We start from the raw sequence: 72,089 nt of genomic DNA, 5'->3' as shown, positions 1-72,089 counted from the left end.
TATCATGGCATGAGATATTGTGATTTAATGATTGATGATAAGAAATAGAGAGTGTGGAATGCAAAGTTGAGTAGAGCAGTGTAAAAGTGAAGGAAACTTCATTATTGAGGTTTTATTGAGTGATTTGAGGTTTGATATTTGGATTTGAGGTTTGTGACCTAGTCTATAAGGCCTAACAGTGATTGGTTTAGTTGATAGGATAGAGGAAAGATGAAGATAATAGTAAATTACTTGTTTGGGTAGTAAGCTCTTCTTGTAGTTGAAATTGCATGTTTGGGTAGTGGGCTCATCTTGCATACATTGTACTACAACTCCTAATAGGGTTAGCACAACTCCTAATAGAGTTGGAATATCCTAACAGGGATTCAAAGTATCCTAATAGGTTCTCTATGCACTAAATTTTGTAATAGACTCCTAACAGGGTCCATCCTCTAACAAGAAATATTTATATTAGTACATCATCTTGTGGGCATCACTCCCACTAGGGTTTTCCCTCTAATCAAGAGTTTCCCTGGTCAACATATCTGGTATAATTGTATATGTGCATTTTATTATGGTTTCTATTTACTTTGGTTGAATGGTTAAGTTTGTTTAAAGAAGATAAATGTTTTAATTGTTGGATAATTGATTCACCTCCCATCTCAGTTATCTTGGTGGACTATTGTTTCTAACAATTGGTATCAGAGCATTAGGTCCTTGAAGATAAATTTTAACAACTTTGAGAGATCCATGGTGAACATGTTTAGGAAAGATAGTCTAAAGTTTGATGGAATATATTATTATAGCTAGAAGGAAAAGATGAAGACACATTTGTTGTGTATGGTTCTGAGATATTGGATCTTGAAAAAAATTAGAGAAGACAATCATTGCTGAAAAGGACTTAGAAATTTGCACCGAGGAAGAAAGAGATCTTTTCATGTGTGTCATGAGAGCTACAAAAACACTATTGACTGCACTTCCCAAAATTGAGTACAATTAGGTAAAATTAGTTGCTATTTCACATTTGATTTGGAAAGCCTTGGAAAATAGTTTTCAAGATAATACACATTCTAAGAAGTTGAGGCTACAAAGTTAGATTTGTGTATTTCAAGATGCTAAAATGATGGAAGATGAATCTGTAAAAACACATATAGGTAGGATATCAGAAATTACTGCAGATATCAAAGCTTAAGAAGGAACCAAAGAAGATGATGAAGTTATATGGAAGATATTGAAGACTCCAACACCACCATTTAAGCCATCAATTTAGATGATACATTTGTTGATATCTTGTACCAAAGATTTCACAAAGGAGACATTTCTTGGAAGACTTGAAGCAATTGAGAGTGAACTTAGATAGTCTAGAGAATTGACCAGAACAGAGACAACTTTTAGTGCCTTTAATATTTGACCTAATTTATCAAGGAGCATAAGTGCTAGAGGAGATTTTTCTAGCAGCAACAGATTTGAGGAGGACAAAAATATTGGAGTAGCTCTTCTAGTAAGAAGAGAAAAATGAGGTAAGATTTTTCTTTAAATGTTGGACTTGTGATGAATATGGTCATTATGCATCTAAGTGTCCTAAAAGAGAGAAAAAGTATAAGGGAAATCATAAGCCTAGAAAAGATAGAGAGTGTTTGTATGCAAATGAAGATAACGACTCTAATGAACAAGCATTAAGTGCTAGTGATGATGAAATTGGATTTATGGAAATTAAAGAAGAAAGTCTAGAAAAGGTAGCTTTATAGGTTGAGAAGAAATCTAATTGGATAATTAATAGTGGTTGTTCACATCATATGACTAGTGACATGAACAAGTTTGTTGACTTCAAAAGTCATGATGGAGGAATTGTAAGAGTTTGAAACAATGCATCATGCCAAGATATAGGTTCTGGATCTGTAACTCTTGATGGTAAAACTAATACTAAGGATGTATACTTTGTTGATGGTTTAAAGAATAATCTTTTGAGTGTTGGACAATTAGTAGACAAAGGTTATTAGTTGCAGTTCATAGAAAAGACATGCATGATCAAAGACAAGGATGGAAAGGTAATTGGAATAGGAACCAGATCTGGAGGTAATGTATTTCAGTTGAATCCTACTAAAATCACATGTTTGGTTGCAAAGGTAGATGACAATTGGTTATGGCATAAGAGATTTTTTCATATAAAATTTGACAGTATTGTGAGGACTAGTAGAATATTTGTAGTTAGTGATTTGACAAAGATTATAAAGCCTACTAACATAATTTGCAAGGAGTGTGTTTTGGAAAAGCATAACAAAACTTCTTTTCCTAGCAAGAATTTTACCACTACAACAAAGTTGGAGATTGTACACATAGATCTCAATGGTCCTACAAATAATAAATGATTGTATGGTGAAAGGTATTTATTGATTCTAGTTGATGATTTTTCTAGAATGATGTGGGTTGTATTTCTTAAAGAGAAATCTAAGGCATTTGATAAGTTCAAGATATTCAAGAATAGAGTTGAAAATGAATTTGGTATGTAGATTAAATGTTTGAGATTAGATAGAGGAGGAGAATTTACTTCAAATGAGTTTAACATGTTTTGTCAAGAAAATGGAATTAAGAGATAGTTATTAGCTCCAAGAACCCCTAAACAAAATGGTGTTGCAGAGAGAAGGAATACGTCAGTTATAGAATCTGCAAGAGCTATGTTAGCAGAGAATGATGTATCCAATACATTTTGGAGAGAAGATATGAATACAATAGTCTACACTATGAACATAGTGCAAGTCAGGAAAGACACAAATAAGACACCTTATGAACTGTGGTTTGGTCACTCACCTACAATTAAGTATTTTAGAATCTTTGGGAGTAAGTGTTATATCAAAAGAGATGATGATATTGGTAAGTTTGATGCTAGAAGTGATGAAGGTATGTTTATTGGTTATTCATTTAAAATCAAGGCTTATAGATGTTATAATGAGATAACTAAGACTATTATGGAAAGTGCAAATGTGAGGATTGATGAGAAATTTAGGATACAAGAGAGAATAGTTGATTACAATTTAGATGATGATGTTATTACTAAGCCAAGGAATGATGAGGTATTTATTGAGACTAATAATGACTTGTAGAATGAAGGAGAGCCAAGGAAGGAACAAAGCTCAGAACCTTTAGTAGAGCCAAGAGTTGAGATAGCAACTTCTACTTCAAGAAAGAATATGATAAAGAATCACCCATCCAAGAAAATCATCAGAAGCAAAGATAAAGGTGTGATGATAAGAAGTCAAGTCAATGAAGAACTATGCTTGATATCTCAAGTTGAGCCTAAGAATGCAAATGAAGCATGTAAAGATGATTATTGAAAACAAGCCATGAAAGAGGAATTGGATTAACTAGTAAAGAATGAGACATGGGAATTGGTTCCTATACTAACAGACAATAATGTGATAGGAACTACATGGGTATTCAAGAAAAAGATGAATGAGAAAGGAGAAGTTGTAAGAAAAAAAGTAAGATTGGTATGTAAAGATTACTCACAAAAAGAAGGGATAGATCATGAGGAGACTTATGCTCCAATGGCTAGAATAGAAGCAATGATATTATTCTCCAGCACAGAACAAATTCAAAGTGTATCAGATGGATGTCAAGTCAACATTTCTAAATGGAGAACTTGAAGAAGAGGTATACATTGAACAACATGAAGGATGTCCTTTTAAAAATGACAAGGAAATAGTACGTAGATGAAGGAAAACATTGTATGGATTGAAGCAAGCACTCAAAACTTGGTATGCAAGGTTGGACAAACATTTGACAAAACTTAGATATAGTAAAGGTATGATAGATAGTAATCTATATTGGAAAGAAATTGATGATGGTTTGATGATTTTGGTAATATTTGTTGATGACATTATATTTGGAGGAAATGATGAAGAAAGTGAGAAGTTTGTAGAAGAGATGAAGAAAGAATTTGAAATGAGTATGATAGGAGAGATGAAATATTTCCTAGGATTGTAGATTGTACAAGATGAAGAAGGAATCTTTATTTCTCAGACTAAGTACTTGAAAGATCTACTAAAAAGGTTTGGTTTGGAAGAATTTAAACCTATTGGAACACCTATGGTAATTGGGCACATGTTACCTACAAAGGATGAGACATCTACTATTGAGAAAGAAAAGTACGGATCTATGATCAGAGGATTGCAATATTTGACTCACACAAGGTTGGATATAGCAAATGCATTTGAAATTTTTGTAAGATTCTAAGCTGATCCCAAAGAAGCAAATTATGTAGCAATCAAAAGGATATTTAGATATTTGAAGGGAACATCTAAGTTTAGATTATCATATGATAGATCTAATGATTTTACTCTAAGTGCTTATATTGATGCAGATTGGGTAGGCAGTATGGATAATAGAAAGATCACCAGCGGAAGAGCTTTCTTTCTTAGAGAAAGATTGGTTTCTTGGCTAAGCAAGAAGTAGGATCGTACATCAAAAAGTACATTAGAAGTAGAGTATATTTCTGTAGCAAATAATTGAAATCAAGTCATTTGGATGAAGTAGATGCTAAAGGATATAAGGATAGAAATCAGTGAACTTGTTGTCATACATTGTGATAGCACAAGAACACTAAATATGTCTAAGAATCTAGTGTTTCATTTGAGGACTAAGCACATTTCTATTAAGTATCACATGTTGAGAATAAAAGTTGGAAATTAGTTTGGAGTATGTGAGCACTAAATAGAAAATTGTAGATATATTCGCTAAGCTTCTTCCCAAAGAGACTTTTGAGTATTTGTGAGGTATGCTTGGGGTTATGCCCCTTCCTACATTAGAATAAAAAATGTAAGAGTGCATTAGTCTAGGGTAACAGAGTACCATTATTTGTTTGGACTGAATGCTGATGATTCACATATGGGGGAGTATCTATGATGGATACAGTCATCTAGGACTGTTGTTGATATTGTTTTTAATAATATATTTTGATACTCGAGCGAAGTAAGTATCAGTTGTTGCAAAGATGTTGGTTGCTAAAATATTTGACATTGATGTCAATGGGGAAGAATATTGCATGAAAGACATTATGCAAAATAAAAATTGGCATAAAGCGCATTGAGGTATATCAATGGGGGAGAATGATTGATAAAGAGGATTTGAAGATGAACAGTCTTTTGTTGGTATTCTTGGAACTAGATGTTTTTCATCTATGTTGCCATCAATGCCAAAGGGGGATATTGTTAGAAGATTGGTTGGAAGCATGAATGTTGATGATATTCCTATGGGGGAGTACTATAGATATGTTACTATGATGATATGTTATATTCATGACTAAGTTTGTCATTGATGTCAACACAATAGTTTTCCGTGGTATTTGATAGAAGAACAATAGAAATATCAAGTTGGTATAGATGACTAGTTGAGTGTTTACACTACCTGAGGTTATGAGAGATAGTTCAGAGTATCTAGTATATGCAATTAACATCAAAATAAGAAAGGATAAGTCTAGAAGAAGTTGTGTAAGTTTTGGTGATGTGTGTTCTAAGATAGAGTTTATAGAGGCATGTTCTAGTAAACTTATTATATCTCTTAGAAAAGTTCATATCTTGAGGATTGAGGTTGAGGACATGAAGAAGACACATTGGCAATGATGTAGCTAAGCTCACTCATCATAATGTTGCATGCATTTAAAGTTATTCAAGTTGTAAGGAAGAAGATCAATGTTATCACTAAGTGTAACATGTTCTTAATGTGGTCCTATACTAGTTAATTGAGAAGGTCTAATAGCTGACTTAAGGAATTGTCTTTAGGACTCAATATAAAGGAAGGATTTTTACCTTTATCATGGAATGATATGTTATGATTTAATGATTGATGATAAGTAGCAAAGAGTTCAGAATGCAAATTAGAGTAGAGTCGTGAGAAAGTAAAGGAAACTTCATTGCCAAGGTTTTATTGAGTTATCCAAGGTTTCATATTTAAATCCTAGGTTCATGACCTAGTCAACAAGGTCTGATAGTGATTGGTTTAGTTGACAGAATAGAGGAAAAGAGAAAGATACTAGTAAATTACTTGTTTGAGCAGTGAGCTCTTCTTGTAGTTAAAATTACATGTTTGGGAAGTGGGCTCATCTTGCATACATTGTATTACAACTCCTAATAGGGTTGACACAACTCCTAACATGGTTGGAATCTTCTAACATAGATTCAAAGTCTCCTAAAAGGGATTCAAAGTCTCCTAACAAGGATTCTATGTACTAAATAGTGTAATAGACTCTGAATAGGGTCCATCCTCTAACAAGGAATATTAATATTAGTACATCATCTTGTGGGCATCACTCCCATTGAGGTTTTCCCTAATCAACATATCTTGTGTAATTGTCTATGTGCTTTTTATTATGGTTGTTTTTTACTTTGATTGAATGGATAAGTTATCTTGGTGGACTATTGCTTCTAACAATTGGTATCAGAGCATAGTACTATGTAAGTTTTTCCACATAGTTGCTTTGTTAAACCATCCAAAAGACTAATAGTCCTTTTTGATGAAAATAAGATTTTAAAGGAAATGTATCCACATAATCTAGGAAAAAAAATTCAGTTTTGGACACCCTTTTGGGACTTACAAAACATACTAAGGCACCACAGTTTGATGACACAAACAAATGGGCTTTTTTTTTTTCACTTTCTCGCTTAGGCAACTAGGGCAATTAGGTCTCCATTTACAATGGAAGTACATGTTATAGGGCTCCATCCTAAAAAAAAATGATGGGAACATGTTGGGAAAACCATAGACAAGTTACAAACTTGATTTCAAGCCTTGATGCCAAGTCTAGTTGGAGTTGTGGGAGATGTTGCATCCTTTTCTTAGCATGCACATGGGAAATGCATGCCTAGGGCATCAAATTTCTCACTGAACCCTAGAAGTAAAAACTTAAATTCACTTGAATCTTGAAATATGTATCTAATACTAGGATTTCACAAGAGGTTATAAAATTCCCATGGTGAAATCCTCCTCTATGCTTGAAAATGCTTCAAAACCCTATGTTAGCAAGAAATCCAGACTTGCTTATACAAAAATGTGAGTATCTTTAGTTAGGAAATAGATGTAGACTTCAAACTAGAAGCATTGAAAATTTACTTCATCCACCTATCTAGAAATTTAGGTTTTAAACTTTGAATTAATTCATACAAATTTGTACGACATAGAACAACAGGTTGTTTGCAATAAAAATATGGTATCTTTATTGATTGAAAATTGAAAGAGCATCACCTCTACCTATCACCCACTTGAAATGAATTATTATAGGCCTTCTAATGGTCATAAAAACATTTCAAACTTGTTAAGTCCATTATGAAAGTTTTTTTGTTTGAATTACAAAAGTTTCTTAAAAGTTGCTTGAAAATTTTCAAGTAATTTTGCATTTTTTGCACTTTTTGCTCTTTATAAGAAAAAGTTATGAAAACATAAATGTAAAGACCCAAATAGGTACTCAAGAAGATAAAACATGAAATCATCCAAAAACCTAAGATTCTAGGCCTTTTGACCATGTTTGACCATAGTTGACCAAGACCTTATAACAATGCCAATCTTGGAACTAGGTCATACAATTTTGGTCTAGATGCCTATTGATTAATCTTTTTGAGGTTTTATATTGAGATGTGAGGTTTTATATTTGGACCCGAGGTTTGATATTGATTTATTATGTGTGTTCTTGCACCTCTTCACCAATTAATTTAGATCAAGAATATGAATATGAATTGATGTAAAAGATGCAACAAAGGGTCTTGAATGGATTGAAGAAAATCTTGAAGATAAACTCTTTTATTTGCTTGAACCCATGATCTTCAATGGAGGAATGCTTGAAAATTTTAAGGTTTGAAAACTTGAATGTAAGTGCTTGAACTTGAGTGCTAGAGTGATTCATTACTTGATGGTAGATTTCTTGTTTATGATATGAGAAATGGAGCAAATGAAAGGGTTTATATAGAGCTTGGAACTAACTAAATCTATGAGATAACCTAATTAAGAATTAGCACCCCAAAGGTATCCATACACCAGACATGAAGAGGAGACCTAAGATAGGTACTAATGAAGGGTGCACTGCACCCTAACAACTAGGCCCTAAGATCTCTAAGATCCTTTTAGGGTCGTAAAATAGGTCCTAGATCTCTAAAATTAGGTACATAATATGAGATATAATCATTACGGTGTGAAGAGAAGATTCTGAGTAGATAGATGGAGGAAAGGGAGGGCCTAGGAGGATAGATCATACCTAGATATTAACACCATGAAAATAAGAGATTTAAAGAGGACCTATAAGGTTGTACCCCAATTCCACCTAGGAGAAAGGAAAGAAAAGGGAAGAAAGAAGGAAAGGTGCAAGGAGATTGATTATCTTAAATTAAATAGGTTCTAAACCTTCATTAAATTAGAGTGCTTCTAATTTAATATTGTAAATTTAGTCCCCACTTTAGTGAGAGTATGGACTCGATCCAAATTATTGGTAAAGTAGAGCCCAAAGCATAAGATACTCTCATTATAATCATGGAGACAAATAATCCATCAATCCCCCAAAGGATTTGACTTTGCTAATTCCTAAATCATAATAAGGGAAAATTACTAACTAAGTAAAAAGAATATAAGAGTTATTATCTCATCCAATAAAGTGCCCACCCTATTGTGAATCACTAAAAGAGCTATTGTAAAAGATGGTATTGAAATAGTCTAATAGGGTGCTAACTCGCTAGTCAATCCTTTAGTTGGCTCACCCATAGATCAACATTTTTTGTATTATCATGGCAAGGTCTAACAAGACTATGTTATCCATGCATAGGACTTAGTAAGTTTTTATGTATTAATTTTTATGTAAGGGTTACAAAGAAGAATCTTTTTGGACCCACTAGTACATTTGAGGTAATTTTTTGACCAATATTGGTCAAAATTTTGACCCAATTTTTGACCAAATTTCAACCAAATTTGACCAAACCATTGGTCAAAATTTTTTTCATCAAAATTTTGACCAACCTGCTAGTTGGTCAAAATTTTGACCAATATGTTGGTCGAAAATTTCATAGTTGATTGTGTAATTTTTGCCAAGAATTGGTCAAAATTTTGACCAATGCTTCCACAAAATTGGTCGACATTTTGACCAATGCTTACAAAAGAACTGATCAAAAATTTGACCAACGCTTCTACCTACATTGCACAAAATTTTGACCAACTCTTGTGGAAGCATTGGTTAAAAACTTTGATAGTTGATTGTGCAATTTTTGCCATAATTGGTCGAACTTTCAACCAATGCTTCTCCAGCTTTGGTCAAAATTTTGACCAATTCTAATGGAAGCATTGGTGGAAAGTTTGACCAATGTTGTAGAAGCATTGGTCAAAAGTTTGACCAATGCTTGGTCATAATTTTTTTGAGGCTCACACTTGTTGAGGTCCACTTTAATAATGGCCCTTCCAGTGAAATTGCTGTCTAAAGCCTTTCTAATGAGATAATGTGTTATGAGCTCTTCACCAGTGGGACAAAACATGAATCTAGGAGGCAATTGTGCATCACCCATATCATGACTGTAACTAAAGTTAAGAGCCTCTATTATTGAATTCTTTTCCCTATCACCCATATAGCAAAGGAAATGAATATGGGTGATAGGGAAGAGAATTCGATAATAGAGGCTCTTAACTTCAGTTATAGTCATGATATGGGTGATGCACAACTACCTCTTGGATTCATGTTCCATCCCACTAATGAAGAGCTCATAAAACATTATCTCATTAGAAAGATTTTAGACAATAATTTCACAAGAAGGGCCCTTGCTGAAGTGGACCTCAACAAGTGTGAGCCTCAGGGAGGATTTAATTCCCTCCTTTATTATTAACTATGTGTATAATCCTACACACCCATTTGATCTCAAATGATGATATGTACTGAATGCTAAGTGTTTGTACTGAGTGCTCCAAAATCATCCATTTCATGTCCTCATTTGTACACAATGTCTTTCTAGTTTCTTTCTACTCGCATGCCCATTTCATTTCACATGATCATTTGAAAATTTTGTCACTCTAAGCTCTCAACTATTTCCTCTTGATTGATTATCTCATAACTGCTGAATGAGAGCTTTGGGATAAGCTATAGGCATCCATCAAAGTATAAAGGATTTTATTAGACAGTGTAGATGAAATAGTAGCATTTTCCTTGGGAGACATGCTTGCAAAATGGAAGCATAGATAAGTCATGTGAACTATTTGACAAGATGCTTGAACATAATGTGGTCATTAAAAGCCATGGTTACTGGATATGCAAAAAATAGATATATTGAGAGAATATATTTTTCTAAGTTGTAGGAAAGGAAATTTTAATCCTACAACATTGAGATGCTAAACCAAACTGTAACAAGAATTGACCCCACAGCTTAACCTGCCGACATACATAAAGGTAAGTTTGTTGAAAAATTAGGCAGTTGAAACATCTCAAGATTTGTTAGTAACATAATCTATAAGATATTATGTATTTGAATTGGTGTTCTCAAATAATGATGCACAATGTACCAATATAGACAATTTAAAATAACAACCCTTGTAATGCAGGAAATTTTGGATGCGGCAAGTGAATTAACAGAAAAGACTACAAAAACCAAGCCACATTGGTTTGAATTAAATAGACCACTCTACATCATTTTAAAAAAAAAATACTAAAAGGAACAAAATCTAGTAAACTCTACAAAGAACCTAGGTAACAAAAAAAGAAATTATACACTATCAATGCAAGATATAAAGGACATCTTTTAGGTTTAGATCATCAAACAGAAAAAAATGATCAATTTGTTATAGTAACATGCCTATTGACACTCTAAACAAGGCATTACAAGTCTAGAGGATGTATGAGGCTCTTCTAATTTTTCCTATTAATGTGTTTAGAAAGAATAACTTACTTCCATTGAAATGATGTACCCCAATCTTTGCAAGCATAACATAGTACTCTATTTCTGCTCTATGAAGAGAAGGGTAGTTGTTTGCAATTATAATAAGCTTTCCTACAAACCAATAAAGCATATAGTGGTCAGTAACCCATCATTTACAAAAGAAATATACTTTGAATCCATACTCATTATATCTGAATATCCCATTCTCTTCAACATCTGGACATGCGCAAACATAAATGTAAATCCCATGAAACATAAGTTCTCAACACTCACCACATAGCTCCTAAGATCTCAAAGTCATATGTTCCAGTTTTACTTGATTAGTGGTGGTAGTAATAACACTAATGGGAAAAGTGAAAAGGGATGCTAAAGCACAAGCTAGGATTAGACCCCACCATGGAAGCTTCACCCGTTCCTTGTAAAACTCACACAGTGCAAATGAAACTGCCAAAGTAGCTGCAAGGAGAGTATAGAACCACCATTGTGGGATGTCTTCATATTTGCACATCAATTTAATATGGATATCAGGTGGACTACTTCTAGATGTTATGGCCCTTTGCCACATTTCCTTGAAGAGAGGAGATTAGAACATCACAAACAATTTTTTGTGTCAAAAATAAAAAAGCAAAATAATGGGTACCCTTCAATCAAAATCAAAACTCTAGCCTATTTACCAATACCCTACCTTCCATAGAAGAGAAAAACATGTGTGACTATGGAAGCTATGGTGTTAAGTACTTTGAAATATTAGGAGCTATGTGGTGAGTGTTGAGAACTTATGGTTCATGGGATTCACATTTATGTTTGCTCATGTCCAGATGTTGAAGAGAATGGGATATTCAGATGTAATGAGTATGGCATCTAAGTGCACCTTTTTTTGTAAATGATAGGGTATTGATCACTTTATGTTTCATTGGTTTACAATAAAGCTTATTATAATTGCAAACAACTGCCATCCTCTTCATAGATAAAAAATAGAGTACTATACTATGCTTGCAAAGATTGGGTACATCATTTCAATGGAAGTAAGTTATTCTTTCTAAACACATTAATGGGAAAAATTAGAAGAGCCTCATACATCCTCTGGACCTATAATGCCTTTTAATGTATCTATGGCTTTTGAAATAGTTTAATGGCTTCTTATAAACTAGAAGAGCCTCATACATTCTCTGGACCTATACTGATCCAAAACCTTTGCCTGGTGTTCCAACTAATAGATGTACTAACTGGTACAACCACATGATATTATCCTTTAAAATAGTTCCCCTTGTGGTAACCATTATTTGAATTTTCAAATGATTGGCAAGATCTTTGTATACTTGCGATGTTTGAAGTGCCAACTCTCTTGTCGGAACTAAAAGGAGTGCTACACAGAAAGTTCATATAGCTAATAAGTGAAACCAGAAAGCCAATAAATTCCTAAAGATGTGTTTTTGTGTCATTTATGCTATATTACTATGGCCATCAGTGACCAATTACCTAAATATTATAGGAAGTTGTTATATGCATTGACCTTCGACATAAAGTGACTAAATATGCAAGAACATTTATTTAGATTAGGCAATTTGGACTGAGGCATTACTCAAAATTCATGCTAAGACTATTAGCCACTCCTATGCTTTGAATAGAGTGTTGAAATTAGTGATATCAAAATGTATTTCACAAATTCATGTTACGGGCAGCACTAGTCCTAGATCATTTTAGACCTACCACATGCAAAGTGTCCATTTTATGTTAGTTTGAGCTTCACTTGGTTTCAAGAATACTATAATATTCTCTACTTAACAAGGCCAACCACATGAAGGTGGAAGCTCATCTGGCCTCACCCCCCTCCCCCTAACATCAATCTAAATTACCCATTATCATCTAATTACATACTTCATTCATTCATTCATCCATTTATGAACTATAACATTCAATCAATACAATCACATAAACATTCACTAATATACAATACTAATCAAGACTTCATTAACACATAACAATATTCATTAACATAAAATAAAAATTAGTATTAATATGCATCATTCATAGATAATTACTTAAAACAAAGTTCTTTCATTATCCAACAAGGTTTACCAAAGAGCATTTTTAAAACATCATTTCTTCTTTTACTTTTTGTTAGCTCTCTTTAGAAAAGTGCTCATAGGAGCATCCATATCTGCATCATTCTCCTCCTCTTTTGGCATGTGTAATGTCAAATAATTATGGCTCCTTCTCTTTAGAGGAGTAGGAGGCTACTGCACTAAAGGGAGCTCTATTGCAAGAACAAGTAAATGAGATAAATTGACATACTCTTTTTCTTTTTTTAACTATTACAAGTCTGTAATTAAGTACTAGTACAACATAACATACATTTTTCTTACCTGACAATGCCACATCATGTACATTAAAATTTTGATCTGCCGCCATGTCAACATGTTGAACACTTGGAACATGCTCCACTCCTTCAACATGATATTCAACATACTCTGAAATATTCAAAAAAAGGATACACATCAGAATGCAATTGAAGATGTTAAATTGCATTCATAATTGAATAATTAATTTTCAATAGAAAATTAATACCTCCACCACTATAATGCACATCATGGCCTTTGTCATAAGAAGGTTCTGTGGTAGGATATGAAGGCTGTAGTAAAATGTTATGCACATTGTTATGTAGTCAATTTACGTTCAAAACTAATACCAAAAAAGAATCTTCTCAACTATTCAATTTCATTTACTTTTCATTTGGCCAATTTACTTGTGAGATATCATTTGGTGCACTAGATTCTTGGGCAAGGCTTTGAAATTCTTTGCGTAGGCATGCAGCCACAACTTTGTAGCCTTCCTTCAAGGCAATTTTTCTATCTTCATCTGTGAGCTCCACATTGAATTTTGTGCCTTATATTTTTTGCTTAATATTGTCAGTTTTCCATGTATGGTTTTATTAAACAAATTTTTTGTAACATTATATAAAAATAAATATGAAATTTCATTGCTCCTACTTACAAGTTGAGACTGGAGATTCAAATAGCCACCAGAGCCAAGTTTGTGTTGGCCAAACTTTTCTAGTCTCACTTTTGTAGCCACGGATGTGTCCTGCAATCTATGAACAATTTCAAACATCTTAGATTATATATTTACAAATATCAATAATTAGCACATAATTAGTGCATGATTATAATGTACTTAATACTATCATGACATACCTTTTTTTGCCGTATGCTGCTTCATTTACTTTATCTTCACATAGCCTTTTCTCCTTTGCATCTTCTATTATTTCATTCCACTCCATCGATGGAATCATAGGAGGATGGTCGTACTTTGGGTTATCCTTAAGAGCCCTTCTATATTGATCCCTCACAGTCTTTATATGCTTTGCTACTCTTTTGAGAAGTAAGCCAGTGTCAAAAATGTTTTTTCCAAATTTCTCCTCAAAAGATGCAATCAATTGATTTTTTGATTCCATAGCTTGAAAATTCTACCTTTTAAAAAATAAAATAAATTGTTAGATAAATAACTTTAATATATTACAATAAATGGAAGAAAAGAAAAATTATGTAGCAATGATATGAAACTATGTACCTTTTACGTATGGTGGGTCCAAATAGTCTCAATGTCATATGAAAAAGATGATCAAAGAAAGCATTATTACCTACAAAAACATAAAGGGTTTATTAGTCCAAAATGAGTAATGTAAAAGTAAACTAAATTTACACTTTAAATAATAACAATTTTAAAGCACCTGGAAGATTTTGTTCTTTTAATGGAAACATAGTTTTCTTGTTCAGCAACAATGTCCCTTCATATGAACTAGTACTAATCACATAGACTGCTCCAGGAAATGGATTAGCTTCAGAAGTACTACTCTGTATTGCTCTATCAACTAAAACATCATGACAATTAAAGTAGACACAAAATGAAATGAAAGATAGAGAGACGCCACTAGTCACACTTTGTTAATATGACCAATTAATTTTTTGCCTAGAAACAAATGTAAATTATAATGCTGACCAAGTAGAATAATGTTTCAAATTGGTCATGGCCAACTTAACCTAATATGGTCAACTTTATAAAAGACTTTAATTTACTGACATACTTGATAGTTGGATTATATATCTATAAGCTAGCAAAAGTATCTCAATGTTGGATATTCAAATCGAGTTTATTCAGAGTGAACAAAAAGCACATTGCATTAGTAAGACTATTAGTTAACAAATTGAAACACATGATTAGAGTGTGTTGTAGAAAAGTTGTTAAGAGAAAAGATACAATAATTATAGAGTTTGTTTGAGGACGATGATTCGTAGAAAGGAGAAATATTTTATTATTTCAAAGAGGACAATAATGATTATTTTTTTAAAAGGTGTGATTCATAACTAAAGAAGCATAATTAAATGTGTTTTGAGATATATTAATATATGTTTAAGAAACAAGTGCGATTAAAGGAAAGGTGACAAAATTGAAAGGCTACGTCCATTTCAAACATAATTTTTTCTACATGAAGACATGAAGGTATACAAGATAATTGAAAATCATTAAGAGAGGAAAAGATTGCAATTTCTACAATATATCATCATACAAAATGGAGCAGATATAGAACATAAGTACATGAGTGGTGTGTGCAATGAGAAATATCTGAGTAAAGAGCAGACATAATGAGGGTAGGTGAAATGGAGCATGTGTGTGTCATGTGTATGATAAAAATATATCATATAAACTAACAAGAGATATTATATGCAGATTTATAATGTCTATGGAAGACTTATAAGAGGAATAAGTGCACATTTGAAAGGATGATAAGGGCAGACATTGAAGGATAAAAAGTACTGATTTGGGAAAAGGATAAGTGCAAACAAGGCAGATTTATATGAAGAAAATATAAAAAGGCACATTTATTAAAAGAGATTATTAAAGGTGGATTTGAGAAGATCATTGAAGAAGCAAAATGCAAGAAGAAAGGTATAAGATTTAAACAGATTATAATGTCCATCATCTGTTGAAGATAGCAACATTGTCGAGGTGAAATTTTAGACTTAAGTGAAGTTGGTTCTTTGCTTCGAGGGGTTGGTGCCTACAAATTGTTGGAGTTGCTGCTTCTAGTGAGTTGGTACACTTACACTTAGGAGTTGGTGCCTCTAATAGGTTGGGGCCTACAAACATTGTAAAAGAACAATATATATAACAATTATTTGTCACAGTTGTTTGCAACAACTCTTCAAAATTTAGATTTGGGAATGGTTATGGACTTGACATGATTTTTTTGATGAAAATTTTAGATAGGAAGTATTAGCATTGCTTAGAGAGTTAATTACTTTATTCATGTGAGAAGAATTGTAAAAAAATACTACATTATTGTAGAATTGCTGAAAAATAATAGTAGGCTTAGAGAATTTTTTTAACTATATCATGACAACATTGTTACAATATTATAACATGATGGAATAATAAAAGAAACAATAAATATATCATGATAGGCAATAGTAGTATAGTAGTAATAACATCAATCATTATGGTGGTGACATCAACAAACTGTAGTAAAAATTGTGATTTAGATTAATAGTTGATGATATAACACTTAACACGACAATAATTTGGATTTATGATCTTGCTTTTCAAAAAGGTTTCAGACTTCAAAATTCTTGATATCATTGGACTTTTTCATTATTCAGTTGAAAAAGAAAATAAAGGTGCATTAGCTATACTTTGGTACAGTGTGGTATTGGATGTGAAGTGTAAACAAACAATGTCTTTTTGGAATGTGATTGGCATGCGTGCTTCTATAGACATCATTTAAGCACTGATATGCTAGTTCATTGTTCATAAACTTGTAGAAATACCTCTTTTCCTATCTCCATGTCTTTCTATGTGTGGGTATATATATATGTATGTATGTATGTGTGTATGCATGTGTTTGTGTATATGCAGGCTTCTGTAGACATCATTTAAGCACTGATATGCTACTTCATTGTTCATCAGCTTGTAGAAATACATTAAAAAATATAGCACATTACAAAATATAGCAAAACAAGGTTTTACTATTTCTAGTAGGCATAGATGACGATGCTTGCATGGTCGTTGTTGTCGACAATGCACCAAGCAATATTGGATTGGCAACCGAAGGAGGAGTCTGCACTTCATAATGAGTTGAAAAATACAATATTGTTAGCAAAAAAATTTGCAATGGATAAAGATCAAATGGGATACTAGCTAGAATCATCCACAAAAAAAGGTAAGTGTTATAATGTTGATGAAAACAAACAAAGAAAGTGTTACTTACATGAAGGTTGTGTCCAACAACCCTCACCATGTTCACCATGTGATGTCACAACTGGCACATATGTCTATACAAGAACAAATAAAATTAGAGATCATGATCAATAAGATACTATAAAATATTAACATCTATTGAACTTCTATTATTGCTTTAGTCAAATTACTGCTTACCTTCAAAGATTGGATTCTATGGTCCAATTATTTTCTTAGTGCCTCTTTCTCCTTGCTTCTGTCACCCTTGATGATAATGTTAAGAAGTTCATTAGTGTATCTTTGTTTAATTTGCTGGGTGATGAACACAAGGTTAGCACTAAGGGTGATGCCATGTAGAAATGATGCTTTTTTCTATCATTTGTGACATCAAATATCAGTAAAATTTCATCAAAATAACTCCAAAACCATAAAGAAAACAACATAATAATACAACATTTGTTTCTATATTAACATTAAAATTTACAATAATTAAATTTTACCTCCACTGAAGGTGTCTGAGATGGTGCATCCATGTCATCCTGTGAAAAAAATTAGTAAGTCTGAGAAATCAGCAGCGAAATTAAAGTAATAGACTTACCAAAGTAGATTGTATATGTAAATCATTTGTCTTAAGTTAGCCAAAAATTTGGTGTAACTAATGTGTATATCTAAACAAATATTTGACATGTTCTACTTAATGTTTATATCTATATGTATGGTTTGGAAAGAAAAATTTGGTCGTACATGACCCCATCATAGTTGACATTGATCCTACCTAGACATTTCATTGATCATCATGATCTTCATCCATGTCATCATCATCATCATCATCACCATCATCGTACTTGTCACTTTGATCATTGTTGTCACCACCACTATCTTCATCGCCATCATCATCATCTTCATCACCATTATCGCCATGATCATCACCATCTTCATCACCATGATCATGATCATTATTAGTTGTCATGCCCAAACTAAGAGGGCTAAAAAACACAAATATTTTAGTAAAGGTTCTCTACATCATCTACATCATCTTAAGTTTAAAGCTCTTGTGGAGGAATACATCGTCAGGATTTTGAAGTTCTTCATTATTAGATTGATATCAATGTTTATTTGATTTATTATTACATTTCTTAAACAATCATGGGAAAATTATTTTAATAACAATCTAAATGAAATTGGGTTTAGATTAATCATAAAATCCAATCAAATAACCCGAGTTTAAACCTATATCAAATAGCCAATTAACCTTTCATACTTTATCTACTTAGAATTAACTAAAACAATTATAACAATTAAAAACAAAGCATTAATCCCAAACTTAAATTAAAGGTTATTAATGTGAAATATACACTAGTCATAAATTTAATTTACTAATAACTAATTAATTTAACTTAAACTAACTAACTAAATCTAAAATTGATCTAACCATATACAAAATGAGTGCCTAATATTTAAATAGAACTTAACTTTACAATTTAAATAAAATTAAAACTATCTAATTAAAACATGAAATTAAACTAATATTACTAAAAAATATATATAAAATTTAAACAAATAACTTAACAATTTACAATTTAAACTAAATAAAACTAACTACTAAAACAACTGACTAAATAAAACTATTAATAATAAATCTATCAAACAAACAAACTAACATCATAATCTAACCTAACTATTACTAAACTACACTCTACTCTACCCTAATCCTAACCATCCCACTTGGCCACTAGTCAAGTTGATTTGACCCCCAACACCTCTCCCTAGGCCCCACGCAATTCCAAGCCTTTACATCAAAAAGGGTACACTGCTATTATGGAGGAGATGAAGTTTTAAAATAGATTTATTTTTGCAAACTTTACTACATAACCCAAAACTTATACCAAAGACCTCAACTTATATCATGTCACTGACATGGCAACATTCACACTCCTTCCCACGCAGCCCAAGATGGAGGAAAACACGTCCCAAGTAGTGGGCACATGAGTAGAGACAAGGGAAAAGAAATAAGAAAGGAGATGAAAACCAAATTCAAACTTATTACACCAAGAAAAATTCCCCCCCAACATAAATGTTTTACCATCCAAACTGAGCGCTAGATAAGGAGGAAGATGGGGATGGGACAGGGTGGCAGGGTGATGTCACCCTCCCATCAAGACGACCTTGATTTAAGATAGGACATAACTACCTTTTAAAATCAAATCTAAACTGATGTCCAAGGCCAATGGGTAAGCAATAAACTCATAAAGTTTTATAGGTGAGGAGATAATTAGGATGAGATGTTATAATATATATATTTTGAATTTCCTTTGAAATTTTATCATGCATATTATGTCTTAACTCTATTTTGTTTTGTTACAAAATTTAAATGAAAAGGATAATTAAAGGAATATTCTCTATTGTTCCCTTTCAAATTAAAAAAGTCTCCCATACAATTTCTAGTGAGCAATTTTGCTCCTGAGTGTGTATTTTTTGAAAATTTTCTAAGTATAGAATTACAAGGCAATGCAAAAAAAATAAAATTTTTGGTCTAATTTTTTTTTTTCTAAGTATAAAGTTTTTTTAGTTGCTTAGTAATCAAGGGGAAATTAAATTGTCCTTTTCAAAGAAAATCTATAAGGACTTATTACAACTTAATATACCAAGAGTATGGATTATCCATTTTAAATCAATAATGCAAGCATTGTTTGATTCAAATAATCATGCAACCTGAATCTACATTCATGATCATAATTTTCATTTTCAACATAAAGGAAAACTTGAAATTTTACCAAATTGAACATCATCAATTCCATCCTATTTTTGAGATTCATCCATCTAAATTTGAATCACAAAAAAAAATCACATGATAACCAATTATACTCAAAACACCAATTTTATTGGCAAACCTGATTCAAAGGTTCAGCTGGGAAAGAACCAGGAAGAAAACCTGGCTTCGTTGCCATTTACAACAAGTTTAAAATACAATTTACAATAGTATATCAATCCCAAATTTCAACAATTTAATTGGATTTTCTTCATGACCCTCACCAAGGGATTTATAATGTTTTCTGTAACACCTTTCTAGAGCCAAGGAGGAAACAAAATCTGATCAGGTGACCAAATGCATGACCAAGAACAATTCAAACATGCATATTCATACAAGGTTCTCACAATATGACTCACAATGAATCAACACTAGGGAAAGGTGGATTCTTCCAATAGGAGAAGTCAAGCACAATACCAAATCAAATGCCCAATCAGGGCTATTAACCAAGAACTTCTGTTCTTCCTTTTTAAACATGCCATACTCATACGAGGTTTGTGCTGATGGGTAGGGGCCCATAACACCCTACCCTCTCTCCCTCTTCTCATCCTGCGAAGAGACTCTACATTGGTTGGAGTCTAACTAAACAGACCTTTCCCAAAATTGGTCACTTTTGCCCTCTCCAAGGGTGAGTAATACCAAAACACCCATGCAAGAAAAATCTCAAAATTACAAACATAAACAAGATAGGAAATCATCCAAAATAACATGGTTTTCAAATCTTCCCAACATACCCACAAACATACAAACATTCATAAAACAACAAGGTAGCATAAGCATGAAACAAACAAGAAAATCTGTACAAGAGAGATGAGAAATTCCTATCTTCACAAAGAGGTAATGGAAATAAACAAGTTTGAGTAGAGTTTCCCTTTTCTTCCTTCAATCTTCAAAACTCCTCTCTAAATGTAGAGATTGGGTAACAACCTCCACTAGTCCAAGAAAGGCCTCTAAATAAGCTTCAAACTCAACCACCAAAGGGATCAATAAATTCTCCCACCCACTTGCAATTCTAGAAACTCCTAACTCTACCCACACTATGGTTAAACACTAAGTGGAGATGAGGTGAGGTAACTCAAGATAACCATGGTCAATTTTCGCACAAAGGAAAAAAGAGAGTTTTTGAGTGACCTCAAAAGTTAATAAAAGGGGCTTAGGGGTTGGAAAAGACCCCTAACCCATACCCATACCCTTAGGGTATAATTATTTCATTTTTTAAGCCTTAGGAAAAAGGTTTAGAGCTAAACAAAATTTAGGAATAAAATAGGACCATCTAACTACTCTATCATTGCAGATTAAGCACTAATTCAGATTAAGGAAAGACTAACCTCGATTAAGAACCCAATAGAAAACTGACACGAACTAAACCAACTTGGGTCCAAAGGTTAAACAACTAACTATAAACAACACATTGAAGAACATAAACAATTTACGAGTGTCAAGCGACACTAACATAACATAATTTCGAACACTAACATTCAGTAAACATAGAAAGATTCATACATACATCTCACAATACAATACGTGAATTACAAACAACAAGGTTTCCAAAATTAGCACACAGAGATCAGTTCTGTTCCTCTATAGGGTTTCTCTGCTAAAATATCTGCACACTCATTGCACACATTAGTAATCCCGTAAAATCACATGTACATATATGTATACGTATCAAAAATCCACAAAAATTGAAACATACATCAATAAGGGTTTCTTCATCCTGCTTAATTCTTAACCATTTAAAATCTCTTAAATCAAAGTCTCAATCCTACATTTACTGATTTCATCAACATACATATACATGAAACATTAAATGACAAACATCAAATATATCTAAAAGTAACATCACACAACATGAAATAGTATAGTATGTTCTGAGCATCAGATAATGTCTCAACATCTCGAGTCCTGAATATCAAAATAATAGTAATGTATCACTATGCTACATTGGGTCAGGGCGAGGCCTCACATTAGCATCATCATCATCATCATTATCACCATTATCATCAACATTACCAAAATCATCACCACCTTCTTCTTCTTCATCACTGGGTAATTGTCGTTCTTGATAATCATTTACTTCATCTTATGCTTCTTCAATATCTTTTTCTTCCATCACATTATACTTTATTGGCCTTCCTCTTGGGTCATGTCTAACAACAAATGACCAACCTAGCTTATGTGGAACACAAAAGTAAAACACTTGCTCGCATTGGCTTAGAAGAACATAGAGCTCATCTCCAACTGGCTCAAATGACCTTGTATTAATTATAGTAAATCCACTATCATGTTCAATAACAATCCTATCAAGATCATTTTGATTTAGTCATAACCTAAACCATTTGAAAAAAAATAGAATATTTTAATTGAATTAAAGTTGAACTCAAGTATATCATCCAAAATGCCATAGTATCAATTTTTAGATTGTTGAGGATGTATGTCAATTCTAGATGAAATATTGGTGACCACGAAGACAACACTTATCCCGAAATCACACATTTTCTTTGTTTTGTCTAATTTTTTTGTTCAAAATTTATAGCCATGATAGTACATAGCTTTGTGGTGTTTGACCTGCAATTATTCAAACATGTCAAGATTATTTGCATGAATCTGTGAGTTGATATTAAACTTATGTCTCATGATTACTAATCTTATGCGCACCTTTGTATCTCTTAAGCCATATATTAGATCAAGTACCATTGGCATAACATTGGGATCTCCATTACAATGAGCTTCTTTAACCAATGATGCAACACCATCCCATGTTAATGAGCAACCATTTCCTTGAGACTATTCAATCCATACTATCATCCAATCAAAAATATTTGCAATATACAAATGTAGTGCATCCCACTCACGACCAACTATAAAGAAGATAATTACACCAATTAGAAACAACTTATATATATTGATGGTGAATGAGAATTATTAAACTACCAAAAAAAAACTTATAATTACCTCTCACCCTCCTCAATCTACCTTTCCCCATCAAGTACTCCCCTTCAAATTTGTCATTAGAGTTGGGATCCCAAATGCGATCTACATGGATATCTGTTGCAAACTTTGGAAGATATTTATTAATGTACACCATGGTTTGGTATACCATATATCTCTCGATCATAGAACCCTCAGGACATGCTCTTTGTCAAACCAAGCCCTTCATAAATTTCAAGTGCCTCTCAACCATCCACATTGACCTAGTTTGTACAGGTCCACACAATTCAATCTCTTCAACTTGATGTATGAGGTAGTGTTCTTGAGCATTGGAAAAGGTTGGAGGTAAAAACTTTTGCATTTCACACATAAGCTATGAAATTTTTCTCTTCCAATATTTTCTATCTTTTTTTATCAATTTCTTTAGATGATAACCACCTAAAAGATATTCAACATGCAAAAACACATAACTTGTTTATTACTGTTGTCAAACTAGTGTGGAAGGGATAGAGGCAGGACATACTGCAATTATTAAAAAATGATCATTTCAATATATTATTAAATAATGCAATAGGTAGTACATTCAATTTTACAAATATACTCTAAATAGAGAACAAGACTTACCTTGATGAAGGTAGACCAATCTTGTGTTTTCAACCCTGGCCAAGAATCACCTTTCTTTGATAGAAGAGTGCTTACATTTGCAGCAAATCGTGTTAGAATTTTTTCTTTTTTTATGACTTCTTTTAATGCATCACTTTTTTGCTTTGTTAATAACCAAGGAAGGACACTTGTATTTATGCAGTCTCCATTACTATTTGATTTAATGAAAGCTTTTAGTACATGATTGGATTCATGAATGTTAGTAAAAATTTTGGCAATTTTTTCTCTATCACACCTTCCATCCAAAATTTTCCATAGTGTCTTTGTTACATTCTTTCCAATATGCATAGCATCAAAAAATGCATGATTGGGAGATCATTGTAGTATGATAACCTATTAAATTGAGTAGGATAAATTTTCATTCCTCTAGAAAGTTGGTCATTGATGCCTTGATGACTTTCACAAGCATCAATTATAGAATTAGTAAATATAAGACAATATCAAAATACAAATTTTAAACTTCAAGCTACAAATTAGACATTACCTCAATGATTTAGTCGATTGTATTTCGATTTCCATAGATGAGGTGTCATTCTTGGTGGCCTTGATGATGTCTCTTCTTTTCCATTGAAAAGATGTTTTTCAACAATTTGATACCTATGATTATTGTGGAGAAAGTGCCTAAACTCATCAAACACCTACTTTCCTAAACTTCTCGAATGATGAGATTTCATCTTCGGACTACAAAATAGACATGCAAATTTTCCCTTTGTTTGAAGACCTAAAAGATCATGTACAATTGGATCATGTACCATTATCATGCACAACTTAAGCATATGATAGTAATGTGTGAGCACTATAACAAACCAAAAACTGTGATCTTAACAATATAACATACCGCAAAAATGAGTTAGCCTAGGGGCATCATGTATTGTCCATACAAGCATTGCATAGAATTGAAATTGTCGATGTCCTATCGATCTAGAGATGTCATACTTAGTGATGCCATTCCATAACTTCAACAACTCATCAATTAAGGGCTCAATATACATGTTCATATCTTTGACTTGGTACTTAACTAGTAATTGAATGAACATAAACATTACATAATTATTATGACCATTTTCATGCACTATTTATAAATTAATTTAGATAACTATAAAATGAAAAAATACTTGGCACAATCATTGACAACATTATGTGCTCCCTCTTTATGGACATCCAAGGAGGAATGTTATTGTTAATAACAAAAATAGGCCACACTGAGTAAATATATCTCATATCTCCATATGGATTGACACCGTCTGCTGCCAATGAAAGCTTTAGATTATAAGATTCTTCTTTAAAGTGTGACCATGTTTCTTTTATCTCTTTAAATGCACAACTATTGGCAAGCATTCATATAATATCATCTTGACTTCTATTGCATGCATGGTAATCCATAAATTGTTCCAAGCTAGTGCACCTAAATAATTGTTGAAGACGTGGAATAATGGGAATGTATCGAAGAACTTTGTGAGACACCTTTTTTGTTATTTGATCTGATTGATATCTATTAATATGATAATCATGGCATTCCATTGCAAATTCATGTTGTTTATGATATAGAATATGATCATTGGGACATGTATGTATTATCTGATACTTCATTCCAATCTAATTCATAATGTTAGATAATTCTCGGTATGAATGAGGCAAAATGTTTGATAGTGGTAACAAAAACTCACTAATCAACCTACAACAACAAATATGCATTGTTAATATAATGGATAGTAATTGTATTCTAACATTAAAGATGACAAAAATGACATACCTTAGCATACGTGACATTGCTACATCAGATATACCATTCATAATCTTTAAGTTCACCAACAACACTATAGCCAAGAGTAGATTTTTTTGGGAGCCTTCATATAAGGGCTCGTGTGCCTTCTCAAGTAAAGGTATATCAAGACAATCTTCATCATCATTATCAGATTCACTAGTACCATCATTATGAGCCTCTTCATCACCTGCCCTAATACTATCTTCTTCAATCATGTCCTCTGGCACATTATCATCTTCTTCCATGGGAGCATTATCCTTAGCTTGGATATTCACACCTCGATGTTCCTCCAATAGGAAATCCACATTTAGAAATGGACACAAATCATGGCCCCCTTCAACATGTCCATGTTTCCTACAATGACTCTGGGTTGTTGTGATTAGAATTCTTCAATTCTTTAAGCCCTTACACTTTTTGCAAGGAAAATAAAATTTATCAGGTTTTCTTCGAAACTAAGCCCACAATGTAGCCATTGTCTCATTATTTTGTTCTAGGTTCATATTGTCAGGCGTGCTCTTTCTTCATAGAAAAATATATCTACAAATAAATTGGACATGTTGTAGTTAATGTTTATATCTACACATATGGAGATTGTTGATTAATGTTTCCAAATGTAACTAAAATGATTCTATAATTTTTAGAAGGCCTAGATGTTAGAAAAATGTGGAGTTATAGACAATGTATCTTAATTATTTGCAAAATGCCTCAAAGAGATGTCACAAGGTGAAAGTTACTTAGGTGCTATCAACAGCATGTCTTGACTAATCTTGATACTAATGACTAATGTGATTAATGCATCAACTAATGAAGATGACTAAAAGATCGAAACATATTAATGTATAGTAGTGTTTTTCAAGAGGAAATATATGCTCTTTAGTAAGATATAAAAGGAAATATGAATTAGTTGTGATCTATGTGTGCTCCAGGCAGATGGACATTACCTTTTGAAAATTGTTCAATAGGGCCAAGCGTGTTCTTAATAGGTATATTTATTCTTGATATGGCTCTCCTCTTTGATTATAAATAATATAATTATTTTCTCAAGCAATACATCAAATTTACAAGGGTTGGTATATTACATAGTAGTAGTCAGCATTGCATGGTGGTCATATTGGTGGAATACTTTTTGTAAATATCAAAAATTGAAAGCTACAGTACAAAAACTGTTTGTTATTTAATTTTAGAATTATAGGTGTTGCAAGTGAATTGTTTAGTAGGATGCAATTTGTGTATGCCATTTACTGGCTATGTCATTGTAAGTCAAAAAAACAAAACTAAAGGCTTAAGACCACTTGAAATATTTATTTATTACATGAATACTCACGAATCCATCTCTGAAACATTCCTCACAACCCATACACAACTTCTATGGAAAATCTCAATGTTGTAATTTATCCTTAATTATTTTACCTTTTCACCACACATATAAAAGTCATAAGGGGAACCAGTCATGCTTGTAATTTCACAAGCCTCATCATAACATATGAATATTTCTATTTGCTTTATTATCTGATTTAATTGTAGAAGCACTTTGACCAATGTATCGCAATGGGTTACCTGCCTTGGGCTTGCAGAGTCTGTGATGTCCCCATACTTAAACCAATAATACTAAAGCAATTGTGAATTTTGTGATCAAGGGGTGACAATCCTTGAACAACAATAGCAGTAGAAGTTAGAATAATTAAAAGTATCTGCACATATATGTTAGTAGAAGAATAAGATTTGGAATACTGTAAAGTCTTAAAAATAAGACGGTTTCCCTAATTGAATTAGGAAGAATAAGGGTTAGTTCCATTTGATGATCCCCTTCAAGAAGGATGGTGAACATTCTATACATCTTCATTTTCATCAACATCAGACACTCTATGTTGTATGGGTAAACCATTGAAAAGGATAGCTAACATGACATCTTCAAACTAGTCATCATGTAAAATTTAAAGCAATAACCATCACAAGATTATCCATGATCAAATGGCGAAGGATCCTCAACATGACATCTAGTATTGAGCAATCATTCCTAGATGAAGGAAAGTACTCATATTAGAGAATCACAACTATGGATAAATCATCATTTAGAAATATTTTCACTAGTAGCTAAGATATCAATTTTCATCATACATGGAAGAAGTTGAAGAGCAGTCAATTAGGAAACTCAAATATAAAATTAGGTATATTTGCTCCAATCAGGAATAGAAAGAATGGTAGATAATTTTGTTCATGGTATTAAGGAAAACAAAGATTACTTGACAATAGCAAGAAACAACATAGATGACTTAGAAATACTCTATAACAATGAAAAACTATTTTTCCCATCATAACACTAGCAATGCTCTACTATCTCATTTTTGGTAACAGAGACCAACATAGGCATCAATATGAACCCGAGGTTTATATTGAACAAATGAAAGATATGTAGTGAACTCTAGCCAAAGTGCACTCAAATATTTAGACTTCCTTGGTATGTAGGGATTTTTTTTTTTCAATTGTTTGATTGTTTTCTGATTTGTTAGAGGATTCATGTATAGGAATATATATAATAAAATATGCAGGTTTCTATGCCAAACTAACTCCAATGTGGACAAATATCTAATAATTGAAATTTAAACTAACCATTAAGATAACTGATATAAAGAAGCAAATATGTTGGCCTAATATTTATTTATTGTAGCACAAATAAATTTTTTACAAACATGCACAAGTCTAAAACTAGCTCAAAGATTCAACAACTACACTGATAAGAATATGAAATATGGAAAAATTCTGCGTTGTCTAGTTATTGGTTGATGGAAAAGACCACAATACACCTATAGAGGGACAAAAATAGACCAAGCACAGCAAGGAGAGGTCTTATTTATCCTCTCAATAACTTGGCCAACAAAAATAAAGAGGTTCAAACATCATAGAAGTCAAGGTGGCTGATGCAAGGAAGAACCATTGATTTTCCTCAAACTCCACATTAATAAAGTAATCTCTAGTAGTTAATCATCCAAATCTAAGTCCCTAGCCTCAAGGCCTAGCAAAGAAGTGCCTACGCACTCAAATAGGGATATCATTTTAATCCAAGAGCAATTCAAGTCTTGCCTATTACAGAAAAAGAGAAAATTCCATATTTTATGTTATTTGATGGATCTTGTTGAAGCGTAGGTTAGGTCTAAGGATTTTCTTCATTGTGTATGATGAAATATATTTCTAATTTTTATTTTAAACTGGTGTAGACATTCCTCATACATAGGATGATGATTCCAAGCAAAAGTCTTAACACAAACTACATTGTTATAGAATTTAGAGAGCCTATTTTCTACATACATTCAGTGGAGTTGTGATAGATACCCATCAAAATCTTAAAAAAATACATCTGAACTTGTAGAATTAATATATATGTTGATACTAACAAAATTTCCTAACAAATTTACAAATACTTACATGTGTCACATTTTAATATTACTTGAGAACATAATGTTTCCCATCAAAATAATCAATACAATTTTTCCCATACACTTGCATAGGCTTAAAGGTAGCAAAGGGGTCAAACTCTATGCTCGTCCACTACCAATTAATGGAGGCATGCCAAGGTTTTAAAAGATGGAGTTGTGCTTAAAATGAATAAGAAAACTAGTGTGAGTGGAGAAGGAGGTGAACAATCTAAGTTTTTATGGATGATAATTAGATTTCAAGATTAAAAAACACACTTGTAAAACAAAAGAATTTTATATTATCCTAAATTGTACGTGTGATATTTATAATTTAAACTATACTTAAAGACCTAATATAAATGTGATGACTAATTCCCAACATCCTTCTTCAGTGTGAACATGTAAAAAATTTCACACTTTCAACTACAATAAGCCCAAATTGCATAGCTAATGAAAGGCACTTCACATGGTTTTCACACATGTTTACCACAAACCTAGAGACTAATTAGGATACACTCATCAATGTTGTCATGATGTAACCTAGATCACAAATAATAAACACCAAATAAATAGAAATCAAAATAGACAAAATAGACACATTCTATTTAACACTGTATTGAAATAGATCATGATACCAAGCAAGATCATTTCTTTCATACTCTCGTGGAGGGTTTCTTGTGTTCTTGCAGGTGATCATGAATTGTTGGGCTAATCTTCAGCTCCTATAGTGTGTAGATGAGAAGTGCATCAAAGAGTCCACTGCAAGCAATAGCTCATCTAGCTAAATAGAACTTATAAATAGATGTTAACATATATGTATATTGATGAAAATGTATTTACCCACACACATTTATATTGCAAGCACAAAGCACATAACATATAAAAATCAATACAACATTACTTGCAACAAATTTGTTCATTAAGTCCAGGCTTGAAAACTAAAATTAGGGAAGAGGAATTTGAGAAGTATACCAAATATGTTTAGTCCCAACCTCACATATACTGGTTTAAAGAAACCATCGACAAACTGAATAAACCACTAGGTGATATAGAAAGTTATTACAACTGGAAATAGAACCACACTGTAAAATTGTGTTCAACATTTCAATCCCACATAATCATCTAGTACACATTTCAACATAGATTAACAAAGCCCCATTCCTTATTAGAACTGAAATTTGAAACAAATGAAATGGTCTATAGATCAATAGGTTTCAAAGTTCAATGCAATAAATAGAAAAAATGCCTTCTTACCATCCGCTGATGAACTTTTTTGAAACCCAGCTCTGCAAAACAACTTAAAAAGCCTGGTCAACTACAAAACCACACAACTTTGAATTAAAAAACCATTTGTGAATTTACTAATCTTTTGACAACAACAAAAGGAAAAATAATAAAAAATAACTAAGAGAATAGATACTAAGTAAAACCTCACCAATGTAAAAAATATAAGATATAAAAATGTGCTACATAGAAAACAAAATACATAAATAGAAATTTATTATAGCCTTCATATGCATGAAAAATGACCTTAGGTATATTCTCATTATTAATTGACTTAATTTAAAAAACACTATGTCATTCATCCAATAGATAATTTCTACCAAGTGAAGGAAACATAACAGTAATCTTGTTTAGCTTCAAATAGGAGGGACACATGTTGGCGCAGATGAGGATTGGGTACCCGATGAAGGGCATCGAATCCTACAGCCTCCAAACACAATAGCATCTCCTTAATATATTATGGAAACAATGACAACAAAAAGAAACTTTATGTATCATCCACGAATTGACAACATAATCCATTGTAAGCACTCAACCCAAGAAACTTATCATTGCAAAAACTCAAAAAATTAAAACTATCAACCCCAGAGGTGCATAGTCATGTTAGAACAAGAAAGTTCATGGCAAAAACTTGGAAATTATGCCAACCTCCTAATGTATTTGACTATTTGAAAAGGACTAACCATTTATTCTACACTTTAGTTTCTAATTTCACTCTCTTTCCAACATCCCCTTTCTCCTTTTACTGTCTCCTAATTCTCTTCCACACTATTATAAGCATACAACCTATGCCAAGATCACATAACATTATCTAATGGTTCAACTTTTATATAAATGGCACTGTTTAGATATTCAGTATAATATAGTGATTTTAATCCCAAAAAAAAAAAATAGAAAATTAAATCATTTGTATAAAAAAAAGTGATTTCATTAAAAAATTAACATTACAAAAAATAACAAATGCCTGAAAGAATTCTGGTCATGGCTTGCAAAGATTGCAGTAAATGCATAAAATAGATTTGTTGAGGGTATATGTGTTTTAGTTACAATTGCCATGGTAGACAGGCATGCAAAATGTGGAGCCTAGACAAAGTATGTGAACTATTTTATAGAAAGCCTAAAAAAATTGTGGTCTCATGGTAAGCCATGATTGAATAATATGAACAACATGGATTTGTTGAAAATATAGATAGATGCATGGACATATGCATGCATACTTTTATATTTGAGAAAATTTAGCTAGTAGGTGTAATGGATTTTCAACCCTTGCTAGAATTCTACTTGCCTATGCCAAAATGGGAATTTTGGAAAAGGGCATGGACATCCCTCAAAGCATACACAAGGTATGTCATCTTTTTGATTTGACGCCTCAAAGAAATGCTATCATTTCTTACAATGATTTTTAGGATATGCATAAATTAGATTTGACAAAAAGCCTATAGACACATTCAAAGGCAAATTCCACAACCTTTACCAACATACTGCTTGCATATGCTGAAGTGGGAGCTTTGGAACAGGTTATAGACATCCATCAAAGTACAAGAATAAATTAATTTTGTGATGTTGTAGTTGGAACTTCTCTAGAAGACAAAACTATAAACTATGGAAGCATAGACAAGGCATGTGAATTATTTGAGGTACACATATTGAATTGAGGCCAAATTGGAGGTGAAAAAATATTTAATTTTCACCCTTACAATTTAGACACACACACACGTTCATTTGGACATATATGTGAATCTCTTTGTAAGGGAAAATAAAACACTCACATAAAATAAAAATATCTAGGTTAATGAAATAAATAAATTATAAAATAAAAATATAGATGGTAAAAAAAAAAGCATTTAATAAAAAACTTAGCTAGATATATTAGAAGTTTTTCAATGTGATTAATTTTTCACTATAGCTTCTCTTTTCTGGATTAGATTTGGAGTTCCACTTAGCTTTTTATTGAATCATGCTACATGGTATTAGTTTAGCTTGGCTCTACTACCCTACTAAGATCTATTGAGATTCATGTTCTTGTATCATTGTTAAATATTCTCAATTTTGTTGAAATGTCAAAACAAAGTAAATGTCTATTGTTCTATATGCCTCTTCTTCTGAAGAGTTGGTTTCTCTTGATGCCCATACCTAGAATGTTCTAGATGTCTAGGTTCAACATATAAGCCTTGGGGAAATCTCTCAAACATATTGATGCAATATTTTTTTGAGATTTGTATTACTATAGTCTCAACATCACTCTGCACAAAGCATACATATTTATATAGAAGGACTTGCATAAAAAAACATGACATCTCTATTACTAGCACAAATAACATATCACAATCCTTCTTGCTAATGTCACTAGGCTCAACCATGTTTGTAGTTTTGCTGAGTCTCTGTTTCATGTTGGAAATAATGTTGTCACTGGTGTCAAGAGGAATTCGTTATCTGAGATTGTTAGAATAATTGTCTTGATGTCAAAGGTGTATGAACACAATCAGTAACGGCCACTAATCATAGTCCAAAGGCCAATCCAAATCAGCTTTAGATCTCCTCACTCAAGGAAAGTTTATTTATGTCATATTGGCTTTTGATTTATGCAAGATAGAGTCTATGATGGTGGCCAACTCACCTTTAAAGAGGCACTTTCATCCAGAGATATCTTTCTAATATAATGCTATGTTTCTTATTTTGGCTAACTCTTAAAGTGGTGAAACATGTTTCATGAAGAGTCTGACTTCATCATCATTTATCAAGACAAAGGCATGTTATAGCCCAAGAAATAGAGACGATTGTTAGTAATTATGTGATTATAAACTACATTAATAAAATGTGATAAACAAAAACAAGACAACATATTGGGCATGCCTTGAACAAGATACTAAAAGATTTTATCAACAAATATATGCTGCTTGAAGGGTATAAGGTGCACTATGTGCACAAATGAAGAGGATAGTATGTGGTGACTAATTAGCCATTAATGCTACCAGAGATGGACTCTTATTAGGTTTGGTGTTTGATTTAGCTAAATAAGTTTTGAATTTTGTAGTGATTATTTAGATGAACCTTTCACAAGGAAAGGTGTTAATGAATAAGGAAAGGAGAGAGACCTTACTATCAAGAGATAAGACTAGAAGTCCTTAGTGATGGTGATAGAATGGAAAGATTTTGGTTATCATAAGATGATAGAGGGATTTAATCACTATTAATAGATGAAGTGGGACTTGGAGATAGTGGAAGATCAAAGAAGAAGTGTCTTTAGTGATTTGAAGTGCTTGGAGGGGTTTGTAAGTGATAGGATAAGGCCAGGGAAATGTATTTGACAAGATTGGTTGACTATTAGACATGGCAATGGCTTGGTTATTTGTCTCTATTTTATGTATACTAATATTGTGTATGGTATGTAAAGTGAGTTGAGTGTGGGCAAGGCATGAGGAAAGGGTAAACATAGTACTCCAATACTTGGGATGAAGGTGACACAAAGATAAAGGTATTAGATGCAATTATCTAGATAATGTGCAAGGTGATTGTATTCATCATGACATCAAGTAATTTTTATTTTGTCCAAACATCAAGTTAGGAGTTTGGATGTTGAGTGGTTTGGTCAAGGTGTAGGGCAGTTGAGCCAAGTCAATGATCTATAGTAGAATGCATTGGGGGTGTTGGAATATGTAAGAGAGAGATAGTCATAGGTTATCAAGTGAGTTGACACTAGTGGTTAGACATGGTGAAAGTCTAACTTGTGGATGGAATTTGTAACTAGAAGGGTTAGAGAGAGATCCTAGTTTGTTTTGGGAAGAGGATAGGATGTGAACTTTTGAAGTAGGTTGCATTGTGAAGGATTGTGTGAGAGTAATCAGACTTGGGGAGATGCAAACAGAAATGAAAAGGATAGTATGTGGCAACCAATTATACATTCATGTAATCAGATATGGATGCTAACCAGGTTTGGTGTCTGAATGATGAATCAGTCAAAGACATTTTGAATGACATTGTGAGTATTTGAAGGAACCTTTCACAAGGAAAGGTGTTGATGATTTAGGATAGGAAAGAGACCTCAATGTCATAGATGGGACTAGAAGTCCTTATGGGTTTTAGTTGTGGATTCTCAGCATTAGCATGTAAACAAATGGATACAAACATGGATATATTATAAAACTATTGTCACAAAAAACATGGAGATGGAGATGGGGGCAGGAATGGGAACAAGGTTGGGGATGTGCCTTTTCCTTAAAACAAGATTTCCTAGTGACAATGAATTAAAGAATTATAAGTGCTTGAAATAATAATAGCATGCAATAAGTCAAAAATTAGACAAGTAAATAGAACAACACCACATTATGATAAGGGGGACCAAAACTCATTGGAGAAACATAATGCGGGATAACTATTGTATGTTAATTTGGTTGTAACACTTAATATCAACTGTATTTAAGAAGCTTATAATCAATTCCTATTATTGAGTCTTCAATAACACATTTAGGTTGATGCATATATAGACCACTCTCTCATAGGTGTGTCCTCCTCATTAAGCTTACTCAGAGTAACTCCATACTCTCCTGGAATGCATGTAAATTTTTTAGAACAAACTCTAGCTAAATATGTGCTTCTCCCATCTCCATATCCAGAAGATGTGGATATGGAGTTGAGGGAAGGATCGAGAACAAGGATGTAGATGTGCCTTAACAAGAGTTCGTAGTGACCTTGAATTAAATAATTATAATGGTTTGAAATGAAAATAGCATGCAAGAAGTCAACAATTGGGGGAATAAAGAGCACAAATCAACATCACAACAAGGGGTACAAAAATTCATTGCAGAAACACAGGGTGGGATCAATGCCACATGTAAATTGGGCAGTAACACTTAATGTTAATTGGTATTAGGAAGCTTATAAATCAATTGTTATTATTAAGCCTTCAAGAACACATTTAGGCTGATACATATATAGACCATCATCTCATAGATGTGTCCTCCTAAAGCTTGCTCATAATAGCTTCGTACTCGACTAAAATGAATGTAAATTTTTTAGAACAAACTGTAGCTGAAGATCTACTACCATTGAACTAGATGTAATGAACCCAATGGACATATTTGTACATATGATGTATTAGAAAAACAACACAAAAAAATCAAACAGACAAATTACCTCAGTAGTTCAAAGGGAAAGCAACTTATCATCCAATCTGAGTTGTCTTCCGGTATAACTCCTATATATAATGATTTAGTAATGCTTGAATGCATGAATTATGCTTAGATGACATGTTTGTGGTGAGCCAAGTGTGTCAAATTGAAGTATTTTCATAATAAAACTCAGCCAAGCACAAGTCCATGATAAAAGGATGAGTGGCAGATTCAATAGAAGATTAGACATTTAGTCACACCCAAATCAGTCATTGATTCAAAGCTCAAAAGTTAGACTAGAGTTATTCACTTTAAAAACCATAAATTTGTCTTATGGGCTAAATTTTTTGTCCAAACATTATTGAAGAGTTCCAACCATTGGTGGGCATCACACTGAATTTTGATCTAATTTTTTTATGTTTTCCAAAAGTATTAAATGCATATCCTTATATTTAGTACTTCATGCTAGATATTGTCATATGAGAAATTAATTGTTTGTCCTCATAGTTATACAAATCGTATTCTAGGATACTACTAAATTTTCCCAGTCAATAATATATTGTATATTGGAAGCATGCACCATAGACAACCAAAAATTTCACAGGAAAGGTTATTATGTATACAAGGCTCATTGATTTTTCACAAATGTAGATAGCAAAACCCACTTACGTTGCACTTTCTAAGATAGTCTTACATGCAAATGTCTCTATTGCCAACCTAGATATTGGTGCAAGAATTATGAAAAATTAAATTCCTAAGTCCTCCAAGACCAAATTGATTCCTTGTTTTTTCTGGGTCTATTTTAGAATTTCCCTATATAGATAATTTATTTTCAGCATTTCCAACCAAAATGCCATTGTTTATGTGTACCATGTAACACAGAAAAACTAAAACTAATTAAAGATGGAATGGAGGTTGGAAAATCCTCTCCAATGTTTGAAATTTATTAAACCCCTAAGTAACCAAATTTTGAGAAGAATCTTCCAAGAGGGATTCCATCATGTATGGGGCACTTATACTTCTACAAGAATCTATATTGATCAAATTCAATGATGCAACTAGCTTGCCAAAATCAATGTTAGAGATATTCTTAGATCTAAATATGATAGTCCTCACCAAGTACTTTACTAAGAAAAACATGAAATTCAAGGCCCATTGATACTGTAGAACCCAAAGGATTCGCTTGAATCACTAATATTGATTTTTGATGGAACTTCCATGCTATTTATTTTTGTTGATTTTCAATGGAAATCTAGGCATTGTAGGTATAGATAGTTGTAGATTATTACAGAAAACAAAATGAAGAACAAAAAATTGATTAAATGGGGATCTACAAATCCCTGTTATCAATACAACATAAAATATCTCCACAAAGATTACACGCTACACACAATATCAATTTGTAAAAAATAGATTGAATCAGGGATACCCCATATTGGTTGAAGATTCAAATCAATGTTTTTAGCACGTCTAGCCAAAAAATCACTGTTCCGTGCACATGGTATCAAAAAACATACTAAAATCCTAGATATGAACTAAATAGAGATATCAAATTCCCTCCAATAATAAAGATTATGAGAATTTCTAAAAATCAAAGAGCAGACTATAGGAAAAGCAACTTATTTAATGGGTGGGTCTTATATTTGTGGGAACTACATTTATATAGCACTTTTAGAAGAAACTTCACTGCTTTCCATAAAAGATTGATTTAGAATAGTTCAAAAATAGCAATGAAATTCAATTAGAATCCACATATGCCTTCTGTTGGTTAAGATAAAAACTTAAAAAAGATCAATGTCATTTGATTTCCACAATCCATTAGTAATGTCAAACTCCAGAAATTCTCATGACATTAAAAAAGATCTTTAAAGAAAAAACTTTCTTGCAAGCGCAGCAAAAGAATGATTGTTGAATGCCCTATGATTGATTGGGATTAACTTCTTATGTTGTAGTGTCAAAGCTTATGCCATTACATTCATGGATTCAATGAAGAGATATATGTCTCTACCACTAATTAAAACTATAGAGCTCTTTGACTAACTTGATACTTAATTAATAGTAGAATAAAAAGTTTTAAATTTTTTTTTCTCATATTCTAGACCAAAATTTCATTGTCAAGTGTAACTTCTAAAAATGAACTACGAACAAAGGAATGGTCATCCAAAATAGCCTTATCTTTATTAAGCTGAATGATACCTCTCAATTAGAAGTCTCTTCAATCTTGTTGTGCAATTGAGTATCTAAAAACTTAAAATAGATCTTTAAAGAAAAAACCTTCTTGCAAGTGCAACAAAGGAATGACTATTGAATGCCTTATGATTGACTGGGATTAACTTCTTAAGTTGTAGTGTCAAAGCTTATGCCATTGCATAGAAATACTCACAACCTAGACATGGATTCAATGAAGAGATATATGTCTCTACCACTAATTAAAACTATAGAGCTCTCTGACTAACTTGATAGTTAATTAATAGTAGAATAAAAAGTTTTTAACAAAAAAAGTTTTCATATTCTAGACCAAAATTTCATTGTCAAGTGTAACTTCTAAAAATGAACTATGAACAAAGGAATGGTCATCCAAAATAGCCTTATCTTTATTAAGCTAAATGACACCTCTCAATTAGAAGTTTTTTCAATCTTGTTGTGAAATTAAGCAGCTAAAAACTTAAAATAGATAAAAACTTAAACTTAAAATAGATCTTTAAAGAAATTTTTTTCCTACAAGTGCAGCAAAGGAATGACTGTTGAATGCCCTATGATTGACTGGGATTAACTTCTTAAGTTGTAGTGTCAAAGCTTATGCCATTGCATAGAAATACTCATAACCTAGACATGGATTTAATGAAGAGATATATGTCTCTACCACTAATTAAAACTACAGAGCTCTTTGACTAACTTGATAGTTAATTAATAGTAGAATTAAAATTTTTAACAAAAAAAGTTTTCATATTCTAGACCAAAATTTCATTGTCAAGTGTAACTTCTAAAAATGAACTACAAACAAAGGAATGGTCATCCAAAATAGCCTTATCTTTATTAAGTTGAATGATACCTCTCAATTAGAAGTCTCTTCAATCTTGTTGTGCAATTGAGTAGCTAGGTGCCTAAATGTTTGACATGTATGTATTTTGAAAAAATTCCAACTTCAATCAATTTGAAAAATCCCAAATAAGATATTGTCTTGGTTGAACTAGTTGAGTATACATTTCATAAATGTTGTACTTTGATGCAAATTTTGTTGGTAATAGTGCAAAATATAATATTCAGGGCTTAGATATCAAAATGTGCAATAGAGATCTAAAATTGGTGGTTAATCCTTTTACATAAATCACAAGCATAGAAGCACTCTATAAAAAAGGCAAGTAATCTTGCACAAGAAAATGGCACATCTCACTGATAAAGAGCAGAATGCAGTAATGGACTATAACAACTTTGCCCTAAATGACACAATAGTTGACAAACCTGCAATGCGAGGACTTCTCTATAAAATGTTATGTTAGATTTGAAAGCAAAGTATAAAAAATTGTCTGTCTATAATTTCTATGAGAGAGATCGAGATAAGGGACCTATCATTGATTGAGATGTAGAATGATCCATAAAAATAGTAGGTAGCAAGCTTGTGAGGCAAAGACACTCTACCCATATCTACTCCTACATAGGCAGAAGAAGACTAGTTTAGAAAACATGTTCCACTTACCTCAGCATGATTGAATTTCCAATTGGTTTGAAGAGCATAGATCTATCTTCACTCTTTAAGAGAGCCAAATTTGGATCGATTCCATCAAATTTTAGAGTAAAATCTCCCACTCTCTCGTTAAAAATTTACTTCTTGCCTTCCTCTCTGCTATAACAATGAATTAGGGCCTGTGAAATGAAAAACTTGCCTTCCTCTCTGCCATAACAATGAATTGGGGCACATGAAATATAAATTTTTTCATTTTGATATAATGAAGCTTGAGTTGGTCAAAATTTTGACCAACACGGGCATGGATTTAAAAAAAAGACATTTTTCCTTGCCTATTCCGACCAATTTGACCCTATTTTAATAAATGGTCAAAAATTTTGGTCTAAAAATGGGGTCAAATGTACTAGTGACCACCACCACGGAGACCAAAAATAATTGGTTCTACCATGTCACATATCCAAGAAGACAACACAAGGATACAAGTATAAAAAACAACACATGTACAACATAAAATGTAACAACAGATAGAAGAGGTAAGATATAAATAGAAGAATGATACAACACATTGTATTACTTTGTCACCTTATGCTAATGGATAAAAAAGGGTCATCTAAATAAATCTAAATAGACATTTAGAAAACACAATACATGGGAAGTACATCACAACATGAAAAGACACAAAAAGCTACTATGTTAGAGCACTCACAACAAGCATGGTTCCCTCCTCTATTACACTCAATATAAATAAGAGAAGGTGGATAACTTGCAAGATGAGATATATCCAACATAGTAGGAAAATTAGATAAATCTAAAGAAGGACCCTTAGGTGAGTCACTATGCTCAGGTGTAGATGTAAGCATAAGTTGAATAGAAAACATGTTTAGGTAAATCAATGTTAAGATCAATAATGTCATGCTCATCATCATCTAAAGTATCTTCTTCATCTTAATTAATAGAAATCGAATAAATAATAGGAATATCATATATATCCATATGATTAACTTCCTTGATAGTAATGAGTTAATGAGAAGTATTCAAACAATATTTAGCACAAGATTGATAGTTCTTTCATCATTCACAAGCATGTAGATTACACTTAGTTTTATTAGAGATTTTTTGAGAAGAAAAAGGAGGATAAATAATGATAGGTTTTGTACCTTTGGATGGAACAAGAGGAGGAACAAAAAGAGGTTGAGAGGTAGAAGGAGGAACCATATTAGGAGAAGGATCCATACTAGAAAAAGGAACCACACCAGGATAATCAATAGGAGCAAGAGGTTGTTGACCACTAGAAATAGAAGAATGAGAAGATATAGGAATATAAGGTAAAAAACCATGATAAATGTCTATAGGAATACTTAATTAAGTAATATTTTGACATTTATAAGATTGATAATTGAAAAAAATATAATTCAAACAAGTAGGAGGTATAGTAGGAATCAAATTCCAAAAGAAATAAAGAGTATCACAATGTCAAGGTCTAGAAGGATGATAAAGACTATGGTTGATCATGTTAGTCTCACCATCATAAGGAAATTTAATGCATTAATGAATAGGGGAAGAAATGGATTGCATAATAGTTAACCAAGGTAAACCAAGCTTCACTTAGAATTGATCAGTAGTAGGAATGACAAAAAAGGTATTATTCACCACTTTACCACAAAGCTCAATAGGAAAAGAAATGGAACCATGAGGAGGATAAAAGAAACCATTACAAGTTTGAATTTGAGTATCAGTTGAGTCATATAAATCAAGATGTTCTTGTTTAGAATATAAATGTTCCTCATATTTAATATTAACCATGGAAGTGGGATAAAAAAGACACTCATAAGAAGGTTATTCAATAATTTGAGTAGTAATATAGAGAGGACAATTGAAAACTTTTAACTTATCAACATCAGTAAATGAGATAGCAAGGGTTCTAGGATACTTATAATTTAGTTTAGGTTTAGGTTGATTAATAGAGGGAATGACTTCCTTAAGTAGAGGTGGAGGTTGAAATATACATTCCACAAAATTAGGTGCATTATTATTCTCTTGATGTAAGGTGTCGTAAGCAATATTCAGTTCAAGAGAAGGAGAAGAAGAAGGGTGTTGAGTAATAGTATTAGTAGCATGTTGAGGTAAATGATTAGTATAGATTTGAAAGTTTTGATTAGGAGGTGTCAAAATTTATTTTCCAATATTGTGAGTATCAATAGATAAGGCATTAGAATTAGTCAAATATTGAATCTTATGCTTCAAAGAATAATAGGCCTAAGTATCATGTCCAGGTTGGAGATGAAATTGACAAAAGGCTTTAGGATTATAGTGCAAACTTAGTGTAGTAGAAAGAAGAAGTGGTTTAATGGGAGGAAGTGCAATCATATTAGAACTAACCTATCTACTCATAATAGAATGCATAGACTCAAAAAGAGGAGTAAACTTATGAATCATCCAAAAGAATAGAGGAATAAGTAGTGACACCTCAAGATGTAGCAACTACTTACTCATTTATTGTATTTGTGTCTTTGTTAATATTGATATATTTGTTAGGTTTCTAAGATTTGTTATGATTAGGTGTGTTATCACTCTTATCAATAGGTACAAGAGCCATTCAAGTGGTGTTCTCAAACTGAATCACTTGTAATTGATAATGATGAATCATTGCACAAAGTCGTGCAAAAGAAGTAAACTTAGTAAGAAGAATCTGATCTCTTATGTCTTTTTTGTAAATTCATAATAAATATATGTTGAATATCAATATCAGGCACATGATAAGAAATATGAGCATGAAATTCTTAAATCTACTAATAAAATCAGTCACTTTCTCCTTAAGACCTTGTTTATAATGGATCAAATCAGTTAAAGAAACAAAAGGACCAATATAATTCTAAATTTTTTGGATAAAGGTATTAGCAGTTTATGAAAGGAATCAATAGATTAACTTGGAAAAGAGAAATACCATTACAAATCTTTGTCATGGAGGGTACAGGAAAAAAACTTAGCTAAAATCCTATGGTCATGAGCATAATCAACTTGGAAGATATTAAGATGTGTCACATGATTACCTTTTCCATTATATGTGTCAAGGGGCATATCAACTTGTTGAGGAGTAGTGGTATGGATAATGTTAAAAGACAAAGGACTACTCATATCACATGTAGCAACATTAGACTTAGATTGAGAAAAGGAATAAAGTTGTTGTAAAGAAGACACAATATAAGAAAGACTAAGGATAATGGAGTCATTAGAAGAAATAGGTGGCATAAGCATATTCAAAACAACATGAAGGGTGTATGAATTGGATGGAATAGAAGAAACTATGGGTGGAAAACTAGGAACCATAGTAGGAGTAGGATAAGTAAAATGAATACTATCATATGAAGGTTGTGGAGTTGACAATGAAATAGATAGAACACTCGTAGGTAACAAAAGAATAGGAAGACTACTAAGAGGATTAGATGGCTGAATCAAAGTAGTCACAATAGGAGAAAAATAAGTAGAAACGCTAGAGATAGGTATGGAATTAATAGGTAAAAGTAGTTCAAGATTAGAAATAAGTGGAGCCATTCCTACTTCAAAAGAAACTTTCATTAAAGGCTTAACATAAGTATGGACAAGGTGAGTAAGACCATGCAAAATATTAACACTATGTTCATCATTATCAATCTCTTTCTTGAGAGCATCAAAAGAAACAATAGTCTTAGTATTGTAATTTTCTTGAAGAAGCCAATCATGCATTTTATCAATCTCAGTAGAAAAAATTTCAACTTGTTTAGGAGGAAATCTTAAAGCCTCATCCTCATCATAAGATGAGTGGGAAGAGTCATGCTCCATACAAGGATTAAGATCTTGAGAAACCATAGGGTCACTAAGGTTTCCAAAATGAAGAGAAGAGGGATTTAGATCAAAGACATCCATGAGTCTACAACTTCTCCTATCAATAATCCTATACAAGGGACTAAAAGTAGTAAATATCATACAAAAAATGAGGCAAGAAAAAACAAATAAATCTAACCTTATGATATGAACTAAAATCCAATGGAATGAAAATCATGCAAAGATAGATTAGAAGATAATATAAGAGAATCCAAAGATCTAACTTTGAATAAGAAATCTAACACCAAATAATAAATGGAAATGTCCTAAGTCAATTTCACCAATAAAGGTAGACACACAAGAGAATGAAAAGGATAATCTAATGCCACAAAAGAAAGAGTTGTTCATGTCAAGTTCACTAATAAATGTAGAGGTGAAAATGTGAATCAAGGATACAATACCTAAGTTCATCACATAATCTCATAAACATGCATAATAGAGGAAGGGAAGTCAAGGAGATTACTCCTTTCAATCCAAATTCTAAAGATCTAGGTCTAGAGATATTAGTGCTAACCAAACAAGTAAGGATCACTAATGCAAACTAGGTCTAGGAAGAATAGGTGAAAATATATCCAAGCATTGAATACCTTAGGTGGTGTGAGAAGCTAGAGCTAGATATAAGTAAATATGTTGAAAGAAAAAAGAAGGTAGAAAATACACCTTTAGAATATTTTTTATGTGTATTATATTGATTAGGATGAATGTATATTGTTATATCTAGGCTTGGAACAACATAAAAGACAAAACCCAGAAATTGTTTGGCAATCTATCAGGGGCAAACTAGATGATTAGGGGCAAAGTGGATTCTCAAGGGTGCACTGAGACCCTAACTGACTATGTTCTATGTTGATTTGAATTCTCAATTCTAAAGAAATTCAAAAATGGTACTCTTATTTAAAACCTGTTCATTGATTTGATATCCACAACCTGTGATAAAAAAAGGGTTTTTGTTTTTGTTGGAGTTGATAATAGATCAACTCCATAGTTCCCAAGAATCACCTGCATGCAAACACCTATCACAGAAAGAGAAGCAAAAACTATGGAGGCTAGAATTCCTAGATCCACAAATGAGACATTCTTAATGAGAAAAAAAAGAAATTGCTATAATCAAAAGTGAATGAATATTTACAAAGAGAGATTGTCCTTATAAAGGAGATCAAAACCCTAATAGGTAACTAGCCTAGGTTGCATGATAATAATTAGTAAAGGAATTAATTATTATATGCCAAAATTTTAGCTTAAGTAATCTAGAGATAATAAGTGACTTAATAATTAAATCAACATGATTTAATTAATATATATATTTTTATTACTCTAACACCCCTTAAGATAAACTTAGAGAGTAGCTAAAAACTTAGAAACTACTACTAAAAGTAAATTTGGGTCTCAGCAACAAAGCCTAATGAGGTACCCAAGCACAACCAAATATTTGAAAAGTGGAGATACAGAGAAAACCACATGGGAAGAAACCCTAGTCCAAAAAGAGATGATAATAATGCTGAAAATAATTAGTGAAGGACTAAAGAAGCCTCCAAACTAGGGAATATCCCATAAGATAGGAACAAAAGATAAACATGAAGAACACCACTAAAGCATGTAGAAGCTATAAAGATCTATCAAAAGTAATTGCTAATTTTAATCACCTCCATTGAAATAGAACCTGAACAGGTAGATAAGACTATAATCTGCATCGAATCAAGAGTTACACAAAGGCAAACAACTAAACTTGATGTAGAGATGCAAAGTGCCCCAAGATTGATGGGTTTGATTTGTTAATGTATTTTTACCAAAATAAAACTAAAAATGTACTAGTATGCAACCCATGGAATAGGAAAATGGAAAAATTAATATTTCCTAAAGTATTTGTTGATGTGGACTTGTTGAAGGCATTGATAAATTCCTATAATCTAGTCACGAGGTCATTTTGTAGACATAATGAGAGTATTTTATGCACACCTGATAGGACTTCTTTCATAGAAGCTTTTGGTTTGGAGGGGCAAATGGATGTGCCCATAGATATTGATGAATCATGGGGAAAATTTGGGAGTAAGACTCATTATCTGAATAATGTGATGCTACCCCACCTCCCCTACAATGTCAAAAAGGTAGGGCAGATACCAAAGGAAGTAGAGGAACATTTTCCACCAAGTAGATTCAAACACTACTTCAAGAATATAGTGTATGGATTACAAAAGGTTATGTGAAGTGATGGGATAGAAGATTGTGTGTATGGCTCTCTATTTTTGATAGCATGTGGCATATAGGACCTGTTCCACAATAGGGAATATGATTATGTGGGTTTCATTATGGATAGGATGCACTATTAGATTGTGAATGCCAAGAAAGGAGAGATGAAGGACTTCAAATTTCATTATTACTCATTGCTAATGCACTTGATCCTATACAAAAAGATTGGTTACATTAGTCATGATTTCATTGATCAAATGTCTGATGAATTTGGTGAATTTCCCATGCAATTATGGACTCATATTTGGGATAAAAAAATTTATTATTCAAATGCAATTGTGTTTTTCAATTTGTTTAGTTCTGTGATCATGAGAATGGTAGATCATACTTTCTTTAGGGCCCCAAATGTTTTGAAGACATTACTTAGACCTTCCTTTTTGGATGGAAAAATAAAATTGGACCATAATTGGAGTGATATATTTTTGTTTAAAGAGTGTACCATGATGAGGGTTTATGCATGCTCACAGCCACCTCATATATTACCCAAATATCTGCCTCCTAGGCTAGCTATTATTGAATTATTTTGGCAAGTCTTATTGATGAACAAAGCGATGATTCCTCCTTCCCTGCATAAACTTACATTTATCTGTAGATGCTTTAAAGTAGGAGATTTAATTATTGGAAAAAATGCTTATGAGGAGCTTAGTGAATATCTAGGTTAGTATAAATTTACTACTAGACCTTACAGAATGTATGACCCAAAAAATTATGTAACCAATGAGGTCAAAGCCATTAGGGGTTATATTCTGCCTCCCAACAAACCCATCCCTATAGAAGATTTAATTGCTAATATAGTAGTAACAAGGGATGCTAATGAGTTACTAGGAAAGTATGCTAAAATCAAAAAGGTAGAAGATGCCTTAAAGAGGACCAACCCAAACTCCAAGGGTTTTTACATAGATATCCCATATCCTAGCAATTTGAGGAAAATGGTTGAGAATTTTGATCATATTATGGCCCAAATACCAAGTCAGCTAGAAGGAGAAGAGGCAACAATTAATAGAGAATCCCCTAAGCTAGATGTCTAGTTGGAAATTGATGTTGAGGAGGAAGAACAACCATCATCCTCTGCATGGGTGGCAAAAGGAAACAAGAGGTAGAAAAGCATGTATATCCCAGAGAGGGTAGTGAGCAGAGCCTTGCAAGTCATACCAAGAAGTTGTCAATATTTTACTGATATTAGGTAGAATTACTTGCATGAAAGGGCAATAGAGGCAGGAAGAGCCTCAACTGATTTACAAATTGTAGCCTCTAGATTGGATGATAGACTCATCCAATTTGAGAAATTCATGGAAGATGATGATTTCATTAAATCATCTGAATTTAAAAGTTTTTTTTATATATAATTAAGAAAAATGAGCTCACATTGAGGCTTATGCCATGAGAAGATCCTAAGAAGAATAAAGAACTAGTAGATAAACTAATGGCATATGATAACTAGTAGATAAACTAATGGCATATGATCCAGATAGTGAGACCATGACCCCTGCAGAAGCCAGGGAGTTGGTGCCTAGAAGTGGCATGATTTTAGTGCCAGGATGGGACATTGAAAGGGCCTTTGTACTTGACCAAATTAGGAGGCAAGAAAAGGCAATTAGTTATGAAGCCAACAATAGTGAAGGCTTGAAGAGAGGGTTAGGTTTTAGTATAGAGACTAAGACCCTAGTTGTATGGAGTGTTGCCCCTGACACTAAGAAACCTAAAATGATGAATGTAGAGGAGATTGCTTAGGGCAATATGATTGTTTGGACATTAGAGAACACCACTAGCAAGGAAATCTCTAGCATGGATAAACACTTTGCACTCATGAATGAGGCATAGGTGGATTAGATGAAGGATAGGCTTTCTACTACCTATAATGAATTCTTGGATGTTAGAAATTTGTATGAAGAAGAGCTCAAAACAAGTTATGTGCAAAAAAAAAGAATAGAAGAGTTGGAGGGAAAGGTTTAGAGCCTAGAAGAGGAAGTTCAATCTCTAAAGGACCAACTCAAAATTGTAGTAGAGGTAGAACATGCACAAGGTAATGTGGAGGAGGTTAGGCATATAGTTGAAATAGAGGCTGAAACAAAGGATATACCCATAGGGGTGATAGTAACAGTGCCAATGGTGAGTGTGGAAGGTGAGGTTTCTCAATCTGATAGTGCACCAAAAAGTAGTGTAATGCTGAGTATGTTAAATCATAGGGTAGGCATCTTGAAGAGAATCTCTCAAGATGCATATAATGCATTCACCAATTTGCAAGCTATTGAGAAAATGTACAAAGAAGAAATAGGTTGGCTTGACCCCATTTTCCAACAATGGGGACCTTACGTGCAATTTTTTGATAGATTGATACCTCTGCTAGCTAAGAAGCCAAACCTTCCTGATAAGGTCATTTCTGTTAAAGAGGGGATGGATAAAGTGAAGGATTTTATTTGTTACAGTTCTTTATAGGAAAATGACAATCATTCAAAATAAGATGAAAGTGTTAGTCAATGGTTTTTATTCCTTAATCCTTTCTATCCTTAATTCTGATAGCCAAATAAAAGATTGGAATGAATGGTCTAGTTCTTTTGACCATATTGTAAACTTGCCATAGGTGGTATCCATTTTTTAAGGTGACACTAATGAGTTTGGTTTCAATGAACTCATTGATACTTTGTTTGAAATTGAAACTAAAATGAATAGATTCATCACAGAAGGGAAGGTAGTTGTAGATGCTAGGTGGCAAAAATTTGTTGGTGAGTTAACAACAATCAAAGCATGCAAGTGGCCAAAAAAAAGAGAAGTCATTGTATGGGAGAAAATCATAGAAATAAAGGCTTTACCAATAGGGGGCAATTAAAGAAAGGGACAAAAGCTGATGATTTGATGCTCCAGCTATCATCTGCAACTATTTCTGCTTTTCTATTTGTGTTAAGGATTCAAAGATATTTTGATAGTTTCTTGTATTCCTTGTTGTAAAAGGACACCAGTCAGTAACATTTTTCCCTTTTCTTGTTGCAACTCATGCTTATATAAATGAGTTTTCAAGGCATTGTGACGGGTGCGAAGACTTGCATAACTTTTGTTTCTCCCAAGAAAAATATAGTCAGTCCAGTTGTATGTAATTATTTTGTGTTTACTTTCAATTGTGTACTCTCTAATAATATATACAAATAATAGAATCAACAAGATATTTTGGGCTTTTCATTGGGTTTCTATTGGTCATTGTATCAATCATCTAAAAGGAAAATACAAAGGGGTACTTACATTATATCTGTGTCACCAATTTCTATCTCCATTTTATGAGTTTTTTTACTTTGAAGTCATTTGAATAAGGTTTAATTGATTGAATGCAGTTTGGATGGGTTGTATACTGGTTCTATTGTTGCTTTTAATTGAAGGAATTATGTAAATGCTTCAGTAAATCAATAGAGTTTATGAGTTTATGAAATGAAGATTTCATAAGAATGGAAATGGGTGATTACAATTGATAGATCCATTTACAAGTTATTTGAACTAGATCTCCTGCCAATAGTTAACCTTTTTCCCAATGGATAAGGCATTGGTCACATAGATCAGAAGTGAGTAAGAGTAAATTCTACCATTACATATCAAATCGATTATAAAATCAAAATCATTTTCATTCAATTTTGTTCAAGGTTATAAATGCTGGTCAACACTCATTTATATCTAATTTATGAGTCTTAGGTAGCTTCTATTTCTAGAAATATTTGTAAGCCCAAGGAGAATTGTGACCAAATCTACTTATGAGGGATGTATGTGAATCTGAGAATGTCAAGAAATGGATAAACTATGTATGTATTTGAAGATAGAAGATGAGAATCAGAATGAAACTAATATAATTCTCATACAATAATATGCATTTGAATCATCCCTTAGGTATACCCACCTTGGTTCTGCAGAGCCTAAGGAGTAGAAAACCATCCTTGGTTTTGTTGAAGTTGGATCTAAGTGGTTTTCACATGTAATTATTAATAGGAAGTGGCTAATCCTTATGTTATGTGAGTATTATCACTTTGGTATTGAGCATTTTGTTGTTCAGTAGTTTTAAACACCAACAAAATGGTGACTCTATTGGGGATACAACAACTTATGTTGTCATAAACCAATATATCATTTAAGATTTATGTTTCCCTTGGGTAGAGTCTGACGTAGGCTTTTTCACGTGACCTTTTCTATGGTTTTGGGGGTTATTTGCATTTTGTCTAAGATTATTAATGAAGTAATTTTGATTTATTCAAGAATTATTCCCATTTTGATAGGGTGGGTGATGACTCAGAAGGCTTTAACTAGTGTCAATATTTAGAAATTTTTTGTCTCAAATTATGGAGAATAAGAAGAACACATAGGCAAATGTGAAGAAAAACCTAGGAATTAAATTACAAACTAATCTCCCTCCTAGGGGAAGACAAAATTGGGCTATGAAAAGTTCTTAGATGCATAGAGAAGACCACTTTCAAGAGCATGTAATAAGGGAAGAGAATGTTCATTTTTCTACTATGGAAAGGGAGTCATCTTGCCAAAGTTCTAGATCCCATCCCAGATTATCGGGTGATGACTTTTTTAGCACTCCCAAAGTAGTATGTTAGGAAACTGTTAGGTAGCTAAATGCACCCAGTTTAGAAAAAAGAAGTAGTAATAATATTTTTCAACAAAGTACAAACCCTTTCCTATCTAATTATTCTCAAGAGGAAATAGGACTGAAACACTTAGATCCTGAGGATTTTAATGATGAAAAAATTTCTAGTTCTGAGTTTACTATCTGTGATCCTAATGAGATTGAAATCTTGAAAATGCAACTTGTTGAGCAAGAAGCCATAAATAAGAAATTACAATAGGAAAGGGAAGAAAGGATTATGAAATATTTTGAAGAAAAGTAGACATTACTTAGGCGAATTGCTTTCCTAAAGAAGAAAAATGAGATAGCAACTAGTGCTTGGCAATTAGAGATTATAGGTCAAGCTAAACAACTTAAGACACAAGAATAAATTTTTTTAGAAACTTAGAATATGAATCTAGAAGGTCCTATAATATAATAGATTAAGAAATATAGTGCTCTAGAAGTTAACAACAATAAAGCAAAAGATGGAGAGCATGCTGTTGATGCTAAGGATAAAGGAAAACATAATGATATTGGTGTTAAGATTAAGGAAACAACAAAGATTGTTCTGATCCATGATTCCATGTCACCTTCTAATATTGAGTTGGAAAAGAAAATGAAAGAAAATGATGCTTTGGTTAAGAGATTGGAAATTGTAGAAAATGAAGCAGCTATAGCTGAGATGAACAACATGATTAAGTTCTTGGAAAATGCTAGGAAGTAGTCTATAGTTATGCCTAAAGATGATGGTGGATCTAATGATTCAAATCAAAATATTACTAAGGTACCTACTTATTTCTTATTTTCATCTTCAAAAAAAGTAGATCTTAACAAATCTGTTGGTGATGCTAGCACTAGTAATACTATAGATACTACTAAGAGAGATATTGCCCATCATCCTAAGAATGATTTACAAAGGAGACTTGTCTAGTTAGAAGGTTATAGGCAAATATGTTTTTATGGAATTTGTAGTTTCCCTAACCCCATCCCATAAGAAATAAGGAAAATGTTTCCTAAATTTGCAGGGAATAATGCTATCACTTGTGAGGACCATTTGTGGAGTTTTCTTGATATGATGAGTGATTATGAGGTTGAGGTTGAAGATGTTATTATGAAATTATTTGTTCAGTCATTAATTGAAGCTGCTAGAGAATGGTTCAAGAGACTCCCTAAATTATCTATTATTGATTGGAAGGATATTGAGTACTATTTCAAAGAGAAATATGGTGACAAGTAGAATCAAAGCTATATACTAAGTGAATTTAGTAACATTAAGAGGCTACCTAATGAGTCTATCACTAAATTCAATAATAGATTTCAAAAAAGGATGTATAAGCTCATGCAAGAAATTTGAGTTGATGACAAGATATGTTTGATCACCTACTTGAATGCTTTTGATGAAAAAATGGCATACCAGCTTAGGGATAAAGAACCTAGGACTTTAAGAGATGCTTTTAGAATTGCTATAAATATAGAGAATAATTTGAGAATTTCAAGGAGATTAGAAAGTAAAAGAGATGATCCTAGGTGGTTTGGGAAAAAGGGAAATAGAAAGGAAGATCACAAAAGTGTAACTGGAAAGAAGCGAGAGCCTAGCGAGATAAGTCAAGTTCTAAATGCTATAATTGGTGTAAATCTTCCTTAGGTAAAGAATGATAGGAGTCCCACTAAAAATAGGGTCCCTTACCAATCAAATTTAATTAGATAGAATAGGTTGCAAAATTTCCCCTATAACACCACTTGGAAAGATGGTCAGCCTAGTGTTCCTCTCCCCACACCAACAACAAGGTGAACCTTGATCCCTTATCCAAAAATTCTATAAATTTGGTGGATGATCCTAAATTTATTGCTAAGCCTACCTGGTTCTTTGTGTGCTAATTACCTCATGCCCTTGAATCTTGTGCAATAGCCTTGTCCTTCCTAGGAAATTAGATTGTAGTGGAAGAATGTTAGGAACATGAAGAAAACAATAATGATGTAGGATGTAATATGTTTGAGTCACATTATGATTATTCTAATTATGAAGATTATGGCAGAGATGTAAATGAGCAAAGACAGTTTCATAATGAAATGTAGAAGCAAGTATTTTGTGATGAGAGTGATGTTGAAGACAATGTTTGTAACATGGTAAATGCCAAAGAAGAATTGACATTAAGGAAGCCTTCTAGGGAGGAGATTGATCAAATTACTACCAACATGATAGCTCAAGTACAAACTAGAAACATGGCTCAAGAAGAGGGTAGTGAAAAGGTGGTTGGTATGTTTATAAAAGGAGTTAATCTTAAAAAAGGGAAAATTGTGAAGCCTAAAGAAATCCCTACTGTGAAGGTTAAAATTGCTAGTAAAAAATGGGAACCAAAGAAGGTGGATAGTCCCAAGGTTTTTGAGTCCCCAAATAATGCTCCCAAGAAGTTAGATGAGAAGATACCAAAAGCAATCACTATAACTGACAAGAATCACCAAGGTGTTGTAAACATTTTGGATAAACATCATGACAAAAAGAGTATGGCTATTGATGGCCCATCTAATTCTTCTATAGATATGATTACTATATTATCACAAATCACTATCAAAGTCCCTTTGTCTGAATTATTAAGAATCCCTAAACATCGAAATAAAGCCATAGCATGGTTGGGAGATGTTGATATAAAGGTAAGACATGATTGTAATGAAAATCATAATCCCAAGGAAAGCAATAAAGAGAAGGTGAAAGACAAAGAAGCTGAAGTAGTTGTGTCTCAGATTCCTCAAATGTTTTTGGATAGCTCTATAAATCAATGTTTGGGAAATCTTGAGCCATTTTTCTTGAGTATTTTAGTAAACGGTAAAACATTGAAAAATTACATGATTGACTCTAGTGCTTCCAATACTATGATGCCTTTTGAAATAATGAAGGAATTAGGCTTGAAGGTTGATACTACTTAGGGAAGATGTTGTGCTATGAATAAAAGAGAAGTGATAGTCATAGGTACTATTAATGCTTTACCATATAGACTAATAGCCTATCCTGACAAAGAGCTTACTATGAGTGTGTTGGTTGTTGATATTCTACCCTAGTATGGCATGTTGTTATCCAAAAAGTGGAGTGTTGCTATGGGAGGGAGTTTATTGTGTGATTTATCATTTGCTACTTTCAACATTAAGGAGAATTTGGTAAAAGTAAAAAGGGAGCCTAAAAGTATATATATGATAGAAGAGGAGATAGAGGATGATATGACAAATTTTTTGGATACAAATATCAATGCATTCTGAGCTAAGGTTCTGACTTTGAAGAAAGCCAAGCATAAATCTCAGATGGAAATAGAAGCTGACACAAAGACAGACAAATTTGATCTATGGGCTATGTTTTTTGATGGTGCTTGCTACAAGGATGGATTTGGTGTAGGTATTTTGTTAATATCTCCAACAAGAGTAACATACAAATTCTCTTTTTCATTGAGTTTCCCTTGTACCAAAAATATAGTAGAATACGAGGCCTTGCTATAGGACTTAGATTAGCTGACAAGCATGGGATAAAATGTTTGCATGTTATAGAAGATTTTGAATTGGTTGTATCCCAAGTAAGAAATGCTTATGTATCAAAAAAAAAATGATTAAAATAATATAGGAATGTTGTATGGGATATGATTGAATATTTTGATGCATTTGGGATAATTTGGAAAGATAGGACTAATAACAAGATGACAAACTTGTAAGAAAATATAGCAATAAAGCCTAATGATATTACATTTGCTGGTATATCCAAAGTTGAGATTCAAACTAGGCCTTCTATTCCTAATAATATTCAAAATTGGCAAGTATTTGAGGATGATAAAGATATTCTGAGATTTTTGAATTGTGAAAATTTGTTGTTAGGACAAGAAATTGACTATGTAGCTTATGTAGAAAATATGAATGGAAAATATACTATTTTTGGGTAGGAAGTTGTGCAATTAATGACAAACAAAATCCTAAAGGGTTTAGTTGTTTTAGAAACTATTTTTGACAACCAAGACACGTCGCAAGTTGATGCCAGCAAATATGATGCATAAGATCTAGAGGAGGTAAATTTAGGAACTGAGCAAACACCTAAGAAGGTATATATTGGTAAGAAATTGGCTCCTAAAATTAGGCAAGACCTGATAGATCTATTAAGGAAATATAGGCATGTGTTTGCATGGTCATATGATGACTTAAAAGCTTATAGAGAAGATCTTTTTTGGCATGAAATCCCCTTGAAACTAGATGCTAAACCTTTTAGGCTAAGAAAAAAGCCAATAAATCCAACTTTGGCTCCCAAAATGCAAGAGGAACTAATCAAGTTAAGAGATGTAGAGATCATAAAGCCTATTAGACACTCCACTTGGGTGTCCAATTTAGTCCCTGTTAGGAAGAAAAATGGAGACATACGACTGTGTGTTGACTTCAAGAATCTTAATATATCTTCATTAAAGCATAATTATGGATTTCCATATATGGAAGTTATGTTGCAAAGGGTCACTAGATCTGAACTTATGTCCATGATGAACGGATTTTTAGGTTATAATCAAGTGGTTGTTAAGGAATCATAATAGTTTAAGACTACTTTTACTACTCCATGGGGTGCTTATGTGTATGTCAGGATGCCTTTTGGGCTTACTAATTTTGAGGCTACTTTTTAGTGGGCTATGGATGTGGCTTTTGCTAATATTATTGATAAATTTTTGGTTGTATATCAAGATGATCTAACTGCTTATTCCAAGGATGAGAATGATCATTGTATGCATCTAGAAAAGGTATTTATCAGAGCCCTTAAGTATGGTATCTCTTTAAATCCAAGGAAGTACAATTTTGGTATTATTGAAGGAAAGTTGTTAGGGCATCTAGTTGGTAAGCATGGAGTGAGGATTGACCTTGAAAGGGTAGAAGCAATAGACAAAATTCAGAAGCCTAAAAGTGTTAAGGGAATTCAGTCATTTTTTGGGAAAATTAACTTTCTTAGAAGGTTTGTGACTAATTTTACAAAGATTAGTATGCCTATTTCAAGGATGTTAAAGAAAGGATCTAAGATAAAATGGGATGGTGAGCCTTGCATTACATTCCAGAAGATCAAGCAAGCTATTAAAGATGCTCCTGTTCTTAGGGAACCTAATTATGATAAGCCAATGCATATATTTTCTTTTGATTCATTTCACATTGTTGTTGCAGTACTATTACAAAAAAATGAGGAAGGTCATGAGCAACCAATTGCATTTTTTATCAAATCATTACAGGCAGTAGAACTCAAGTATGGTATAAATGAAAAATAGGCATATGCACTGGTGAAAGGGGTAAAGGTTTTTAGGTGTTACCTAATGGGAGCCACTGTCATTGCATTTGTACCTACTACTATTGTAAATGATATCTTTTCAAAATAAGAGGTATTTGGTAGAAGATGTAGGTGGATTAACAGAATACAAAAATTTAACATTGATATTCATAAGGTTTGGCCAAATTGATGACAGAAGCCAATTTAGAAGCAAACCAAATCAATAAAATTGATGATAATTGTAGGGATAATCTTTGTGATATGGATATTTTTGACTAGTATAGAGATGTGATTTATTACTTGCAAAACATGAAATCCCCACTAGGATTAATAGACAACCAGAAAAGATCTCTGAAATTGCATGCTATAAGGTATGTTATAGTGTAGGGGCAATTGTGGTGGAGGAATATGGAAGGGTCCTTTTGAAATGTATAGATGAAATTGAGTCTAAAAGGATCTTAAGAGATATGCATGAAGGTGTATGTGGTGGTCATAATATGGCTAAAACCACTGTTGATAAAGTTCTGAGGGTTGGTTTTTGGTGGCCAACACTTTTTAGAGATGCTCATGAGTTTGTGAAAATATGTGATGCTTGTCAAAGGTTTAGTGGAAAGTTAAAATTTTCTAGGAATTTACCATTAAGACCTGTTGAAGTGCAAGCACCATTTTAACAATGGGAAATTGACTTCATAGGTGAGATCTCAAACAAATCTAGTGGTGGACATTCTTGGATCATGGTGGCTATTGATTACTTCACTAAATGGGTTGAAGAAATTGCTACTAAGAATGCAACAAGTAAAGTAGTGATTAATTTCATTCTAAATAATATTGTGACTAGGTTTGGATGCCCACAGAAGATTGTAACTGATAATGCTATGTGTTTTAGATCTGAGTAATATAATTTTTTTTTAAAGAAGTACAACATTACAGAATGGACATTATCACCTTATCATCCCCAAGGAAATGGTTAGGTAGAATCAAGAAATAAAAGTATATTGAAAATTATCAAGAGGATTTTAGGAGAGAACAAGAAGGCTTGGGATTCAAAATTTTGATTAGCTTTGTGGGCTGATAAGGTTACTATGAAAAATGCCATTGGATGTGTTTCTTTTGATTTGGTCTATGGCCTACAAGCTAGACTTCCACAGAATAATCTAAAGGAAATGTATAAATTTGTTCAACTTTCTGAAGATGATATCATTGATGAGATGCATCTTAGAATGGATGATATCTTACAATTGGAAGAAACAAGAAGATATTCTTCTATTCAAAATGCCAAGTTACAGTCACAGGTGAAACATTTATATGACAAGAGGGCCATTGAGAGGAAATTTGAAATAGATGATGTGGTGTTGATGTGGAATGCTAGGATGGAAGATAAAAGAAAGCATGGTAAATTTGATCCCATCTAGCTTGGCCCATACAACATTTGCGATACAAATGGTGAAGACTCATATTTTTTGAGGGATCTAACTAGAGATATTCTTGAATTTCTAGTTCATGGAAAATTCTTGAAGAGATACTTTTCCTAAAGTATTTGTGTTCCATGAACAATAGTTTTAGGGTTTCTTGTGTTCTTGTACATTATGTATATTTTGTAAATCCTTGTATTTTTCTTTGTATAGTTTGGTTCCCTGTTTCTGTTGTTTTGTTTCTATGCTCTCTGAAGAAGTTATCATTATTGTATCAAGTATGTGGTCTGCTTTACCATAGATTCTAAATTCTTGTATAGACTCAGGTAGTCTATCATCCCTAGATAGAGCCATTGGTGGTCTAATTTTTCATAGTGTAGAGAAATTCCAAAGTATGTGTGAAAAATCATGTAATCCTTGTGTCTTGCAAATTAGGGTTTCTCTTCTTATCATTTTTCAAAAATATTGTGTTACCCTAATTATGCCCTAATTTCTATGTTGTTTGAATTTTATTAAATATTCAAGGTTTTTCATCAACATAGTCATTAAAATGTCCTAAGTATGTTAAAACTCTAGATTTATCTTCAATTTTTTGAAAGGGTTTGCAAAATTCCTAAGTTCCTCTCCTTTACTATTTTATGGTGTTAGGTTTTCCTATAGGAGCGTTATGCTCTCTTTCTTTTGTTTCTGTGGTCATGCTTTACTAAATGGCATAAGGGTGTAAATTAATTTTTAGTTTACGAGTATATGGTTGTGTAACTTGTAACAACGAAGTGATGGACTTTGAAGCTTTCTAGGCATATGATTGATTTTTGGGTGAAGGGGTGTAAAAGAATTTCATATATTGTAAGTTTTGACTTACGGTTCCATGGTAAAAATTTAGCCCAGATGAACAAAAGCTTTTCATTAAGGTACCTCCGGCTATACATTTTCCTTTTAAGCATATGAGTGTAATAAGGTTTAAAATGGTTATGTCTGTTGATTTAAAGGGATATGAGTAACAAGTTGAGCAGATGAGTAGAAGGATGGATTAGTTTGGTTCATGCCCTTACATTTTGTTTAATGGCCTAAGGGTGTAAAGGCCTATGATGGTGTAAAGGATATCTCACAAAAATATTAAATGGTTCAATAGTTCTACACACAAGGGAAGCTCGTAAGAGCAAAGCAAGGTTTGATTTTGTCTATGTGCTTTCATTGTTTTGGTTTGCAGACAATCATAAAGTCATGTCATAAAGAGGAATGTGTCATGTGGGACATGATAAGTTGCCACTTGGGGCATGAGAAGAATGAATCAAATTATGACACATAAAATATGTCAGATGGGCCCAACCCGCATGGAAGATAACTTAAGTCATTCATTTTGCATGTGCCTAAATCCATAGTGATGTTTTCTCTAAGATCTAATATAGGTCATTGATTTGTTGAAGAGAAAATTTTTCCATTATGCTCTTACATTTGCAAGGATACTGTATGGATGAGGAGGTGCTTCACATCTTTCTCTATAGATATGAGATTAGTTTAGTGTATGAGCATAAAAGGTAAAATGAGTAATGAAATGAATGCTTTACACTGGTATAAGATGTGTTGAAGTGTAAGCACATAAAGGTATGTTGAGAGGGTTTGAGATCCTACAATAAAAGGGGCCATGTAGGAGCATAAAATGAATTGTAATGCCATGCTTAAAGAACTCTAACGCTTCTATGCTTGAAGTTTTCTAAAGTATCATCAGACAAATATAAGGGTTTGATAGTTGTATCTCTAGAGTTACAAGGATCAAAGGATTTGGACTCAATGTATAAGTGGAAGATCAAATTTGAAAAAGGAGGCTGGCTGAGGTGTCATGCCAGTTAAGGAAAAAAGATGAATTCACTATAGCCAAGTAAAAACAAAAACAAAAAGTACTTTAGGATCGAATTACATGATTGATATTATTTGTTGACACCCTATAAGGATGGTATTAAAGCTCATGCATGTAGAATTTATTAAATTTGGTAGATTGCATGATTAAAGTATAAAGATTTGATTGAAGGTTTAGAGTGCTTGCCATTTCTGAAGAGCTTGTGTTTCCTATTTTGAAGATTATTCAAGCATCCATAGCTTTGTGTTTTCTATGCCATTGTTGTAGGAGTTTGAGATAAGTTTGAAAAAGATAATGGTTGACATGGATGTTGAGGAGGTCTTTGCTGACAAAGTAGAAGTTGAAGATGAAGGCGATGATGTTGTAAAGGTCACAGTAGAAGGGAAGAAGAAGGGTATAGTAAAAAGTGAAAAGAAAAGCCGGGTTAGAAAGATGAACAAACATGCAGAGGAATGGGTAAAGATAATCCAAGGGTCATCTAATGTAGTTTTAACTAATGACCATGTTTTTAAAGACCCTTACTTCCTATGCAGAGATGAAAAGTGCTCCAAGATTGATAGATTTAATCTATTCATGTATTTTTACTAAAACAGAACTGAAAATGTACCAGTATATAACCCATGGAATAGGAATATGGAAAAATTAATATTTCTTGAAGTATTTGTTGAAGGCATTGATAAATTCATATAATCTAGTCATGAGGTCATTACATAGAAATAATGGGAGTATTTTATGCACACATGATAGGACTTATTTCATAAAAGTTTTTGGTTTGGAGGGCAAATGGATGTGCCCATAGATATTGATGACTTATAGTGAAAATTTGGGAGGAATAAGACTCATTATCTGAATAATGTGATGCTGCCCCACATCCCCTATAATGTCAAAAAGGTAGGGTATATACCAAAGAAAGTAGAGGACCATTTTCCACTAAGTAGATTCAAACACTACTTCAAGAATACAATGTGTGGATTACACAAGGTTTTGGGAAGTGATGAGGCAAAATATTGTGTGTATGGCTCTTCATTTTTGATAGCATGTGACATACAGGACCCGTTCCATAACAAGACATATGATCATGTGGGTTTCATTATGGATAGCATGCACCATCAAATTGTGAATGCCAAGAAAGGAGAGATGAAGGACTTCAAATATCATCATTACTCATTGCTAATGCACTTGATCCTATACAAAAACATTAGGTACATTAGTTAGGATTTCATTGATCAAACATCTAATGAATTCGACAAGTTTCCCATGTAATTATGGACTCATATTTGGGATTAAAATTTTCATTATTCAAATGAAATTATGTTTTTCAATTTGTTTAGTTTTGTGATCATGAGAATGGTAGATCACACTTTCTTTAGGGCCCCAAATATTTTGAAGACATTACTCAAACCTTCCTTTTTGGATGAAAAAATGAAATTGGACCATAATTAGGGTGATATATTTTTGTTTAAAGAGTGTACCTTGATGAGAGTTTATGCATGCCCACAACCACCTCATATATTACCCAAATATCTGCCTCCTAGGTTAGCTATTATTGAATTCTCTTGGAAATTCTTATTGATGAACAAAGAGATGATTCCTCCTTCCCTGCATAAACCTACATTTGTCTATAGATGCTTTAAAGTAGGATATTTTATAATTGGAAAAAATCTTTATGAGTAGCTTAGTGAATATCTAGGCCAGTAATAAATTGCTACTAGACCTTATAGAATGTATGACCCAGAAAATTATGTAACCAATGAGGTCAAAGCCATTAGGGGTTATAATTTTCCTCCTAGAAAACCCATCCCTATAGAATATTTAATTGCTAATATAGTAGCAATAGGGGAGGCTAATGAGTTACTGGGAAAGTATGCTGAAATCATAAAGGTAGAAGATGCCTTAAAGAGGACCAACCAAGACTTCAAGGGTTTTTACACAGATATCCCATATCTTGGAAATTTGAGGAAAATGGTTGAGAATTTTGATCATATTATGGCCCAAATGCCAAGTGAGCTAGAAGGAGAAGAGGCAAAAATGAATAGAGAATCCATTGAGCCTGATGTCCAGTTGGAAATTGATGTTGAGGAGGAAGAACAACCATCATTCTCTACATAGGTGGCAAAGGCCAACAAGAGGCAGAAAACAATGCATATCCCAGAGAGGGTAGTGAGTAGAGCCTTGCAAGTCATACCAGGAAATGATAATTATTTTGTTGATATCAAGTAGAATTACTTGCATGAAAGGGCAACAGAGGTAGGAAGAGCCTCAACTGATTTACAAATTGTAGCCTCTAGATTGGATGATAGACTCATCCAATTTGAGAAATTCATGGAAGATGATGATTTCATTAAATCATATGAATTTAAATTTTTTTTATATAGAATTAACCAAAATGAGCTCACATTGAGCCTTATGCTAGGAGAAGATCCTGAGAAGAATAAAGAACTAGTGGATAAACTGCTGAAATATAATCTAGACAGTAAGACCATGACTCCTATAGAAGCCAGGGAGTTGGTGCATAGAAGTGGCATAATTTTAGTGCTAGGATGGGAAATTGAAAGGGCCTTTGTACTTGACCAAATTAGGAGGCAAGAAAAGAGAATTAGTTATAAAGCCAGTGGAAATGAAGGCTTGAAGAGAGAGTTAGGTTTTAGTATAGATACTAAGACCCTAGCTGTATGGACTGTTGCCCCTGATACTAAGAAACCTAAAATGATGAATGTAGAGGAGACTACTCAGGGAAATATGATTTTTTAGACATTAGACAACACCAATAGAGATGAAATCTCCAACATGGTTAAACAATTTGCAATCATGAATGAGGCAAAGGTGGATCAGATTGAGGATAGGCTTGTTGCTACCTATAATGAATGCCTAGATGTTAGAAAGTTGTATGAAGAAGAGCTCAAAAAAAGTTATGTGGAAAAACAAAGAATAGAAGAGTTGGAGGGAAAGGTTCAGAGCGTAGAAGAGGAAGTTCAATCTTTGAAGGACCAACTCAAAACTACAATAGAGGCAAAACATGCATAAGGGAATGTGGAGGAGGTTAGGCACACAGTTGAAATAGAGGCCCAAATAAAGGATATACCCATAGGGGTAACAATAATAGTGCTAGTGATGAGTGTGGAAGGTGAGGTTTCTCAATCTGATAGTGCACCAAAAAGGGGTGTAATATTGAGTATGTTAAATCATAGGGTAGGCATCTTGAAGAGAATCTCTCAAGATGCATATAATGCATTCACCAATCTATAAGCTGCTGAGAAAATGTGCAAAGAAGAAACAAGTTGGCTTGATCCCATTTTCTAACAATGTGAACCTTAGATGCAATTTTTTTATAGATTGATACCTCTGCTAGCTAATAAGCCAGACCTTCCAGATAAGGTCATTTTTGTTAAAAAGGGTATGGATAAAGTGAAGGATTTGTTATAGTTATTTACAGGAAAATTGGCAATCATTTAGAATAAGATGAAAGTGTCGGTCAATGGTTTTTATTCCTTAATCATTTCTATCCTTAATTCTGATAACCAAATAAAAGATTGGAATGAATGGTCTAGTTCTTTTGACCATATTGTAAACTTGCCATAGGTGGTATCCATTTTTGAAGGTGACATTAATGAGTTTGCTTCCAATGAGCTCATTGATACTTTGTTCAAAATTGAAACTAAAATGAATAGGTTCATCATAGAAGGGAGGGCAATTACAGATACCAGGTGGCAAAAGTTTATTGGTGAGTTAAAAACAATCAAAGCATTTAAGTGGCCAAAAAAAAGAGGTCATTGTATGGGAAGCAATCATAGAAATAAAGGCTTTACCAATAGGGGGCAGTTGAAGAAGAGGACAAAAGTTGAAGATTTGAAAATCCATCTGTCATGTACAACTATTTTTGCTTTTTCTGTTTGTGTTAAGGATTCAAAGATATTTTGATAGTTTCTTGTATTCCTTTTTGTAAAAGGACACTTGTGATTAGTTTGAAGGCTTGTATAACTTTTGTTTCTCTCAAGAAAAGTACAGTTGGTCCAGTTGTATTCATGCTTATATAAATGAGTTTTCAAGGCATTTTGATGGGTCCAAAGGCTTGTATAACTTTTGTTTCTCTCTAGAAAAGTATAGTTGGTCCAGTTGTATGTAATTTTTTTGAGTTTACTTTCAATTGCGTACTCTCTGATAATATATAGAAATGATAGAATCAACAATATATTCTAGGCTTTTCATTGGGTTTCTATTGGTCATTGTATCAATCATCTAAAAGGACAATACAAAGGGGTACTTACATTATATTTGTGTCACCAATTTCTGTCTCCATTTTATGAGTTTGTTTACTTTAAAGTCATTTGAATAAGGTTTAATTGATTGAATGCATCCTAGATGGGTTGTATACTAGTTCTATTGTTTCTTTTTATTCGAAGGAATTATGTAAATGCTTTAGTAAATCAATAGAGTTTATGAGTTTATGAAATAGATATTTCATAAGAATAGAAATGGTGATTACAATTGATAGATTCATTTACAAGTTATTTGAACTAGATCTTCTGCCAATAGTTAACCTTTTTCTCAATGGATAAGGCACTGGTCACATAGATCAAAAGTGAGTAAGAGTAAATTCTACCATTACATATCAAATCAATTATAAAATCAAAATCATTTTCATTCAATTTTGTTCAAGGTTATAAATGCTAGTTAGCACTCATTTATATCTAATTTCTGAGTCTTAGGTAGTTGCTATTTCTAGAAATATTTGTAAACCTAAGGAGAATTGTGACCAAATCTACTTATGAGGGATGTATGTGAATTTGAGAATGTCAAGAAATGGATAAACTATGTATGTGTATGAAGATAGAAGATGAGAATCATAATGAAACTAATAAAATTGTCATACAATAGTACACATTTGAATCATCCCTTAGGTATACCCACCTTGGTTCTATAGAGCCTAAAGAGTAGAAAACCATCCTTGGTTTTGTTGAAGTTGGATCCAAGTGGTTTGCACATGTAATTGTTAATAGGAAGTGGCTAATCCTTAGGTTATGTGAGTATTATCACTTTGGTATTGAGAATTCTTCTGTTCATTAATTTTAATCACCAATAATGGGCTCAAAACCATATTTTTGGCAATATCTTATTTGGTAAAAATAAAGGTCATATTCCTGAGATATGAGCAAAAAATGAAGGCAAATCCAAACAAGGCTTGAAGGGATGACCAAAGTGTTGATGTAATGTTGATGTCAACAAGTGACGAGCATAATTTTGATATCAAATGGCCATCGAGGAAAAAAAATGTGAGAAAATGAACCCTACCAGAAAAATTATCCAAAAAAAAGATAGAGATGTTAGAAAAACTATCGTTGGTAAAAGAGTCAGTGCTAGAGAAACAAATCTGTTGGCCAATGAAGCATGTGGAAAAATGTACTCATAAATCACATGTGATTTTTTTTTAATAAATAAGTTAAAATATTACCATCACTATACATTGGTAAAAAAAATACTGCCAGAGAATCCCAAATCCAATGTGAACACAAAAAAACTTTTAATTGTGCTTAGGAAAAACACTATCATGAAAAAATACTGACAATCACATCAAATCACTGGTCAATGCCAAGGTCCCTGCCAAAAAGAAACTCCTCTAAATGGGTGTGGGAGAGCATGTTGTGAAGCTAGAACCACATGGATAGATGTATGTCAACGTGTTCTTAGAAGGTGTAGACCAAAATAAGTCATATCAAATAGGCATTTGAAAAAGAAACCAACAAAAAATCCAAGTAAAGGCTTTGTGGGCATGCCTTAAAGGAAGGATGAAGATTTGGGTGTTCAATGAGGCTCATGATCTACATCATCTCAAAATTAAAAAAATTGTCAAACAAAAATGCCTTGAAATTGCTGATAGGACCCTAAAAGCGTTGGATACACTCCAAAAATCTTACCTTCCCAAACTCAACATGTGCTTCTCCAATTAGCAAGTTGCACAAACAAGGTGTAGGGGCCAACATGGATAAGGATCCACTAAGTAGGCATGTAGCCACATGGGCCTATGTGCATGGAGGGAACAAGAAAAACACCTCCAAAGTAAACACTCACGCTCCACCAATGCAAGTCAAAATTGCTAAACTCCCACATGGAGTCTTGCCATCGAAGGAAGTGGAGACTAAGGAACAAATAGAGGATGAAGGGTTGCATGGTGGAAGTTGGAGGTAGCCCATAGACCCAAGAAACATGCCAAGATCCAAGGGCTAAAGTCCAAGGCGTATGATGTATGAGTCAATTTGGGGCCACAAATAAAGGCCCAAAAATATGGAGAAAGGGATGAAAAAACAAAAAGTCCATCTCTTGATGTGGTACAAATCCTTCTCGACAAAAATGCCACTTACCAAATGACTGGAATGGGGCCAAAATGTTCATCAGTAGATTTTGAGGGAAAAATTGTTGCCAGATTTGGAAGGAACAATCATCACCCAAAGTTGACAATGCTGTAAGCATTGATAGTTCACAAAGCCCAAGGCTACAAAAGTTCACGTCCTCCATAAGGTGTTTTCCAATACAACATACTACCAAAAATTGGTCCTCACACACACAAACTTTGAGCACATAAAAAACATGTTCTTCCACGAAAAAAATTGCATGCAAGGCCTAGTTAGATGCCCAAAAAAGGATGGAGGACAACATGCATGAGGGACCAAAAAACACATGCAGGACCAAAAGCATAAGGCTCACCTTTTAACAAAAACCCAACAACCAATGATATGGCACCCCAAAAACTAAAAAAACCATGCATATATAAATTTATGCAGATTAATTTTTTTCAAAGACAAATTTTGATTAAAAAAATTAATCTTGTAACTCCCCACTCGAAAACCCAAAAGAAATAACCTAACATGATTCAATGTTTGCTGAACTATTTTTTTAAGTTTGAACAACACAAGATAACAATGTAGAAGCAATATAAACATACACATCAAGTACACATAAACAATTACAAATATATTTTCCATTCCTAAAGGGCTCCTTCACATTGAGTCACATTAAAAAGTTTATATGAAATAATTTTAGACTTAAGTACAAGTTCATGAATCATAAAGAAATAACAGATTCATTATATCATATGCAAATGCATAAGTACAATTGATATAGTGAAAATACATTCAATGAATAACATACACTACACATGTTGCAAGGTATGCGAGAATAGATACAAGCACATCTAAATACAAGATACATGATAACATACATAAGCATCAATTTAATAGAAATCTTTGAGATAGGATTAAGAATGATAATGCTAGAACTACATCCATGAACATTCAACATATGTCAAACTGAGAAGGACCCAAATGGTAGAAAGACACTACCTCTCGACCACATGGTTACCTAGTTAGGCTTCCACTCCCATTGTGTAGGGAAGCTAATGAACAATCCACAAATGACTAATCAATCATAGAACATTCTGAGGAAAGGAATCCTAATAGCCAAAACTACCTCAACGGTAACAAAAACTACTCAAGAAGAAGAGATAATTAAAATCAAAAGGACATTCATTCCAATACCAACATCACATACCAAATACAATACAATATCAAATCAAGATAAAGTCAATGAAATGTATCCACCTTAAGTCAAAGGCCACATGGCCAAGAACAATAATCAACTAATAACAACCATCATTAATAAAAGTTAATCAACAACAATAAGTATATCCAACAATAAGTACATCATCAATAAATAGTTGACACTCATCAATAAAAGTCAACTATCAACAATAAATGACATCCAATCAATAAGTAACAACTCACAATAAATATATCATCAAAAGTAATATCCAACAAGTACACCACTAGAGACAACTATTAAAAAACATGAAGGAGACTCGGGCTACATACTAGGGAGTGTCATCACATGGTAAAACTACTTGAGTTACCCTGGACTGGTCTCTCACTAGATCCTATACCCTCAAGCGTGAGTTATCTTAGACTAGTCACTTTGGACTCAGACCCCCAACGTGACACATGTAGAACCAAAATACCCTCTAATGAAGATGAGGAAAACTAGTCATACCTCTCACTGGGCATCATCCCATTCCCATCCTTAGCCTATACAAATACAAATGCTCAAAGCACGAGCAAGGAAATATCTCTAACTTATCATTTTAGTGTGTCTAAATATTTTAAATTACTATGTTATCACTTGTTACACAACTTACAATGAATTACCTTGACAGCCACTTTGGGCCCCGACCCTCATTGCAAACCACTCCTATAGATATGCACATAGAATACCTTCCTAAAACTCACAAGTCACAATTGTATCCCATACCACAAAAGTAATATTAATTGAATTCGATTCCTTAACAGGAAACTTGAAAATAAAATTGTTTCTTAAAACCCAAGTTCTCATTAATGCCCATCAAAATGAATCTCAATTTGAATCATAAAATACATCATGACATCCAATCACATAATAATAAAAAGAAATCTCAAAAAAAACTCTAGTACACATCCTAATTTGGCCAACTAGACAAGCCACAAAGAAAAACTATCATGAAAATAAACATCACAAGACTATAAATAGAATATAACAAAATACATAGTTTTTAGCCATATGATTTAATTCCATCTTTTTCTCTTGTTTAGTTTGGGCTATAAGATGTGTTTAGAAATAAGGTAAGAATATGGATGTTAATATAAATCGTTATGCTAATATACTTATTTAAATTAATACATATTTAAATGTCATATCTCTTTGTGCATATAATATATCATGCAATATTATCATGTTATAAATTTAAATAGTCTTAAATCAAGGGAAAATTTGATTAAAGAAGATTGGAAGAAAATAATAAATTGAATAGCAAGAGTTTTAATTGTAAAATTGTCATTAGAACCATGTGATTATCATGAATTTTTTAAATTAAGATAAATATTCTTTTTATATATAAAATAATTTGGTTGCAAAATTTATTGGAAAAACAAAGGATTAATTGAGAGGAAGCATGTTGTAACTAAACACATACATGCATGTGAAAACAAATATACTAAAGATAAAAAACTAAGTATATTATGGTTGCATGATTTGAGAGATCAAAGAAATGTAGAAATACTAATTGTGTGTTTATTTTTTATTATAAAAATATAATTTAATTTTCACACACACACACACACAATTTATTTTGAAAATTGAATAAACAAATATTATTAATTTTTTTGTAAGTGGGATTTTAATATCAATTACTTTTAAAACTCTTAGTGGGATATAACCTATTACATATTTATTAATACAAGTCAAGTTACAAATTAATAAATCTATAATTGTGATTTAGTTAGATTTTAAGAGAAGTTATAGTGGAGTTCACTATATAATCATCTAGTTATGCATATTTAATAATATGAGAGAAATTATAAATAACTTAATTAAAATTAAAATTTTAAGTTTGAGTTATCTCTAGTTATAATATGAAGTAAAGGAAAAGTAAATATTAATATTGGACTTAAATAAAAGACAAAATTAATATTTTAGAAATGAAATTGATATTAATATTTAATCTAATAATATACATGTTATTAATTAAATCATTTAAATATTAGAAAGGGTTTTGAAAGAATACAATCATAATATTTTTCTACAAATTTTCAACAGTCAAGTTTTATTGATTAATAAGTTTTTCTTTTCAATATCTACAACATAATTCTTTATCTAAAAATTAATAAGCATTATGCAAGCACCCAAGAAGACACAAATGTGAGGCCTCGCCTCAACCCATCGTAGCATAGTGATACATTACTATTATTTTGATATTCACGACTCGAGATGTCGAGACATTATCTGATGCTTAGAACATACTATACTATTTCATGTTGTGTGATGTTACATTCAGATATATTTGACGTTTGTCATTTAATGTTTCATGTATATGTATGTTGATGAAATCAGTAATGTAGGATTGAGACTTTGATTTAAGAGATTTTAAATGGTTAAGAATTAAGCAGGATGAAGAAACCCTTATTGATGTATGTTTTAATTTATGTAAATTTATGATACGTATACATTTATGTACATGTGATTTTACGGGACTACTAATGTGTGCAGATATTTAGGAAACCCTACGGAGGAACATAATTGATCTCTATGTGCTAATTTTGGAAACCTTGTTGTTCGTAATTCACGTATTGTATTGTGAGATGTATGTATGTATCTTTCTATGTTTAGTGAATGTTAATGTTCGTAATTATGTTCTTTTAGTGTCGCTTGACACTCGTAAATTGGTTATGTTCTTCAGTATGTTGATTAGGGTTAGTTGTGTAACCTTTCGACCCAAGTTGGTTTAGTTGGTGTCATTTTTCTATTGGGTTCTTAATCGTGGTTAGTCTTCTCTTAATCCGGATTAGTGCTTAATCTGCAATGTTAGAGTAGTTAGATGGTCCTATTTTATTCCTAAATTTTGTTTGGCTCTAAACCTTTTTCCTAAAGCTTAAAATATGAAATAATTATACCCAAAGGGTATGGGTATGGGTTAGGGGTCTTTTCCAACCCCTAAGCCCCTTTTTTTGACTTTTGAGGTCACTAAAAAAGTCTCATTTTGCCTTTGTGCGAAAATTGACTATGGTTATCTTGAGTTAAATCACCTCACCTCCACTTAGTGTTTAACCATAGTGTGGATTGAGTTAGGAGTTTCTAGAATTGCTAGTGGGTGGAAGTAGTTATTGCTCCTTTTGGTGGTTGAGTTGGAAGCTTATTTAGAGGCCCTTCTCAGACTTGTGGAGGTTGTTACCCAATCTCTACATTTAGAGAGGAGTTCTTGAAGATTGAAGGAAGGAAGTGGAAACTCTACTCAAACTTGTTCATTGCCATTACCTCTTTGTGAAGGTAGGAAATTCTCATCTCCCTTATTCAGTTTGCATGTTTGTTTCATGCTTATACTACCTTGTTGTTGTTTCAATGTTTGTATGTTTGTGGGTATGTTGGGAAGATTTGAAAAAACCATGTTATTTTGGATGTTTCCTTTCATGTTTATATTTGCAATTTTGAGATTTTTCTTGCATGGGTGTTTTGGTATTACTCACCCTTGGAGAGGGCAGAAGTGACCAATTTTGGGAAAGGTGTGTTTAGTTGGACTCCAACCAGTGTAGAGTCTCTTCTCAGGATGAGAAGAGGGAGAGAGGGTAGGGTGTTATGGGCCCCTACCCGTCAGCACAAACTGCGTATGAGTATGGCATGGTTAAATGGAAGAACAAAAGTTCTTGGTTAATAGCCCTGATTGGGCATCTGATTTGGTGTTGTGCTTGACTTCTCCTGTTGGAAGAATCCACCTTTCCCTAGTGTTGATTCATTGTAGATCTTATTGTGAAAACTTTGTATGAATATGCATGTTTGAATTGTTCTTGGTCATGTCTTTTGGTCACCTGATCAGATTCTATCCCCTCCATGGTTCTTAAAATGTGTTGAAGAAATTTTTATGAATCCCTTGATGAGGGTCATGAAGAAAACTCAATTAAATTGTTGTAATTGGGATTGATATCCTATGTAAATTGGTTTTTCAAACTTTGTTGTAAATGGCAACGAAGCCGGGTTTTCTTCCTGGTTCTTTCCTGACTGAGCCTTTGAATTAGGTTTGCTAATAAAATTGGTGTTTGAGTATAATTGCTTGTCATTTGATTTAATTGTAAACTTTAATCTAGATGGATGCACATCAAAATAGGATGGAAATGGTGTTGATTTAATTAGGAAAATTTCAAGTTTACTTCTATGTTGGAAACAAAAATTATATCATGGATGTAGATTCAGTTTGATTGAGCAAATTTTCAAGTTCTTTATATGTTCCTTATATGTTCAAAATGATAATTATGTTCAGGAAAGAAATTAATGCCTATGGTTAATATATTGCAAATGCAAGTTGTATAGGAAATCACATTAAATATGGTGCTATTATGCCTCAAACTCTTGTACACATGTTTTAATTCTATACAAAAAAATTCTAGACAAAAAAAAAAATATAGATATATTCTTGCATGGCTTTGAAATCTACACTTAGAAAATTTTCAAAAAAAATGTGGCCCAGAGAGTAAAAACTCTTTACCTTTTGTATGAGAGTAGCATTTAAATGTCTCTAGTGACAGAGAATCAAAAGATTCTCTAATTATTCTTTTCTTCCTTTTTGAATATGGTATTTAAAATGAATAAAGAAGCACAATAATAAAAATCATATAAAGAAAGAGATTATAAAACTTAATAAAATACCCTAAATATCTATTTTTGGCTACCCATAAAACTTTATGTCATTAATATAATTCCTCCTTGGTGGACGTCAGTTTGGAAGGAGGTATTAGAAATGTTTTTTTATGTTGCAAAGTCAAGAAGTCATCATGTAGTTGACGTCACCTGTCCCCTCTCTTAAATTCGCAGTGATCATGAGGCTTGTTATTTTATGTTATTCTTCCCACCTCCTTTATTCCTCACTAAGCACTCACTCAACTTGGGGGAAGCATTAATTTTGGTGGTTCAACAAAATAGCAAAAGTTTTGCTTTTGCTTGGTTTCTTTTTTCTCCCCTAGCGCTGGTCGCCACCTCACGCATCCACTTTGGATTGCGCAACTACCACCCACGCAGGATAAGGGGGCCTGACCTGCCATGTGCAGGCCTTGGGCAGTGCATGCACAAGGGGCTAGGGTGTAGGTGGGGGCTTAGGGTAGTGTAGGGTAGCTTGGGTTAGATGTTAATAAGTTTAGTTTTAGTTATTTATGTTAGTTAGTTATTGTTTATTTTAGTTTGTGTTTTATTAAATGTTTGATTAAGTTAGTGTTAGATTTTAGATTAGTTAGAAATTAAGTTAGATAGGGTAGTTAGTATTTGTTTAGTTAGTTTTAAGTTAGTATTTTAATGATATTAGTTTAGTATTGTTAAGTAAATATGATGATTATGTAGTTTCAATTTTAAATGAGTTTAATTAATGTGATGAATATTTAGTTTTAATTCTATTTTGGTTTAAGTATTAGATAGTATTAGTGTTATTAAAAGAAGGTTAGTATTTTAGTCTGTTTACCCATTTATATTGAATGAATAACTAAATAAAATTTACGTTTTATTTATTTATCATTTAAGTTAGTAAAATTTAGTTTATTAAAATGTGATTATTGGAAAGTGATATTAATTAAATTAATATGGATCAAGTATTTTATTAAAGTTATTTTGATTTTAATCTTTGCTTGTAGAGTTAGTTTATGTTTTTAGTTAGTGTTTTAAATATTTGATTAAATATAATTTTGTTAGCTTTAATCGTGATTTGGTTAGTAATTGTTAAAATTAGATTATGAATTAAAGAAATTTAGATTTAAGTGTAATTATGTAGTAACGTAATAAATGTCGAGATCAGATTAATATCGAGAGTTCATTTTAATGATGTATCCCTCTGCAAGGATTTTAACCTTAAAATGATTTTTAGAGAACCTTTAACTTGTGTTGTTAACTAGATCAAACTTAGAGCATTTTAATTATTAATTTAATTTTATTAAAAAAAAAAAAGTGTGTTTTTTCCCTCATAGTTTGGGCATGACAACAAAGTAGAAAAGTCTTTCAATAAAATTCTACAATGGGTTTTCAAACCCTACCTCAAAACCATAACTAAAATTTGAGACAATTTGTGAACACATACAAATCCAAACTCTCTAAAACTTTCAAGAATTCTTTTGATCCAGTTCTAAATTTCGCTCCCCAAACCCTGCGTGTCTCTCAAATGATCTACCAACCTCCTAATAAAGAACTATAACCCTAACTAAGTTTTCTATTCTCTAATATTTGAAAAGCCACTAACTTTATTAAATAATAATTACTTTAATTATTTAATTCTTTCATGCACACTTAAAGAACTTTTTAATTAATTTTTTTTTTTTCTTTTCCTCCACTTTATTAATTAGTGCAAGTACTATTTAAAGTAGAGTTTATTATTTAAATTAATAATAATTAAAGCTCATTATTTAAATTCAACTCTAGTTTACTTATTATTAATTAAATATTTATAATAAAGTAATATTAAATCTTTAATCTTTTAACCTTTTAATTCTTTTTAATGTAAATTTTTAAATTAAACATTGAAATTAAACCTTTTAAATTGAAGCACATATTTAA

Source organism: Cupressus sempervirens, chromosome 3, assembly GCF_028749045.1.
Source record: "Cupressus sempervirens isolate cs-2001-9-10 chromosome 3, ASM2874904v1, whole genome shotgun sequence".
NCBI lineage: Eukaryota > Viridiplantae > Streptophyta > Pinopsida > Cupressales > Cupressaceae > Cupressus > Cupressus sempervirens.
Note: the sequence above shows the minus strand (reverse complement) of the source record.